The following is a 72,089-nucleotide window of genomic DNA, read 5'->3' on the forward strand; positions in this document are numbered from 1 at the left end:
TAAATCTTCCAATTAAAATCCGAAATTTAACTCAAAAATTGCATGTGGCCCCCACATCTCGTAACCCGACAAAAGTTATAAAATATGAACGCCCATCCAACCACAAGTCCAACCATATAAATTTTACCAAATTCTGACATCAACTCGACATTCAAATCCCAAATCTTATTTTCAAATCCCTAGGCCCAAATCCTCGAATTTCGCCTAAAAAACACGTAATATAGTCGGAATAATCGATGATAATTCAATATTATTGACTAACAATGATCACAAGTGACTTACCTCAAATTTTCCCGTGAATTCTCGCTCAAAAATCACCTCAACCCGTATTGAAAATGTCCAAAATGACAAAAAATGTCGGAACCCTCTGTTTTTGTAATCTGTCCAGTGCTTTTGCACCTGCAGACACTTAACCTCATCCGCGGTTCCGCTTCTGCGACTGCCTTCGCTTCTGCGACGAGGTTACCCCTTCCCCTTTTCCGCTTCTGCGATGGATGTGCCGCTTATGCGGTCGCGCTTCTGTGAGGCACCGTCCTCTTCTGCGATACCAGCCTTGCTTCTGCGAGCTAGCACATACGTGCCAATTTTCCGCAGGTATGATTGCATTAGTAGGTAACAACAAGTTTCAATTGTTCTAAGTCCAAATTTGATCTGTTAACCATCCGAAACTCACCTGAGGCCCTCAGGACCTTAACCAAATACACCAACAAGTCCTAAAACATCATACGAATTTAGTCGAAGCCTCAAATCACATCAAACAACGCTAAAACACGAATTATACCCCGATTCAAGCCTAATGAAACTAAGAAATTTCAACTTCTACATTCGATGCCGAAACCTATCAAATCAAGTCCGATTGACCTCAAATTTTGCACACAATCCATAAATGACATAACAAACCTATAAAAATTTTCAGAACTGGATTTTGACTCCGATATCAATGAAAATCAATTTATGGTCAAACTTTGAAATCTTTAAGCTTCAAATTTTCAATAAATGACGATAACTTAAGCTAGGGACTTCCAAATTAAATTACGGGCATACGCCCAAGTCCCAATTTATGATACAGATCTATCGGATCTGTCAAAATACTGATCCGGGTCCATTGGCTCAAAATGTTGACCGAAGTTAACTTAAGTGAGTTTTAAAGCACTACTTCACATCTTTATCAATTTTTCACATAAAAGCTTTTCGAAAAATATACTAACTGCGCACGCATGTCGAGAAATTCTAAATGGTGTTATTGGAGGCCTCAAAATACAGAAATAAATATTAAATTTAAAGATGACCTTTCGGGTCATCACACAATGACTTCAAAGACCCACCCGACCCAGGTTATTAAGGACTAAATTAATTCATTGAAGTGATGTGCTATTGCGTCTTCACTTTATGAGTGTCATATAGGCGGGTTGAACCGATTTTGGATGGGCCTAAATAAGTTGAGTTAATAATTGGGCGGGTCAAATGACCCGCCCAAAAATTACTTGGGCTCAGATGGGTTGGGTCAAGATGGGCTAAAATTTAGGTCATAACCCAACCCGCCCAACTCTTATCAAGCCTTACTTAATAAATGTTCTTTTCTTATGAATTTAATTAATAAATACGACTTTTTTGGTCATATATAACATATTAAATAAAAAAAATATTTCTACGTATTTTGGCAAAAGTTACTCATGAATCAATTTGGGCAAGAAATCACCTCAACTTTAAATGGGTTGAGATGAACTGGGTCAACATAGGTTGAAGTTAATAACCAGCCCAACCTTAGACGGATTGGGCGGATCATTTGGGTTTGGGCCAAATTTGACAGCCCTACTTCATTCCAATGGTGAAGGGTGGGTTAATAATCTGATTTAGGTGGGTTTTAATCTAAAGCGGGGCCTCTTTAAGTCATTGTAGGCTTGCCACATGTATTTTGTAAGTTAGGAAGGATTTAATGGGAGGGTAAATATAATTCACACAACAATACATTCAAGATCATACACTTCAAAAGTTGTAATATTATAATATATTTAAGTTTACAAATTTCAAAAGTGTTTTTTATGACACGATTACAAAAATGATACAAATAGTGTACAGTTGATATTTTCCTACTATTCATTTCAACTAGCTAAATAAAAGAAAAGCATAAGATAAATATATAAAACTCAACAGTAGCAATAAATGATGCATATATGTCTATAACTGTTATGAAATAAAAGCAATTTAGTAAAACATGAATAAGAACAAGTTATGAAATAAAAGCAATTTAGTAAAACATGAACAAGAAATAGAGATAGAGAGAAGGAAGAGTATTTCTTCTTCAATTGTGTGTATTTTCTTATCTATTACAAGGCTTTATATAGGCATGAAAAGTGAAGAAAAATATGTCATTGAATATGTCATTAAGCATAGAAATATGTCATTGAATATGTCATTAAGCATTTGAGAAGATCATGGAGGAAGAGTAGACATCCACCATAATTTGATTTTTCTTATAACACTCCCCCTTGGATGTCCATAGATAATGTGCCTTGTTAAAACTTTATTAGGAAAAAACTCTATGGGAAAAAAATCTTAGTGAAGGAAAAAGAGTACACATGTTTAGAAATACGCCTTTTGGTTGCCTCGTTAAAAACCTTGCAAGGAAAACCCAGTGGGACAAAATCTTGTAAGGGAAAAAGAGTACAACACGTATTAACTCCCCCTGATGAGAGCATCAATTCACATCCTTGAGCTTTCGCATCCCAATCTTGTATACTAGTTTCTTGAAGGTTGACATCGGTAGAGATTTGGTGAACAGATCAGCCATATTATCACTTGAACGGATCTGTTGCACATTGATATCACAATTCTTTTGAAGATCATGTGTGAAAAATTACTTTGGTGAAATTTGCTTTGTCCTATCTCCTTTATGAATCCTCCCTTCAATTGGGCTATGCATACTGTATTGTCTTCATACAAAATTGTGGGTAGTTTGTCACACTTCAAACCACATTTGTCTCGAATAAGATGTATTATAGACCTCAACCATACACATTCTCGACTTGCTTCATAAATAGCAATTATCTCAGCATGGTTAAATGAAGTAGCCACGATTGATTGCTTAGTCGATCGCCAAGATATGACAGTGTCTCCATATGTAAATACATAGCCTGTTTGAGATCGAGCCTTGTGTGGGTCATATAAATACCCAACATCGGCATAACCAACAAGATCGGGACTGCAATCATTGTCATAAAATAATCCCATATCGGTAGTCCTTTTAAGATACCGCAATATGTGTTTGATTCCATTCCAATGTCTCCTTGTAGGAGCATAGCTATATCTTGTTAAGACATTAACTGAAAAAGTTATGTCAGACCTTGTAATATTAGAAAGATACATTAGTGCACCAATTGCACTAAGATATGGTACTTCGAGACCAAGAAACTCTTACATTATTTTCATGAGGTCGGAAAGGATGTGCTTTATCCATATATAATCGCTTTAAAATCATTTTAGTGTATGCTGGTTGATGGACAAAAATTCCATTTTTCATATACTCAATTTGTAGACCAAGACAAAATTTTATCTTTCCAAGATCTTTCATCTCAAATTCTTTCTTTAATTAGTCTACTGCTTTAGGAAGCTCCCTAGGAGTTCCAATGATATTTAAATCATCAACATACACGGTGATTATAACAAATTTAGATCCAGATCTTTTTATAAAGACACAAGGACAAATTGAATCATTCTTGTACCCTTCTTTCAATAGGTACTCACTCAGGCGATTATACCACATGCGCCCTGATTGTTTCAATCCGTATAAGGATTTTTGAAGCTTTATTTAATAAATTTCTTGGAAACCTTAATATGCTTCAGAAAAATTTAAATCCTTCAATGATTTCCATTATACGCATATCGCGTTTTTCTTGTATTGCCGGATTAAAACCTGAAATGGCGACATCCACCACAGGAGAACATGTCTCTATATAATTAATGCCAGAATATTTATAAATTTTCTTGTGACACAAGTTATCTTTATGTTTATCGACTTTACCTTTTTTTTTCGCACAAGAACACATTTATACCTCCACTGGCTTTATACTTTCAGATGTTGGGACTATCCGTCCAACTTCATATTTTTCAGGTGAAATTAATTTTTATTGCGTATTTTTCATTTGGCCAATCATTTATCTATCCAAATTTCATGACAGATTTGAGCTCAAGATCCTCGTCAATATTAATAATATTGAGCGCTACATTATATTAACATTATCGTCAACGATCATTTTATATCGGTTCTATTATTACCCAATAAAGATATAACTTATTGAGATCTCTTTATCTTCAGGTACCTGAGCCTCTCCCATGAGGTCTTATGAAGTGTTATGTCGTGGTGCTCTTCTAGAGCACTTGTCTCCTTATTATGACCATCTTGAACATTTGCTCCTCTCCTTCTTCAAGGAGTTTTATCTTTGGAACCGATTAGTCTATTATGCTTCATGCATGCCATAGACTCTATTCATTATGAACTTTATTTTATTTGGAGCATTAGCAGCTGAATATCATATTTAGTTTTGGGTCAGCAAATACGCCTGGCAATATTTTGCAATTGAATTATCACTTGAACTTCAAGTTCATATTTTCTCGTACGAGGATCTAGATGTACTCATAATAATTTATTACATGCATTATTTTTTCAGCTGCCTATTTTCTCCCCATATTGTTGGGATCACCAACAAATATCACTAGCCTTATTTGGGGATCCATCTTTGTGCATTGTAGTAGAACAATTAAATCATATAGCACATTCATATTTCTAGATGGAAATTATTTGATTTCTGACCCTGAACCTATTGTGATAGGGAGAACTTATCATAACTTGGCTAGATGCGTACACGTGCTGTTGTATATTAAATAATACATCACATACCAAATTTTATTTTGGCAATTTTGTTCTCATAACCAATGGTTTAGATATAATTGGAGGCATATAATTTCTGCTAAACCAACTTGGATTTAAACCAGTATTATCAAGATAAATCATCATAATTTATATTCTGGAACTGTTCTCTAATAATTTGAGCAATCAATCTTGCAAAAGCCAAACTGCAAGTTGATAACAAATGCACATGTGACCATAGAATAGATGCACCTATTAAAATCATATAATAGTAAACGGTCCACATGGAAGGTGACTGAGCCCATATATTTATTACCTTTTATTCGTTCCATAAATCAAGGGATTCAATCCCAACTTTAACTGGTATATCATGAGAATAAGCAGTAGAAGAGAATTCTTGAAGAATCTTATATTTCTTCAATATATGCCAATGTAATTCTCAATTAATTTTTTGCATCATAATTAAACCGAGATGGTCAACCGGTCATGCCAACTAATATTTATTTCAGTAAACCTCTAGTTTACTTGTGGCTTGTGATTGCATCATCATGCTTATACTTGTGTAGTACAAATAAAAGAAAAGTCAGGTAACATTTTATATTTACCCGATATGATTATAGTAATATAAAGATATTCAATCTTCTTTTCATTTATATTCTCAATATGCCAACCACTTTGGCTAATATATTCGTAAATCAAAATGTTTCTTTTGAGACTTACTACAAGATTAATGTCATGAACAATTTCATTCATTCGGGTAATAACAAATTAGTTCTTTCAGATCTCTTAACTGCTTTTGTACTACAAGATCTTTTGTCACACAATCCATATAATGAATGTCTCCTTCACAAAGAGAATCATATCATAATAATTGTCATGTTCAAAATCATCATAAGCAAAATAATTTCTTGCTTTAATTTTGCTTTTAATAACTTTCATAAGGCTTGACAAAATATTTGGCGTATCACATGTATGCGACCAATGATATATTCATGTAACTACATAATAATATTCATTATCTTTCTTTGTCTCAAACCTCCCTTAGAGGTGAGTTGTAGTATTTATCCAACCATGCACAAGTAAATTATTATGCATAATCTTTATCACATATATATTTTCACATTCACTTTCAGGAATGAGTATGCATTCTCAATGTTTATCACAAGTTACATTCTCTTCAAAGAATGAAGTATAATCATACAATGTGCTTTGTTATTTTTTTAATACCCATTTAATGGTAAACATTGTCTTGTTCTCCCTTTTTATAATTCCATAGTGATAACTATTATTATTTTGGCCTTTCGCACGCCCGTATTCTTTTTTCAACTACTTGTCTTTATTTAAACTTATCATGCACTGCTATCACATTCACTTCAAGAATGGAGCAAATCAAGTGGGACAAGCTTCATGCTTTTTCATGAAAAATATATTATTATTTTTTAGTTATTATTATTATCAATATGGTGCATTAGGACTCAAACCCAATGCCTTACCCATATAAAGACATGCTAGGTCATAATGCGTTGGAACTTGAATCCAACGTCTTTTCATCAACATAGTGTGTTGGGACTTGAACCCATCGTCTTACCCTCAATCTTTGGCATAATAGGCCAAAATTCACTAGGACTCGCACTCAAGCCTTTAAAATATTATTACTTCATAATTATAGGCATAAGCAAATTAACTTTCAAGAAGACATATGTAGCTATTTCAATCTTGAAACAGTTCCTCTGCAACAAAAATGCTAGTTAGGATATATGCCATTTTTTTAAATGATACAATCACTTTTATATTTTAATAAATTAATTAGGGGAAAGGTGCAGATAACCTATAACCACTTATATTTCAAAGACTATAAGAACTTCACCAAAAAAATCCAATACGGAGGAATGAGCCTTATGTTTCCAGCAAAAATATTTAAGGCTTAATGCATAACTGTGACTATTTATAAATTATAACTATAATGAGTTTATATTGATTGTATATTCCAATGCCAAATTTGCAAGGTACTGTAAAATCGCCTACATATTTGATAATTTTGCTTTCAATGAAATACATCATGTGATGGTAAAAATATTATTACTAAATTACCTTAATAATTATCTATCATAGTATGTAAAAGGTGAGAACAAATATATACGTTGGAATATTATATTTGTCCTATAAGAGATGTAGCAAATAAAGACATACCTTTCCAGTTCTTTATTTCAGTGGATACAATTGAAAAAAATATTTTAACTAAATACTGCACATAAAGTTAATGCAAAGATATGAAAGTATGAATGAGTTTAGATGGATGTAAAACTTATCTTTGTATTATCATCCAAGACATTTTTCATTGTACTTGATCTTATTGTCTGCTTATAATTTACATAGTCTTGACGTAGAAGATCATGAAATGAGCAATTCGTGCTGATAACGTGTTATGAAATAAAAGCAATTTAGTAAAACATGAACAAGAAATAGAGATAGAGAGAAGGAAGAGTATTTCTTCTTCAATTGTATGTATTTTCTTATCTATTACAAGGCCTTTATATATGCATGAAAATTGAAGAAAAATATGTCATTGAATATGTCATTAAGCATAGAAATATGTCATTGAATATGTCATTAAGCATTTGAGAAGATCATGGAGGAAGAATAGACATCCACCATAATTTATTTTTTCTTATAACAATAACCAATATGAAGAAGTCAAAAGTTACGAAATTGTTAGTAATGCTGACTTAATATAAGAAAGCATTCAAGAAAACGACATCACTGATCCTTTTATCCTATGAATATCCCAATAATTGTCAATTTGCATATACCGAGTCCAACCTTTGACTTTGACTTTGACTTCAACTAATTGCGTAACTTATGGCAGACAAATTATAATTAATCAACGTAATAAGAATAAGATATATTTTAAGTTAAATAGTTTAACTTTTATACTCTTATGAGTATAAAGAATTTTTGCATGGTAAGCTAAAAAGTCAATTATATAGAACATTCTAGGACAAACATGACTTTTGAATACATAAAACATATTCCATCTGTTTCGAGTAATATGATATAGTTTGACTCGATACGAAGTTTAAAAAAAAATTAATACTTTTGAAACTTGTAAATTGATATACCATAATATTTATACGGTTATAAAGCATTTGGAAACTATGATCTTTGACCTTCCATGTCATTTGCTTAAGAAAAAGAAGAAGAAAATCGAGATTGAAAGAAAAAAATAATGAGAAACATTCTCAAAAGAAGGTGCTTGGTTTACCTTTTGTTCCAAACAGTGAACTAAAATAGTTGAACTTATTTTTGAATATTTGGATTGATAAATGGACCTTGGGCCTAACTCAACCTCCAAAACTAGCTTATGAGGTGAGACTTGCCCAAGACCATATAAGGAAGCCAAGAACCTCAAATCCCACTGATGTGGGACAACTCAACACCCCCATTACGCCCAGGCTTGCAAACTGAAGTGTGGACAATATAAATGGGGGCCCAACATTGATAACAATAATCGGGATGAACCTGACACTGATACCATGATAAATGGACCTTGGGCGTAACTCAATCCCAAAAACTAGCTTATGAGGTGAGAATTGCCCAAAACCATATAAGAAAACCAAAGACCTCAAATCCCACCGATGTGGGACAACTTAACATGGATTCCAATTTTTATAAGCTAAAGTTTACCAAGTGATCAAATATGGAGAAGTTACAAACACTAAATAAAGTTGAACTTACATTAGTAAGTACATTTGCAAACAATTCATATATCATGTATGAGTCGTGTCCATTACTTAAAAAGTAAACAAACAACCCACTATAATTTCACTAGTAGGGTCTGGGAAGGTAGTGTGTACGCAGACCTTACCCCTACCCCAAAGTAGAGAGGTTGTTTCTGATAGACCCTCGGCTCCCTCCCTCCAAGAACTCCCACATTGCTCTTGGGGTAACTCAAACTCACAACCTCTTGGTTGAAAGTGGAGGATGCTCACCACTAGAGCAACCCACTTTAAAAAGAAATTTTTTTTTTGTGGATATAATATTTGTGAACTATAGCTAGTTGGTCTTGTCAACTTTTTCATGTCAGCTTAAGAAGAAATTGTTGATTTTGTGATGTATCGTGAGTCGTGACGTTATAATTATCATTTTAAAAAAAGGAAAAGAACAAAGCAAAACTCTAGGACTTGGAGAAGGAAAATATTGCTTCCTAGAGTTTGTACCACCAAAGGTTGTGGAGTGGTAGTAAGTACCACCAGCGGCTCTTCAGCTTTCGAGTTACGGGTTCGTCTGAATCCAATACTTCATGCGTAATAAAAATTTATATAAATAATTTATTAAAATTATAAAAATAGTAGATATGAACTCATACTTTTTAAAAATTATGGTTCAATACTAAAAAATCTTAACTATTGAACCCATAGAGCTAAAATCTTAAATTTGCATATGGTAAGCACCCCATTATCATTAGTCAAAAGTTTGATTTTTAGCCTTGAAAGCGAAGTCGTTTTTGATAAAAAGTGCTTTACCTCCTAAAGTGAAATTTTTCGACGTGAATTCAAATTAGTCGAGCTTCAAAGCGTCTATCAAACAACGGCGAAAAAAAAACCCTAGAGTGGTGTACTTGCAATATGTAGGATATGTGAAAATTGTTTGCTTACATTGCATGCAATTGTGACTGTTACAAAACCGCGTTAAATTTCACAGACTTTGACTGAGGTCAGCGTTGACTATAATCACTTTTGTTTTATAAAAGGCCTTTCTGCGTCACCACCGTCAGTCTCCGTCACCACCGTCAGTCTCCGTCGACAATCTTAATCGCCAACAAAAGAGATACTATTGCAAAGCGTTACAGAATTTCCCTTTGACCTTTTATTTTTTATGTGAAACTTTTTATTTTTCGAAACTAACTTTAAAGCTAAATTGAATTAGATTAACTCAATATTTTAAAGTTAAAATATAGTTTATTCAAAAACTATACAAAAGTACTATAAGATGCAATTCTTGTCATGTCAATATGATAAAAAAAAAATATATTTCAAACTATTAGTCAACGTTTACATATATAGTTTGAATTTTGAAATTGTTTTTTTTTTTTTTTACATAAACTAAAACAGAGAGAGTTTAAAATCATTTGAAATTCGAAATTCATTGATCCGATTAATTTAATTTCACACCGAATAAGCCTACTAAGAAAGGTAAAGTGCTCCAGACCAAGAAGTTCTCTATTTCAAAACTCTAATTCGAATTAAAATTGAAGGTATTCCTACCATGCCACTTCGTTTTACTCTTGCTCACTAGAAAGATAATACAATGAAGGTGATAAAGAAAAAGGAAGACAATACAACCAGAGTAAACTATTTGAACGTATAATATTCTAGATAATGATACAGACTTCATTTCTAGTTTAAAATCACTAACTATATACCCGCTGATATACACATACACACAATACTTTGTACATGCTTTTAATATTCTTTTTAAATAAATATTAACGTACTCAATTGCTTTTTTAAACAATTTTTTTTACGTATTTAAAGGCAATCTTAAAGTAGTATGAATCACAAATTTATATATATTTAAAATCTTATAGAAATATTTGCCCGTTAATAGTAAAAGGAACTGTCAAGTCTAGTGGTGTAGCTATATACATTAAAAGATAGTCAACCGAACACCCTTCATCGAAAAATTATACTGTATATATAGAAATTATATTGTGTATATAGGTCAAAATTATTATTTTTATATGTGTATATTAAATTTTGAATACCTTCGTGAAATTTTTGACTTCGCCACCAACCCCCTACATTTAATAATATATTATATCATATAAAACGAAAGAGGAAGTTATGCTTGATTGATAAATTTTTTATTTCCGACTTTTAAATTGTTGAAGACATAATTAAGAAAATAAAATATTGGAGCATTCTTGTCCATAAGGCTGGTTCATCTTATTACTTTTCCATCCCTTTTTTAAGAACGTAATATAAAGTATAATCCTGATAAGAAAATGAAAAACAACAACTGATCTTTCACTAAGTAGTCAATTTTTGGGATAACCTACATTACCTTTTTATGCATTCTTGACTATAGATATATGACTAATTCAAAGATATATATCAATGCCTTCCTATTACGGGAGTGTTGAAACTGATATTAATATAGTATATCTACTTTCAGACAAATTTCAATTCTAAAGTCTAAAGTTCTAATTTAGTTTTAGTATAGTTTAAACTAAAAAGAAAAAGATTGTAAAGAACTTAACAAAACTTAAAACCCAAAGAATTGTCGAGTATTATGCTAAAGTAGTTAACAACTAGTAAATCCTTTTTTAAATGAAAAAAATAATTGTTTTTAGATCACAACATTAGTATTCTATAAAAAAAAATTAACTGAAGAAAATTATATTCGGCAAGTAAATTTTGTCAGACAAATTAAGAATAAATGTTTCATGTCGTGGTCTTCGAATTGCTTAACTAATTTTAATTGATTTATCTAAAGTCATTTTAAAGTATGAAATTAGAGATTTGAAATTATGTCATTTTTGTCAACCTTTGACAATCATCTTGACCAAGAATGGAGGCAAAAGGTGCACTAGAATAACTTTGGAGGAACTTTCTACTTTCTATTTTGGGAGTTGAGCTGGGGTTCTTGAAGTATTCTTAAGCATATAATTTTTGTAATACTAAAAAAGTATATTTTTCTATCTTTTTTTTCCTCCAACAAATTAATAATAGTACATAAATTATATTGTTTATATTGTATGTATTGATTTTGTGAGTTATGATATTATGTTTTCATTGAAAGTGTGACATGAGATACGAGTATTTTCAAATGGACGTGAGTTAGCATTTCAGCGGTTCGCTTCATTTGTCCTATGTATATGACACCCACAAAATGAAAATACACCTATTTATGTTTATACACTTTCATAAATTTCAAGAATCTAGACAAAAGGATTCAGCTTTAAAATTTTGATATGATAATTTTGTATGCTAAACTAATTTTTAAACTACTATGTTAATATTCATCCTCTTTTTTACATTCACAAAATTAAAATAAATACATAAATTATTTCTTTTGTAATTTTTAATTATCTTTAATAAATACTTATATTTTAATATACTTAATCACAGATAAACCTCATAAGGGGTGTACATGTAGGATTTTTATAACATTATATTGGGGGTGTCAGTTTTTGATTTTACGGAAAAGGTCCAAATATGCCCTCATACTATACGAAATTGAGCACATTTGCCCTTCGTTAATAGTTTAGCTCAAATATGCCCTTACCGTCACATAGTTGGTCCATATATGCCCTTAGAGTTACACAGTAAGCCCATATATGCCCTTTTCGAAACGGAATCCACCCAAACTAACTAGCTCTTTCGTTAATTGTATAAAGTGTATTACAAACACTATTTTCTTTTTATTAGTACTTTTTTTTCTTTACCTTTCTCTTTTCTTTCATCTTTTTTCTTTTCTTCACTTTTTTTTTCCTTTTTCTTTTTCCCTTATCCGATTTCCTCCATTACTGATATCTTCTCTATTTTCATCACCAATTTCACTTGACAAATCTCATAAATTCCAATTACTAAGAAAATTCTCTCATAAGAATATTTTTATATATCATATGCTTTTCAATTTTTTAATTTTTACTGAATATATATTTAGTTTTAAAAAATTTAACAAAGTAAGATTGAAATAATATTTATGTAATAAAAAATCCGAAAATCCAACAAAACCGTACAATCCAAACCGATATAATTGGTTTGGTTTGATTTTGATAAAAAATCGAACCAACCCGTTCCATGTACACCCCTAATTTACATATATAGTTAATAAAAAAAAATAGAAAATGTCCAGCTAAAAAAAGACTAACAACTCAAATTTATAACACTACAACTTGAACTCTAGGCTTTTAATCATTAAATTATCTTTCTGAAAATAATTTAAATATTTTGGTCTTTTGAGTATTGTTAAAGGTTGAGATGTTTTTATTATTTTAAATTTTAAACCATAATTTAATTTTATTTATTTAAAGGGCCAGTGAAATTAGAACTTGATTACCTTATGGAAGAATTTTCTTAGTAATTGGAATTTATGAGTTTTGTCAAGTGAAATTGGTGATGAAAATGGAGAAGACATCAGTAACGGAGGAAATAGGATAAGGGAGAAAGAAAAAGGGAAAAAAAAAGAGAAGAAAAGAAAAAAGATGAAAGAAAAGAGAAAGGTAAAGAAAAAAGTACTAATAAAAAGGAAATAGTATTTGTAATACACTTTAATACAATTAAAGAAAGAGCTAATTAGTTTAGGTGAATTCCGTTTCGAAAAGGGCATATATGGGCCAACTGTGTAACTCTAAGGGCATATATGGACCAACTATGTGACGGTAAGGGCATATTTGAGCTAAAGTATTAACGAAGGGCAAATGTGCTCAATTTCGTATAGTATAAGGGCATATTTGGACCTTTGCCCTTGATTTTAAAATGCAAGGTGCATCCGAAATTGAGTCATATTATTGGGTGTTGACATTTAAATCTTTGTGCTTAGTTAATACCAAACAACAACAACAACAACAACAGTGAAATTTCACAAGTGGGGTCTAAGGAGGGTAATGTATACACATACCTTACCTTATCTAAAAGATAGAGAGATTGTTTTTGATAGACCTTAGTTAATATCGTCTCGTAAAATTAAAGTATATACGCACTAACAATGTAATATTTTTTTAACCTTGTTATAATGGGTAATTTGCATTATTTTTTGAATTGATATCTTTTTATTTATTTATGAAATGTTACATATAATAACCATTTAGATGATAAGAGCGTGCATAAATTCATTAACAATATCTAAGGCTACAAATTTAGCACAAGCTCAAATGACCCGCCCAACTTGTCCAAGGTTGGGCTGGTTATTGACCCGCCCATTTATTGAACTTAGCGCATCTTGACCCAATATATTTCAACCTATTTAAAGTTGCGCTGATTTTTAGCCCAAATTGATCTATGAGTAACTTTACCAAAATATCTTAGAAATAAATTTTTTGTTTGATATGTTATATATGATCATAACAAAAAAAAAGAAGTCTTATTTAGTAATTATATAATTCATAAAAAAATAATACAGATTAAGCAAAGCTTGATACGAGTTAGACAGGTTGAGTTATGACCCAAAATTTAGCCCATCTTGAGCCAAGTAACTTTTGGAAGGATCATTTGACCGCACAATTATAGACTCAACCCATTTAACTTGCCCAAAATTGGTCCAACCCACCCATTTGATACCCCCTAACAATATCTAACACATAGAGGGAGTAGTACAATCAAATCTCTCTATAACAATCTCGTTTGTTACACATATTTTTGGATGTTATATATAGTGAATTGCTGTTATAGAAAATATGTATTATAACAGAACATGAAATTTGGATCCGAATACGGATATACCTCAAAGGGGGTGTACGTGTAGAATTTTTAAAATATAGGGGGTGTCAGTGTTTGATTTTAAAATACAAAGGGGTGTATTCGAAACTGAATCATATTATAGGGGTGTTTAGTATAATTAACCCTACTATATATTAGTAATATTGACATTTAAATCTCTGCGCTTAGTTAAATACTGTCTCGTAAAATTGAAGTCTATATGCACTAACAATGCAATATATTTTTTAAAACGTTGTTATAATTTGCATTATTTTTTGAATCGATATCTTTTATTTTATTTTATGAAAAGGTAACATATAATTATCCCATTCCGCGTCTTCTATGTCGGCCTCTAGCTACTAGCTAGGAAAACTCACCGCCGACTGACAAACAACTCCTAAAGCAGCTCTAATTTTTTCTCTCTCAAATATTCTTATCCACATATAATAGATCTCCCTTCACACTTACTATAATACCACTGTCCTTATTCTTTTCACATTTTGTCCAAAAGAAATAATGACAAGTCAACAAATAAAAAAGAATGTTTTCATCAATACGATTAATCTCTCCTTCTTACGTACAATAGGAGTAGAGCTCAACTTGAAGAGAAGAATACAAATTAAGGAAGCTCATGAGCTGACTGGCCGACTCTATATTCTTGTCTTTATTATTTTACAAAAAAAGATTGACTTTACTTTTTTGTTTTTTTGTTTTAAGATTTTCAACTCCCAACTTGGGTTAGTCTAATTCTCTCTCTTTCTATATATATAACGGTTGGTTCAAGAAAGCCTAAAAAAGAGGGAGTTAGCTGGTTGGTATTAGTTTGTTCATCTTGTCAACTTTCTTGAAAAGCAACGGGTTTTAATATCTTTTTCCTCTTTTTGAATCTTGAAGTTTAATTCAAACTTCTCATATTAATTGTTAAGATTAACTTTTTTTGGTGAAGTTATTACATGTGTATACTCAAGGTGGCGAATTTTAGAAACAAAGCCAATTATAAGCCAATAAAAGATGATGAAGCTCGGAATATCAATGTGATGTTTTCTGGGATTAATAGAGAAGAGGAGATGTCAGTTATGGTTTCTGCACTGACACGTGTCGTGAGAGGTGAAGATAAAGTACTGAATCAAGGTGAAGGATGTGATAATATTGGTGCAGCTAATTCTGGTTTTTCTCCTTCTTTGAATGCAATTTCTGGAGTTGTTGGAGAGAAAAGAGGACGTGAAGAACAAAGTGGGCAACTGTTCTTGTCTGATATTAGGTCATCAGGTATGCAAATCTATCAGAAGTAAATTGCTCAGCTCATTCCTCTTTATATAATTGGTTCTTTTCCTTAAGCCGACAGTATATTGTAAACAGACTCTCTAGCTACCTGTACAAAATAAGAGTAACGTCTGTGTACACGCTATTCTTCCTAGATCCCACTGTATAAGATTACACTGAGTATATAATCATTGTATATAGCAAACTTCAACTTATTTTACTACCCCGATAACAACCTAGACGCGCAATTCCAAATTAGTTGGAGTTTGCTGTCTAAATTCTTGATATCGATTATGTCGTTTCATTTTGAATTGCTTTATTCGGAGCCTCATCTAAAAGTTCTTCATATTTTCTTACACCAATATAATATTACAACTAAGCTTTATCCCAACTAGTTGGTATCGTTTGTGTCAATATATTATTTTTATTGTGTTTTAATTCATTATTATGTTTGCATGAATTCCGAGAGATTGTACGCTTGGTCTTTAATTTCATGACGAATAACTTCCTTCTCCTAATCTTTTTTCCCTGGAATGTATTATGTTAATAGGTGGAGAAAGTTCAAATATTAGGCCTATTGCCAGCAACACACCAACAACAGAATCAACATTCCTATACATTACTCCCACATATGGAGAAGGAAATACTAATCATCAACCAAGAAGAAGATATAGAGGAGTTAGACAAAGGCCATGGGGAAAATGGGCAGCAGAAATCAGAGATCCATATAAAGCTGCTAGGGTTTGGCTTGGCACTTTTGACACTGCTGAAGATGCTGCTATTGCTTATGATGAAGCTGCTCTTAAATTCAGAGGCAGCAAAGCCAAACTCAACTTCCCAGAAAATGTTAAACTCTTGCCTACTTCTTCAACTCACGAACGATCACCATTGAAGTTATACTCGCATCAGAATACTGTCGGTAATCTGAGATTTTCTACGAGTACGTTGGATTCCGTGGAAAATACACGTGTTTCTAATAGTACTATTTCTCATGATTATACTCCAAATACCCTTTACAGTACTACTGTTTCTTCTTTCACTAATAATTATCCAATAATTCACACTCAACCTAATTATAATAATACTAACATAAGCCCTCAAAATTTCTTGAATGATGATTTTCAAAGGTTGCAACCACCTTCAAGTTTATTAAACCAATTACAGTACTTGTCATCTTCTTCTTCATCGTCTTCTTCTTCTTCTTCTCAACTGCCTTTTCTTCCAAGAATGTTTTTTCAGGGTTCCCAGACTACTAGTCAGAGTAGTGGAAGTGGTTTTCGGGCTACTTCACCGGATTCAACTTATGTTCCCCCTTCTTCTAGATAATTTAGTAGCTAGATTTTTTTATTTAGCACTTCAATGTGATTTTTGAATGGATTGTGAATCAGATTCGGCTTGCAATTTGCATAGTGATCGGTCTAGCTGAGCAAGGTCCACTTTTCCTATTATGCTAATTTTGTTGGGATATATCTTGAGCGAGAGCTTATAAAGTGAGAGTTATTTCTGGAAATTTCTTCTGGTAACAAAGAAGAATATAAAAAGACGATGATTGATGATGATGAAACGAATATCAGAACAATGTATCTTTCATCTTAGTTTATGTGACAATATTTGGTAGGGTACTAAACCTCATGGTTTCAAATCCGTGGACTATAGCACACGAACACATGGGAATCGTGCTAAATTCCTGTTTTACGACCCTAAAATACCAAAAAACGAGGAACGATCATGGCAAAGCGGTGACTATTGTTCATTAGGTCATTTTGTATGCTCCTGCAAAATTTTAGGCGATTCAGAGCCGGTCGACCGAATTCATGCAGATGGCGTGGAAGATAGCACACGAAAATTTGGGAATCATGCTGAATTCGTGTTTTATGGCCCTGAAATGCCAGAAACCAAGGAACGGTCATGGAGAAGATGACTATTGTTCATTAGGTCGTTTTTGATAGTCCATCAAAATTTTAGGCGATTCGGAGTCGGTCGCCCGAATTCATGTTGATGGCGTGGACTATAACATACGGAAATCTGGGAATCGTGCTCAATTCCTGTTTTATGGCCCTGAAATGCCAAAAAAATAAGGAACGATCATAGTGAAGCTATGACGATTGTTCATTAGGTCATTTTTTATGGTTCCGCAAAATTTTAGGCGATTTAGAGTCGGTCGCCCGAATTTATGCAGATGTCGTGGACTATAGCACATGAAAATTTGAGAATCGTGCGGAATTCCTATTTTATGGCCCTAAAATGCAAAAAAGAGAAACGGTCATGGGGAAGCGATGATTATTATTTATTAATTCGTTTTGATGGCCCCGCAAAATTTTAGGCGATTAGGAGACGGTCGCTCGAATCTATGCAGATGGCGTGGACTATAGTACACGAAAATCTGAGAATCGTGCTAAATTCCTCTTTTATAGCCCTAAAATGCCAAAAAACGAGGAGCGGTATTGGCGAAATAAAAACGATTGTTCATTTGGTCGTTTTGATGGTCCCGTAAAATTTTAGGCGATTCTGACCCGGTTTCCCGAATTCATGCAGATGTCGTGGAATATAGCACATGAAAATGAGGGAATCATGCTGAATTCATGATTTATAGCCCTAAAATACTAAAAAATGAGGAACGGTCAAGGCGAAGCAATGACAATTATTCATTAGGTCTTTTTCTGGTCCCGCAAAGTTTTAGGTGATTCGAAACCGATCGCCCGAATTCATACAAATGGTGTAAACTATAACACACAAAAATTTGGGAATCGTGCTGAATTCTTAATTCATGACGTTAAAATGCCAAAAAATGAGGAACGGTCATGGCGAAGCAATTTTCATTAGGTTTTCTTTTATGGTCCCGCAATATTTTAGGCGATTCGGAGCCGGTCGCTCGAATTCATGCAGATAGCATAGACTATAGCACACGAAAATTTGAAAATCGTGTTGAATTCGTGATTTATGGCTCTAAAATGCCAAAAAAAGAGGAACAATCATTGCGAAGCGATGAATATTGTTTATTAGGTCATTTTTATGGCCCCGCAAAATTTTAGGCTATTCAGAATCGGTCGTCTGCATTCATGCAGATGTCTTGGACTATAGCATATGAATATCCGAAAATCGTATTAAATTCCTATTTTATGGCTCTAAACGCTAAAAACTGAGGAGCGGTCATGGCGAAACAATGAATATTATTCATTACGTTATTTTTAATAATCCCGCAAAATTTTAGGCGATTTGGAGTTGGTCACTGAATTCATGCACATGGCTTGGACTACAACGCACGAAAATATGAGAATCATGCTGAATTCCTGTTTTATGGCCCTAAAATGCCAAAAATGAGGAACGGTCATGGTGAAGCGATGACTATTATTCATTAGGTCGTTTCTATGGTCTCGCAAAATTTTAGGCGATTCGGAGCTGGTCACCCGAATTCATGCAGATGGCGTGGACTTAGACCACGAAAATCTAGGGATGGTACTGAATCATATTTTATGGCCCTAAAATGTAAAAAAATGAGGAATAGTCAAGGCGAAACGATGACTATTCATTAGATCATTTTTATGGTCGCGAAAATTTTTAGGCTATTTGAAGTTGGTCGTCTGAATTCATGTAGATGGCGTGGACTGTAGCACCCGAAAAATTGAGAATCGTGTTGAATTCCTCTTTTGTGGCCCTAAATGCAAAAATAAAATGAGGAATAGTTACGGCGAAGCGATGATTATTGTTTATTAGGTCATTTTTTATGGTCCCGTAAAATTTTAGGCGATTCGAAGCCGGTCACCCGAATTTATGCAGATGTCGTGAATATAGCACATGATAATCTGGGAATCGTGCTGCATTCCTATTTTATGGCCTTAAAATACAAAAAAATAAGGAACGATCGTGGCGAAGCAATGACTATTGTTCATTAAGCCATTTTATGGTCCCACCAAAATTTTAGGTGCTTCAGAGCCGGTCTGCCGAACTCATGCAGATGGCTTGCAATTTGCATAGTGATCGGTCGCAAGGTCCACTTTTCCTATTCTGCTAATTTTGTTGGGATATATCTTGAGTGAGAGCTTATAAAGTGAGAGTTATTTCTGGAAATTTCTTCTGGTAACAAAGAAGAATATAAAAAGACGATGATTGATGATGATGAAACGAATATCAGAACAATGTATATTTCATCTTAGTTTATGTGACAATATTTGGTAGGGTACTAAACCTCATGGTTTCAAATCCGTGGACTATAGCACACGAACACATGGGAATCGTGCTAAATTCCTGTTTTACGACCCTAAAATACTAAAAAATGAGTAACGATCATGGCGAAGCGGTGACTATTGTTCATTAGGTCATTTTGTATGGTCCCGCAAAATTTTAGGCGATTCAGAGCCGTTCGACCGAATTCATACAGATGGCGTGGAATATAGCACACAGAAATTTGGGAATCATGCTGAATTCGTGTTTTATGGCCCTGAAATGCCAAAAAATAAGGAACGGTCATGGAGAAGCGATGACTATTGTTCATTAAGTCATTTTTGATAGTCCATCAAAATTTTAGGCGATTCGGAGTCGGTCGCCCGAATTCATGTTGATGGCGTGGACTATAACACGCGGAAATCTGGGAATCATGCTCAATTCCTGTTTTATGGCCCTGAAATGCCAAAAAAAAAGGAACGATCATGGTAAAGCGATGACGATTGTTCATTAGGTCATTTTTTATGGTTCCGCAAAATTTTAGGCGATTCAGAGTCGGTCGCCCGAATTCATGCAGATGTCGTGGACTATAGCACATAAAAATTTGAGAATCGTTCGAAATTCCTGTTTTATAGCCCTAAAATGCAAAAAAGAGGAACGGTCATGGGGAAGCGATGATTATTGTTTATTAAGTCGTTTTGATGGCCCCACAAAATTTTAGGCGATTAGGAGATGGTCGCTCGAATCTATGTAGATGGCGTGGATTATAATACACGAAAATCTGAGAATCGTGCTAAATTCCTCTTTTATAGCCTAAAATGCCAAAAAACGAGGAACGATATTGGCGAAATGAAAACGATTGTTCATTAGGTCGTTTTGATGGTCCCGTAAAATTTTAGGTGATTCTGACCCGGTTACCCGAATTCATGCAGATGTCGTGGAATATATCATACGAAAATGAGGAAATCATGCTGAATTCCTGATTTATAGCCCTAAAATACCAAAAAATGAGGAACGGTCAAGGCGAAGCAATGACAATTATTCATTAGGTCTTTTTCTGGTCCCGCAAAGTTTTAGATGATTCGAAGTCGATCGCCCGAATTCATACAAATGGTATGAACTATAGCACACAAAAATCTGGGAATCGTGCTGAATTCTTAATTCATAGCGTTAAAATGCCAATAAATGAGGAACGGTCATGGTGAAGTGATTTTCATTAGATTTTCTTTTATGGTCCCGCAATATTTTAGGCGATTTGGAGCCGGTTGCTCGAATTCATGTAGATAGCATATACTATAGCACATGAAAATTTGGGAATCGTGTTGAATTCCTGATTTATGGCCCTAAAATACCAAAAATGAGGAACAATCATTGCGAAGCGATGACTATTGTTTATTAGGTCATTTTTTATGGCCCCGCAAAATTTTAGGCTATTTGGAGTCGGTCGTCTAAATTCATGCAGATGTCTTGGACTATAGCATATGAATATCTGAAAATCGTGTTAAATTCCTATTTTATGGCCCTAAATGCTAAAAAATGAGGAGCGGTCATGGCTAAACAATGAATATTGTTCATTACGTTGTTTTTAATGGTCCCGCAAAATTTTAGGCGATTTAGAGCTAGTCACCCGAATTCATGCAGATGGCTTGCACTACAACGCACGAAAATATGAGAATCATGCTGAATTCCTGTTTTATTGCCCTAAAATGCCAAAAATGAGGAACGGTCATGGTGAAGCGATGACTATTATTCATTAGGTTATTTTTATGGTTTCGCAAAATTTTAGGCGATTCGGAGCTGGTCACCCGAATTCATGCAGATGGCGTGGAGTTAGACCAAGAAAATCTGGGGATGGTACTGAATTCATGTTTTATGGACCTAAAATATCAAAAAATGAGGAATAGTCATGGCGAAACGATGACTATTCATTAGATCATTTTTATGGTCGCGAAAAATTTTAGGCTATTTGAAGTCGGTCGTCTAAATTCATTTAGATGGCGTGGACTGTAGCACCCTAAAAATTGAGAATCGTGTTGAATTCCTCTTTTGTAGCCCTAAATGCAAAAATAAAATGAGGAACAGTTACGGCGAAGCGATGACTATTGTTCATTAGGTCATTTTTTACGGTCCCGTAAAATTTTAGGCGATTCGAAGCCGGTCACCCGAATTTATACAGATGGCGTGAATATAGCACATGATAATCTGGGAATCGTGTTGCATTCCTATTTTATGGCCTTAAAATACGGAAAAACGAGGAACGATCGTGACAAATCAATGACTATTGTTCATTAAGCCATTTTATGGTCCCACCAAAATTTTAGGTGCTTCAGAGCCGGTCGGCCGAATTCATGCAGATGGCATGGACTATAAAATATAAAAATCTAGGAATCGTGCTGAATTCTTATTTTATGGCCCTAAAATGCCAATAATAAGGAACGGTCATGGAGAAGCGATGACTATTTTTTATTGGGTCATTTTTATGGTCCCACAAAATATTAGGCGATTCGCAATCGGTCGCCCGAATTCATGCAGATGGTGTGGACTATAACACACGAAAAATTGGGAATCGCGTTGAATTTCTATTTTATGGCCCTAAATGCCAAAAATGAGGAACAGTCATGGCGAAGCGATGACTATTGTTTATTAGGTAGTTTTTTATGGTCCCGCAAAATTTTATGTGATTCGGAGCCGGTAGGCCAAATTCATGCAGTTGGTGTGGACGTTAACACATGATAATTAGGGAAATCATGCCAAATTCCTGTTTTATGGCCTTAAAATACAAAAAAATAAAAGAATGGTCATGACGAAGCAATGGCTATTGTTCATTTGGTCATTTTTTATGGTCCCGTGGAATTTTAGGAGATTCAGAGTCGGTCGCCCGAATTCATGCAAATGGCTTGGACTATAGTATATAATAATCTGGGAATCGTGCTGAATTACTGTTTAATGTCCCTAAAATATCAAAAAATGAGGAACGGTCATGAAAAAGCGGTGGCCATTATTCATTAGGTATTTTTTATGGTCCCGCAAAATTTTAGATGATTCGGAGTCGGTCTCCCGAATTCATGCATATGTCGTGGACTATAACACAACAAAAAATTGGGAATCGTGCTGAATTCCTGTTTCATGGCCCTAAAATGCCAAAAAATGAGAAACGGTCATGGAGAAGCGATGATTATTGTTCATTAGGTCATTTTTATGGTCCCGCATCAATTTAGGCGATTCAGAGTCGTTCGCCGAATTCATGTAGATGGCATGGACTGTAGCACACAAAAATCTGGGAATCGTGCTGAATTCATATTTTATGGTCCTAAAATGCCAAAACACAAGGAACAATCATGGAAAAGCGATGGATATGTTTCATTAGGTCATTTTTTATGGTCCCGCAAAATTTTAGGCGATTCAAAGCCTGTCACCCGAAATCATGCAGATGGCGTGGATTATAGCACACGAAAATATGGGAATCGTGCTCAATTCCTGTTTTATGGTCTTAAAATGCCAAAAATGAGGAATTATCATGGAGAAGCGATGACTATTATTCATTAGGTCGTTTTTATTTGCCCCACAAAATTTTATGCGATTCGGGGCCAGTCGCCCGAGTTGACTATATATAGCACACGAAAAGCTGGAAATCGTGCTGAATTCCTGTTTTATGACCCTAAAATGCCAAAAAATTAGGAATGATCATGGTGAAGCGATGACTATTGTTCATTAAGTCATTTTTATTGTCCCGCAAAATTTTAGGCTATTCAGAGCCGGTCGCCCGAATTCATGCAGATTGCGTGGACTATATAGCACACGAAAATCTGGGAATCATGCTAAAATCCTGTTTTATAGCCCTAAAATGCCAAAAAATGATGAACATTCTTGGTGAAGCGATGACTACTGTTCATTAGGTCGTTTTTATGATCTCATAAACTTTAAGGCGATTCAGAGCCGATCGCCTGATTCATGCAAGATGGCATGGACTGTAGCACACAAAAAATTAAAAATCGTGTCGTATTCCTGTTTTATGGCCCTAAAATACCAAAAAAAATGTGGTACGAACATGGAGGAAACGATGACTATTGTTCATCAGGTCGTTTTTTATGATCTCGCAAAATTTTAGGCGATTCAGAACGTGTTGCCCGAATTCATGCAGATTGCATGGACTATAACATACAAAAATCTGAGAATCGTGCTGAATTCCTGTTTATGGCCCTAGAATGCTAAAAAATGAGGAACGATCATGGCGAAGCAGACTATTGTTCTTTAGGTCGCTTTTTATGGTCCCGCAAAATTTTAGGCGATTCAGAGCCGGTCGCCTAAATTCATGCAGATGGCACGGACAATAGCACACTCAAATATATGAATCGTGTTGAATTCTTATTTTATGCCCCTAAAATGCAAAAAAAGGAGGAACGGTCATGGCGAAACGACTATTGTTCATTAGGTAATTTTTTTTGATCCCGCAAAAGTTTAGGTGATTCAAAGTCGATCGTCCGAATTCATGTAAACGGCGTGAACTATAGCACACGAAAAGCTGGGAATCGTGTTGAATTCCTATTTTATGGCCGTAAATTGCCAAAAAACGAGGAACGGTCATGGCGAAGTAATGATTATTGTTCATTATGTTGCTTTTGTTGGTCCTTTAAAATTTTAGGCATTCATTAGGTCGTTTTTTATGGTCTCGCAAAATTTTAAGCGAATTGAAGTTGGTCGCCCGAATTCATGCAGATGGTATGGCACACGAGAAAACTAGAAATTGTGCCGAATTTCTGTTTATGGCTCTAAAATGCCAAAAAATGAGGAATGGTCATGGCGAAGCGATGACTATTGTTCATTAGGTCGCTTTTGTTGGTCCTGTAAAATTTTAGGCGATTCGGAGTCGGTCTCCCGAATTCATGCAGATGTCGTGGACTATAACACAACAAAAAATTGGGAATCGTGTTGAATGCCTGTTTTATGGCTCATGACAAAGCGATGACTATTGTTCAATAGGTCATTTTTTATGGTCCCGCAAGATTATAAGTAATTCGAAACCGGTCGCCCGAATTCATGCAGATGGCACGGACTATAACACACAAAAATCTGAAAATCGTGCTGAATTCCTATTTTATAATCCTAAAATGCCAATAAACGAGCTAACGGGTCTCATGAGTTTCAAACGAAGAGACATTAGTACAATAAAAAAACGACGGTACAGTTCTCATGCGTTTGCAAATTTGCATTATACATTAGAGAGGTTTCCTTGAATAATTTCAAACAGTTAAAAATGGAAACTTTTCAAACTTAACAACATTTTTTCTTGCAATAAATAAACTCTAAAGACGAATAACTGATCGCGACAACATAAATTAAAAACGGTTATCGAATGCACTCGTCAGTCGTCATCAAGTATTCTAATCTTGACAACATAGGAGATGATATATGCGTTAGCCACCAGAAACCAAAATCCGTAGTCACATGGAGGCACATGATTGACACCAAACATATAAAAAGCTGCATTTTTCTGATGCTCTGACCCTATTTGATGAATAACAGTAAATAAGTATTGAACGTGTGATCTCTTGGCATCAACGAAGAACGTTGTTGATCACAAATGAATAAAGTAACTGGACAAAACAAGAAAATACAAAACCATAAAAAGGTAAATGCAGTTAACAAGTCAAAGCTCAGGAGCCGACGAAGGAAAGCAGGGAAGGAGGATCAACACCATGAGTTTCTTTCCCCCCCGCACGTCTCAAAGTGGGTGGGGCAGGTTGCAAACGATTTCAAGCCCCCTGATCGCAATTACCACAACTGATGAGCTACATATAGAGTCCTCCACTACTTCAAGCCCTTATCGTTGCAGCTTTGTGCACCATATTTTCCTTGTGGATTTGGTGACAACTCTTCTCAACAAGATCAAGCAGCTTCTCCAAATTAAAAGCCCAGGAATTTAAAATGTCATTGCTGTCTTTTGATGGTTGAAAACAGACGATACCCACAGGTCTGTCGATCTTTGCTACCAGTGCTTTTGATACAACCATTTCTGAAAGGTGCTTTTCAGCGTCCTGAGATGAGAGAACAAAAGATGCGTAAAATCAGAAGAACCATGTTATAAGTATGAGACACAATCTCAATGGATCAGAAGAATGAAGAGGGAACATGTAAACAATGTTCTAAATAACATTGAAGAAAAAAGGCGGGGCTTGGATGAACACACAATTTGATCAAGAAGATCGTACAGAACTTGATAACGGACATGCACACACAATTTGATCAAGCCATGAAATAGTAACTTAGGCAGCCGGATCATAGTTTTTACTTCCTAAACCACTTCATACTAACTAACTACACCAGCAGAATTAACTGTCAATGGTGCTTTTGGGTTACTATTGACATAAATACAAAGGTGGTCTCCAATTTGAGAGCTTGTATTAGCTACTATACTGATTCATGTCAATATTGTTTATTATTCTTAACTCAAAGATATTTTTACCTTTTTACATTTTACGTCTTGAAGGAGCACAATTAACATGCTAGCCATGAGTTACAAAAGCTAGAGATGTATGCTACTACACACCGCTTTTTCAAGAAACAATGACACGGTTGCATGCTAGTTGTTGTGGCCCGGGGGATGGGGGGTTATTTAAATTTTAGCTCTTGAAGCCTCAGTCTTCACTTAAAATAAGTTTTTTATAGCCTGGAAAAAAAGTTAAATCCCTACAAACTTTGAAGTAGAGAATCCTTCTTTTAAAAAAAAAAAAAAATGGCAATGAGAATCTAGAGAATTTTTTCCTATATTTCAATATTAAAATTTGTACAAGGAAAATCTTCTGTGCTGGAAAGCAATAAGTTGCTAAAGATGTGCTATATTCTTTTACAAGGTAAGAGTTTATTAATGAAGGTACCAATATGGTACAAGTTACAAAATTCCAGCATCTAACACAAAAATGGCAACTACATATCTTCTATCTCTTCTAATAATTCCACGTATTGCTCCATATTTTCTATAGTACTTCTTTTACAACCAAAAAATACAGACTCAAAGGATAACTGTTCTCTAAAGATGTGATCTGTAATTTGGAAGAGTGAGTACCAACCTGAATAGAAAGGCACAATAAATCTGCTAATCTCTTCAAAGTTATCCTCGAGTAGTATTTTGAGACAACAAGAATGTTCTGCAAGGAAGTAGTAATTGGAAAAATGAATCAATAGAAACTATAAAACGAAGGAAAATGGAGAATTGCAGCATAGCGTAGTACATGCTCTATAACTCTCAGTCTGAGATCTTCAGCTGCCTTGTCACCCAAAGATCCACCAAGCATATTCTTTTCATTTTCAAACTCATCCTTGAAAGTATTCCATAATGATGTCCACTGAATGACCTCCATGGTAATTAATTGTTTCAGAAGCAGCCTAAAACAAAAGAAAAGGCACCTTAGACCCAAACTGTTTGCCTACAACAGCAGAAGGATGGAAAATAATTGTCAACTTTTCTATCGAAGTTACCCCATAAAAGATGAGAATAATTTCCAACAATTTCTCTTATTATTATGCCAACTTCAAGGTTTATAAATTGAAAAAGACTGGGAGCACGCTGCCAAGAGTATCAAAGCCTTAATATTTTCCTTTAATATTTCTACTTGGAAGCATTGGTTTCAGAATCTATGTTAATTAAGATAAACACCTTGATCATTGAATTGCAATGATCTTTTATTGATGCGAGTTCTAAAAGTTCATCAAGAGCAGCCTCGCCACTCATTTCATTGCCACACTATATACACTGCATATATGGCTAATAAATCCAAAATCATTTCTGATTAAGAAAATCCAAAAGACTACTTGATATTTTTTTTACAATTTTTAATTAAAAACATAAGTTCAGAAACTAAACATTGTTAATTTAGAAAAATATTTGAATTATGATAATTACCTTTTGATGTTTGTGAAAAAATGATGTTTCAATGAAGAAGCAGCCTCATAAAAGAACCATGTTCTTGAAGTCCATCTCAAAGCAGCCTCACCATTCAACTTATTACATACATATACATTAGAAGTTATATCAAACATGTAACCTATTGCATTTGTATCTAAACTCTTTCTATAAGGCAAGTTTGCATCTAATCTTTAATAAGGATTCAAGTTATTATGAAACTCATACCTAACTTGCATAAAGAGAACATAAGTTAAATCATGGGTTTCCTTCTCAATTCTATTACAAAGTACTTTATTACCAAATGGTCCGTTGATACAAGAGCAGGGTATATTTTCCAGAGAGGGTGCTGAAGATGGTTGGCAAATATTGAAGAAAGCTTTCTCCACAACCTCTTACAGACAAATGAAAGCTAATTGTTTATCCTCAGCTTCATAAACATAAGAGTTCAAGTTTCAATTTTAAAGACAAACCTGAAATGAGGGATCTCTGAAAGATTCTTGTCCTCCAAAGTTGCGTTATGAAGGCTTGACTGCATAGGATCATGAGGTGACAGCACCAAGTACCAGCAAATTTTCCTCAACACCTACAAATTATAGAAGAGGAATTCAGCATGCTTGTGGGGCAACCAAGTATCATTATATATATATATATATATATATATATATATATGTGGCCCTGCTTTTGAAGAAGTCAGGTAGCATTAACTCATTTAATCAAAAAGTTCTTTTGCTTCTTTTCTGTCAAACATGAAACAAATATCTAGTTATTCTTGCAATTATTCCTTCTTCCAACATTTCGAAACAAAAAATGCAATCAGTCAAGCTCCTATTGACATACATTATCTCACCACTCTGAGTTGGAAATGCTTAAGATTTCAAAGATCATCATGTTCCCGTTAAGTTTTGAACTTATAGGATATATCCATCATACAACACATTTTTCTCCTGACATACCAGCAAGCCAAAACTACTTATAGCATGTTTGGCCAAGCTTCTCAAGAGGCCAAAAGTGCTTTTTTTCTCAAAAGCACTTTTTTTTTCCTAACTTGAGGTGTTTGGCCAAGCTTTTTTGGGGGAAAAAATGCTTTTGGGAAGAAGCAGAAGCAGTTTCTGAGAAGCAGAAAAAAGTAGCTTCTTCCCAAAAGCAGAAGCAGTTTTGACTTTTCTTCTTATCAAAAATACCCTTAACAAAATATAGTATATACCAAAATAACCGTTAAACCTAATACTTAGGATATTAATGTATAAATATTTCTTATTATTTTTAGGATAGCTTTCTAATATATAGTGACTTTAGGGGTGAATGCGTTTATATTTGTTGAATGATTTTTAATATATTTAACTTATATTAAAAGAATTAAGCACTATTAAATTTTATTTTCATATTTTACTTAAATAAAATGAAAAGATTTAATTATTGCATGTAATAACAAATTTTTAAGATTATTTATTTACTTATAATATTAACTATTAAGTAAATTTATTCATGTCTTTATTCGTAATTTGATACTTAAAAGCACTTTCTGAAAAGCTTGGCTAAACACAAATTATTGCTCAAAAGTGCTTTTTAGAGTGATTAGCCAAACACAAACTGCTTCTCTCCGAAAGTACTTTTTTCAAAAGCACTTCTCAAAATAAGCTGATTTCTCCTGCTTGGCCAAACATGCTATTAATCACAAAGGGATGGACTTGAGCAAGCATATAATAGTGTTCTATTCTTTTTAGTTTTTATTACTTTTTACCATGTGATTTTCTTCCTCACAAATGAGAAGGATTTCTACTCTTTCTTCCTTAGATCAAAAGGAAAAAGACTACCTGCACTTTCTCAACTCATTAGTATCTAATAGAGCTGATACCAAAGGAAAAACTTTCACTTTCTTCTTTACAAAATTAATAAATCCCCCCCCCCCAAAAGAAGCTCTATCGAGTAAATACTATAATATTCAACACCATCTTTTACTTGTGACACCAATGTTCCAATTGGAATTAGTATTGTAAATGACGGTAACTGTTGCACGAACGTTGATATTATAGATTAATTCTCTAGTTAAGATCTCCTATTCAGGAACGCAACACTGCACATGCATTACACCGTGTACTATAACTAGCATCCAACAATATAAATGAGCTAGACTTACTGGTATCCACTGTTCTGGGTCTTGCTTTACAGAAGGGATCTCATATATGGCCTTGTAACAGCGACATATCTCAAGGTAATCATTGCTATGAAAGTAATACCTGCAGCACAGGATAAAAGAATGACTGACAAGTGACAAGTTTAAGACGAAACAAATGCAAAGCAAGGTTCCAGATGCAACAACTCCATCTCCCATTTTCCTAGAAGTGTTTACAGTAATCTTATAGTACATAACTAAGTGAGTTCTTTCAGGCTCTAGAATCGACAAAACCTATAAATCAAAGAAAATCAGGTGCAAACTGCAATCAAGTGCTGGCCACAGTGGGCACCACTCGAACATAAAACTCTTCGCTGAAGAGCATGGACTTAAGTCTATGATGCGACGCATGACTCAAGTTTTAATGGAATTTCCGAATTCAAATACAGGTGCCTGAGCTTTAAAAGAGCATTATCTTATCTAGGTCACAATGGCAGATACAACAGCTTATACTATTCTCATGTAGTATAGTTCGCTCTTGGCCACTTTCTATCTTCTCACAATATAGTCAATCTTTCTCTGGATTGAGAGGTTTCCCTTCAGGTTAGCATGGATCAAGACTCTTAATTAATTCAGATTCTGGCAGGGAAGTGGTCCCCGCTCAAGCATGAAACTCCGGTAAGGGAGTGATATGGTCTGCGATAAGAAGCATGACTTTGATTTTAAAAGGAATTTCCCACTTCAAACCCGAGTAAGCAACTCAAGTGCCTGAATTGTAGTAAAGAGACTACATGATCTTAACTAGGCCATATAGGTAGATAGAACTGCTGAAGACCTCTATAGATTATAATTTCCATTAAGTATGTTACAACCATATGCAGCTTGTGCACAATCACGCGCATGCAAAGCAGCAAAATGGTGGGGGGGAGGGAGAAGAAAGAGAGACCCTACTATAAATATTGTTTTAGCATACGCAAAATAATTATTCGCCACTGCTAAAAAGGATGTTAGAGTCCACATAACAACTGTCTAGCATTCAAAATCCAATGACAAACTTTTTGGAAGGAAAAAGCGAGTATAGAAGAAACTATAATTGACCTTCTAACAACTAAGCATTCAAGTCCCAATGCAATCTTACGTTGAGTTCAATCAATATCTCAACCAACTACACTTCCATCCCAAACTAGCTGGGATCGGTAATGAGACATTTTTCAAACGGATCATTTCATTACTGGTATTGAAAGTCCATTCATTACAAAAACCAATCTCGAAAGACAACAAAGGAAAACTATAGCTCAGATACACAGATCTGGTATCAGGTAAGCGTGATATCACAAGTATGAATATTATCTCTTTGGTGGAAAATCCAAGACTTTCGTGTATAAGCAGGCTAAATAAGCATCCTTTTAGTAGCACAGAACAGTTGATAACAGCAGTAAGTTCTACTCAGTATCATTGCCAAATGCCTGCCACCATAAGGATGATTAACTAAAAGAAGCACAAGTAGTTCAAATTCATTTAAAAGACAAACCCAATAAGATGCAAAATGTGCACAACCAGAATGTTTCACGAGAATGCACATTTTAACCACATTCAATTGTAAAATGAACATGAACTTGAAAAGTAAGATAAAATAACTTGAGGTACAATCAGTGAAGAAGCATAATCCACGGACCTAATCATTAATTCATAGTAGATTCGCTTCAACTCTAACAGTGATGGAATATCTGGTGCAGGCTCTTCGACCACATTTTCACCTTCTTTTGGTTTCTTCTTTTCTTTGGAAGGATCAGCTTCAAACACTTTGGGATTGATCTTTCTAGAGAGTATTTGTGCACGAACATAATCTTTACGATCTAAACAGAGACGCACCTGCAGAGTTCAGCATTAGATAATTAGCCCAAAGCCACGCTTCAGTTTTCACTAGAAAGTAAAGGATTAGCAAGACATACTTGTTCAAGAATAAAAGCTATCTTCTCTGTTTTTGCCATTGCCCCAAAAGTTTCAACCTGTCAGCCAATACACCCAGAGATGGTTAACATTGCAAGTAACTAATCCAAAAGGCTTCTTTCAGAAGGAAAAAAGGGACTGTTCTGTTCAATTTAATACTGATTACTAGAAGCAAAAAGAGCTAGAAGTCACCAAGGAGAAGGTCAACAAATACTGACCGCCACTTCTTGCATCAAATCGGCAGCGTCATCTATGAGTTTTTGGTCTTCTTTAATCTTCGCAAGTTTCTTAATCAATCGTGCTCTCTCAATTTCAACATATATCTACATGCAAGATCAAAGTTCCTCAGTGAGAGAGAAAGAAAAAAGGTAACTGAAGTGTTCTAAATGAAAAAGACTTACCTTTCCTGCAGACACATTGTTCAGGGTCTTGATGAGTTCTATCTTAGTATCAAGATCTGGTGTCTGGTCAATATATTGCATCGCTTGTTGGACCATAGCCTGTACTGCCTGCACAAGTCCAAAGAAACCACTATACAAAATCACCATGCAGTTTTAGTAGGAAAAACAAATCCATAAGATCATCCTACACACGATATGCCTTCACAATTTTCTATTAACAGTTGATAGTTCTACACACAATATGCTATGTAAAGAAAAAGCCTACCTAGATAAGTACTTCCTAAAGCAATGGAGTAGGAGCATATATTCAATTGTACCATGGTAGTAGCCAAGCACAACCCAAGCATCCAAATACCTATACATGTAGCCACATTACACATGAACTCATGCAGATGATGAGTGAATTATATAAAAGGAAGATCCTCTCTTCCTCCCACCAAATGCATATGACTTTTATTGATTATTTCTGAAGGTAAGTGAACAAACATTAGAAAGCACCAATAAGGTGCAACCCAAATTTTACTAAAGAAGTCTACATCGGAGACCATAATCACTGCATACCACAATCAATCCCTCTGCTATAAAAATCTTTGGGCACCATGGAAAAGATAGCTTCGAAATTCTAGAGGATTAATTGAGTCACGTGAAGATGCAGAATCAAAAAGAACTCATTTATTCGTCTTATTTATTATTATTTATATGAATAACTTGTTTATTTTATATATTTATATATTAAATATTACTTAATGTGTTAGATAAATTGATATTAGCGGTGGGGTCTTACTAACACTTCTTCAGAAAATCTTTATATTTACATAGTATGGTCTCCCAGATTGTATTTTCCATATTTTGTATTCTATTCATACTTTATGTTTCTCTGTTTCACTGCTGCTTTATTGAGCTTTAATTCACTTCCACTTGATGTCTTTGTCTCTAATGAATGAAACTAAACTCATACAAAATTTCAGCACAAAATATTACCTGAAAACAACAAGGATACAAACAAAAGCCGTCAAACCATCTAGTACAATAATTGATTAGCTTCGAAGTTTAAAAAGAGAGAATAAACAGGTGCTTTCATTATACTAATCATCAAAAGTTTTTCTTTTTCTTTTTCTTCTTAAACTCCGAGCCCAGTCAATCAACATGATCTAAATTAGAACGAAGAGAGTAATAATTTACCTGTTTCAATTGACCACGACGCTTAGACAAGAGAACAATCTGCTCATTAAGTATTGTCCAAGCGCGAGCTTCAAAGCAGAGCTGAAGAATATCGGTGGCCGCTTTCCTCGTACCCGCAACATCGCCAGCTTGTCTCATTTGCTTCTCTACATTCAACAGTGCCTCTATTTGCGCTTCCAATTTCCCATCACCTTCCTGAAAATTGAGCAATAAAATTACACTCAATGTGACAAAATAAGATCTGAAATCGAGTAGAGAAATTGAGGAATTTAAGTGCAGAATAGTGGATTACCATTTTTGAATTCGAGTTCGGGTACTTGATTGAGATCGTTGCAGAACCCTAAGAGAGAGAGAAAGAGAGTATCGAGTGTTGAAGACGGTCTATTTTACTCTTTTGAGTCTTTATGCTTCTTTTTCTTTGTGTTTAGTATCTTTCTCCTTTCTTTCAATCTCGTTTTCTTGTCGAAGGGGCTAGGATGTAATTAATATTTTATTTTTTTAATTTCTTTTAAATCTTTGTGTCTTATACAGTTGAGAGACAAAGTTAGTGAGAGAATTTGTTTATGTTTGACAAGTGGAAATTACGAAAATAACAATAACAAACACAATGAAATCCAACATAGTGAGTTATGGGAATGAAGCGTGTGTGCAGACGTTACTCTTATCTAATAAAAAGGTTATTTCTAATAAACCCTCGACAATGAAAATTATGAAAATAAAATTATGAATTAAAATTCACTTGTCAAACAAAGGCAATACTCATACATTTTGTGTTAGTTGTATGAGGCACAAAATAAAAAATAAATTAAAGAAAATAATATTATAAAGACTTTTTTTCAATTATGTGCAAATTAGTGCGGCGTCTAATTATCAAATATAGATATTATATAGTTTTTAACAATGGTGGAACAAGATCAGTTTGCCTAACACAATTAATCCATAAAACACTTGTTACTTTCTATCGACATAAACATTTGATAATTCTACTTACTAAAACATCATGAAATTAGCGCGTGTATTTCAAATAATTCGCACAAAGTGCCATACTTGTATTACTTAAGTTAGACACAAGTCAATAATATTTGGCTTGAAGCAGGCCGCACATCATCAATTTGTGACATTAAAGGCAGAGCCAGTGCTAAATTTCACAGTTATAACACATATAGGAAGAAGGGTAACAGGAAAAGAATGGTTACATGTATACATTTTCAAATGCCTTTGACATATGTTCCTAGTTCTTTCAAGAAATAATAACCAGCAAAAATATTATCGAAGTCAACAGATTATCTGTGTTTTGTGACAAAGCTGTTCTGTGCCTGCTCTCGTCCACGAAAACAGGTAGCACTCAAGATGCATTTTGATGGCTAGCCACCTAAATGTATCACATTTCAAATCTCGGAACTGTGACTGCAAAATCATTGCAGTAGATTTGGCTTTGACATGATGTTAATATCGGTTCAGTTCCCGTCACTTCTGCTTCACCAGCCAGAATGGCGACTCTCTGATCTGGACGAAAACTGTGACTCCAGACCAAATCCAAAGTCAAGCTCAGAACGACTTATAGGTGACCTGTCGCTTCCTCTACCTCGAATATCTCCAATGTCTTGAGAGTTACGTCGTTGGGATATCTTCATGAGATCTTCTCCAATCTCAAGATCTTCTTCTACCTTGACTCTTCTATCCCCATCAGAGGTATCAACTTCTGTTACTTGAATGTTTCCTACCTTGCTAGACTTTAATGCCTCTTCATGTACATATCCGCGGAAATTGTTTTTCGAAGGTTCTATCCTCGAGCAGAATACTTCAAGAAAATTGTTCGTGCAACCCCGGTCATACACATTGATCCTGTTATCTCCTCTTAGTCCTCTATGACGAAAGTTCTCATATGTGGTCTATAGGAAACAAATCAAAATCACGAATAGGAAAAAAGGAAAGAAAAAGAGCACATTGATATGAAATTAATTTTCTGATCTGCAATCGACAGCCTCAAAAAATTTAATCTTATGAAAAGTTAATTATTGTTGTACACTAAAGCAAATCAGAACTAAATTATATATTGACATAAGAGGTGTAAAAGACTAACCTGATTTCGACATATGAGATACAAATGGAAGCCAGTGAGACCCCCAACAAACCACAGCGAAACAAAACAATACGCCATCAGTGCCACTGATGCAGGCGATACTTTAATAGCCTTCCAAATAGTTCCATAATCATCCACAAGAAGCTTAAGATACAATGCCGACATGGAAAAGACGTAAATACAGAGGAGAGCAGTTGAAGAAACAAATAGGAAGAAGCAACGATAGTTGCGCTGTACACCAAAAAAGAAACAAACGAGTCTCAAGAGGCAGTGAAGGAGCAGCTAAAAGTAGAAAGGTGAAGTTCTATCTCATAGACCTTTCATTTACAACCACGTAAACAACTGATACAAAACAAACAGCGAAAGCGTACTACATTTTTCTCCTTAAGAAACCATAAAAGTAGTTTTAAAAAGAAAAGGAATAAAAAGTGGAATCACAAAAGAACCTTAAGAAAAGAATAGCTGTAAAGAAGGAAGATCCATTACCTTTCCAATGCATTGACCCACCCAAGGGCAATGGTGATCAAACCGCTCCACACAGTTATCACATACTGAGCAATGAGAGCATCTTGGTGGACGATACAACATGCATGTTTCACAATATTTAACTCTCACCGGCAGACCATTGACTAGGATTTGTTTGGTGCGAGGCAAAGGTTTCCCACCAGCTTCATTGGAAGCTGAAGAATCATAACCTAACACTTCCTCTGGAGGATGAGAATTACGTGGAACAACGCCAGGATCCTTAGTTGATGTTGCAAATAGAAGCAAGAAGACCTATTGCCAGCACGATGTCAAGACTATGAATTACTAATAAAACAACAGAAGAAAGCACAATGGCACTAGGGGACTGCAGCTACAAATGTACTAACTAAAGTGTTTGTTCTTTGTAAAAGCTTAAGCTTTTAGATGAGATGTCACACAGTTCAACATGGTATCGGAGTAGGCAAGAGGTTTTGTGTTAAATCTCACCACCACCTAAAAAAACAAAAAGAAATATTTCCACATGTTTGGTCCATGAAAAAGAATCTGGCCCAGACATGAGGGTGTGTGTTTAGATATAATATACAACAACAACAACAACAACCCAGTGTAGTCCCACTAGTGAGGTCTGGAGAGGATAGAGTGCACGCAGACTTTACCCCTACCTTCAAGAAGACAGAGAGGCTGTTTCCGGTAGACACACGGCTCAGGAAAGGTAAAAGAAGGACAACAACAAGCATACCACTCGGAAAACCGAAGTGAAAATACAAAACTAACATTAGGTACTGTAATCAGAAAGCCGAAACGAAAGCAACAACAAGTTTAGATATAATATAATTAAGTAATTTAAAGTGTGATGGTCACACAGTTTAACAATATCTGCGCAGAAAGTAAGAAGGAAATGAAGTATTTAGCCAAACTTTGCCCCACAAACTATAGGATATTACAGGCCAAATAAAGGGAAGTGAACTAACATAGATTGTGAAGACAATTGCTAAGACCATAATTGCATATCCTGTACTTCCTGTTGAGAATTCGTGAACAAGATTTCTTGCAACAAATACGCAAAATGTAACAACAGGGACAAGGATAAGCGTAAAGGTGACGATCAGTGACTTAGCATCTGGTCCGAATATCAGCCTCCCATCAAATAAGAATTTCTGCAGATTACAAACATTACCCAAAAACAAAAGTTAAATGCCAACACAACATCAGAGAAGAATAAATCCTATAATGGCATCTCATGCCAAATAATAACATCAACAAACTAGTGAGTGCCAAGTGAAGCATTGGTGAAGCCGACTGCCTTAAGTTTTCCATGATAGGTTCTAAACATTTACCTTTTTTTTTTTTTGATAAGGTAAAAAGGTTCTAAACATTTACTTTGTGTTGTTGTTTCTAGTTTTAGTTCTTTTGACTTCAAAACCACACCCATTCAATATTCAAATTAAGTCAAGGTTAACATAATTTCGGTAATTGATACCTAGTCAAGGTTACCATGTGCGATTGCAGTTCACCTATGCGTAGAAAATCCACGACAGTGTCAAATTGTTCATTAAAACAATAAACCTAAATAACTAACTGAAACGATAGCATTACTACTAATACATCATCATCCCATCAACAAGCAAGAAACAATATGTAAGACGCCAAAATCCTTAAGCTCAAACATGTGATAAACCCAATACAACTAATCCAGCAATCCAAAAGACCAAATTTTCATATCTTGTCCAAGACCGGTGATTAAAGCGAAAAAAAACCCAGGTCAAATTCCGCTTAAGTAAACCAAATTATAGACTTTAAGCACAATATAAGGACAGCCAATTAACAATACCCTTCAGAAACCATTAGCTACTTAAAAAAATTAAAGGATACTTTATATTAAGGCATACATGATCCTTAAGCTCAAACAAAATAATCAACTAATACAACTAAATCCAGCAACCCAACAAGACAAAATCTTTTTCCTTGTTGAAAGCTGGCAAGTAAAGCAACAAAAACCCAGTTTAAATTCTTCCAAATTAAAGTAGATAAAAAGGCAAACACAATGTATGCACATCAAATACTCATATCCCTAAAAACCCATTAGCTTACTACAAAAAAATCAAGTATACTCTCTCCAATTTGCATAATCTTAAGCTCAAAAGAAATAAAGAACTAATACAACTCAACCCAGCACCCAAGGGTGTGTCCTAATAGTAGATGAGAACTATGAGGTCTCGCGTTCAAATCTGAGTAGAAGCAAAATAAGCTAGGTGATTTCTTCCCAAATGCCTAAACTTTGGTTGTCAAAGTTACCATATAGTTAGACAAATGCGGAGCTAGAATTTGAAATTTATGAGTTCGAAATTGTAGTTCCTTTAAGTTAATGGTGTCTAAATTAATTAATTATTACATATTTAATGGATTTCTTAAGACAAATAAAGAATTTGGACCAAAGCTATTGGGTTCGTACCCGTATTCCACATACTAGCTCCGCCCCTGCTGGTAGGAGATGGCACGTATGTGATGCAATAGTCGAGAAACGGGCAATGCCGAGAATTATAAAAAAAGTACAACTCAAACCAGCAACCCCCAACAAGCCAAATCTTCTTTTCTTGTTGAAGACAAGCAAGTAAAGCAACAAAAATCCAGATCAAGCTCCACAAAGTAAAACCAACCCATTGAGTTTTAACACAATATATGCGCACCAAATTAGTCATATTTTTAAAAAATAATGAGCTTAATTAGAAAGAAAATGAAAGAATACACTACATAACAGTTTGCATTATAATGTATACCATAAACATATGGACTAGAAAGAACCTTACATTGTTCCCTTTCCAAGACTGGAACACTCTCTTGGGTTTGGCCATGAAATAATGATTCTTGTTTTAGTTACTTTACTAAAACTGGAAGAAGAATAGAAGTTGGGGGAAAAAATGAACAGAATTTGGAATTCTTTGTTTTCATTTTTATTTTATTTTATTTTTTGCTCTTTCATTCTTCTTTTTCAACTTTGGTGCATACAAATTCGTGTCAAAATGGCGGTCTACGGTTCAAAATGCGGTGGATTTAATCATGGTTATATGGCTTTTCCTTTCTCTCTTTTTTTTCTTTATTTCTTTGCTTTTCTTCTGTCGGCCCTTTCTTTTTCATATGCTTTTTCTTTTGTTTTTCTTAATCTAATGACTAATGTGCGAACCTTAGTTTTTTTTCCTAAAGAACGAATATCGCATCTAATGTATTGTACGACTTTAAATAACTAATTACAGACTTCTTTATATATAATAATCATTCATCATAATATATGTTTTCTATAATATTATTATTTCGATATAACAACCAAAAAAGTCCGGAATAAATAAGACTGTTATAGAGAGATTTGACTGTACATAATTCTTTTAATAAAAACTACTCTATACGATTAAAATCGGGCCCACCCAATTTTGTTATTTGACCGAGACCGAGAGTTTGCATCGAAAGACGACTTCGAAGTGGATCGGATTGAGGCACGAAGACAAGGTACCGAGATTGAGATTCGAAGCACCTGCCAAGATCGAGGCCGGCAGCAATCGAGACCAAACGAGACAGGCATCGAGCAATACCGAAGATAGCGTAATAACGGAAAAGCGAGATATCCGCGACTGGTCGAAGATCATGGCAGAAATCTTGGAACGAGTCGAATCAAGAACGGTTGTTTAGTTAATCATGTGATTTCCTTCTGTAATTAGAATTGTACCATATATAGAATTCCTCTACTATATAAAGGGGGTTTCAACCATCTGTAGGGACAGCTGATAAAAAAGCAATATAATTTTCTTTCTCGCTCACACTCTTGTTCTTCAACTTATTGTGTTTTTATTGTCCTGGCATCAATCAGTTCGAGGATACTCTAACTCAAGGGTTGAGTTATACTCAAATAATGGTTTGATTTACTTTATTGTATAATTCTATCATTAATCTTCATATATTTCAATTGGTATTAAGTGAAATCACATAACCTTAAACCCACATTATAAGTTTAATTATTATCCAATTTTAAGGGTAAACAGTTTGGCGCCTACCGTGGGGCTAAGGATAATAGTGATTTCTTAATACTGATTACGATAACACACACTACTTTACGCTTGTTCTTGTAAGTGTTTTTATTTTTAGAAAAAAATATGTCAAACTCACAAACAACACCCACGCATGGTGACAACGGTTTCAAATTTCACGGAGAGAACGACAATATAGCCGCCCCAGGAATCGAGGTGCCTCAGGATGATCTCGAGGGAGTACCAATTGCAAACCCCATCGACGTCAGTTCACATAATGCCCTAAATACAAATTTGGGCGCTGATCCCGAAGGTAGCGTACGCAGGGAAGGTCGATCTCGTGGTCGAGGTACGCAGAGTGGAGGAGATGTTGGAGTCAGCCTCCAGTTGATATTTGAAATGTTATAGGCTCAACAAGCTGCTATAGCGCAATTACAAAATCAACATCGAGCGCCGAGTGGGGTAGAACCAGAAGTCGTCCACAGGACTGAGCCAGTGCCGGAAAGGTCGAATGCTAATGAATCAGGGACTGACCCCGTCATTATAAAAATGCTCGAGGAGCTCACTAAACGAATTGAAACGGGAGAAAAGAAAATCGAGGAAAATGACAAGAAAGTAGAGACATATAACTCTCGGGTTGACCAAATACTGGGGGCACCACCAATTTTAAAAGGTATGGACTCGAAAAAGTTCGTGCAGAAGCCGCTCCCCCCAAGTGCGGCTCCGAAGCCCATTCCGAAGAAATTTCGCATTCCGAAGATCCCTAAGTATAATAGGACAATCGATCCAAATGAGCATGTCACCTCCTATACATGTGCGATAAAAGGAAATGATTTAGAAGACGATGAGATCGAATCGGTTCTACTAAAGAAGTTTGGAGAAACTCTCTCGAAGGGGGCAGTGATATGGTATCACAATCTGCCACTTAATTCCATCAATTCCTTCACCATGCTTGCAGACTCTTTCGTAAAGGCACACGCCGGAGCAATAAAGGTTGTGACTAGGAAGTTGGACCTCTTCAAGGTAAAACAGAAAGATAAAGAAATGTTGAGGGAGTTCATATCTCGGTTTCAGATGGAACGCATGGAACTACCACCAGTTACAGACGATTGGGCTGTTCAAGCTTTTACTCAAGGTTTGAACTATCGGAGTTTGGTGGCCTCACTACAGCTAAAGCAGAATTTAATCGAATACCCAGCGGTGACCTAGGCCGATGTACATAATCGATACCAGTCGAAGATCAGGGTCGAGGATGATCAATTAGGGACCCCTTCTGGTTCCTCTTATCCGATCAGGCCCATTGGAAGAACTCAGAGAGATATCGATAGAGAACCTAGGTCGAACAGAGACCGATATCAACCATATAATGCAGATCATAGAAACAGCGGCCCAGGATGCAATCCCATCCGAAATGATCGAAGGAACGATCGAGGACAGAGCTCTCGAGGGCTCGTGAGAAAAAATGGTTTCGATAAACGTGTCGATCCCACAGAGGCACCACGATTATCAGAATACAACTTCATCATCGACGCATCAGGTATTGTGTCAGCCATTGGGAGAATCAAAGATATTAGATGGCCCAGGCCCCTACAGACCGATCCATCCCAAAGGAACCCCAATCAAATATGTAAATACCATGGTACGCATGGTCACAGAACCGAAGACTGCAGATAACTAAGTGAGGAGGTGGCCCGTCTATTCAACGAGGGTCACCTTCGAGAGTTCTTGAGCGACCAAGATAAAAATTATTTTAGAGACAGAGATGCAGACAGGAAAAACGAGCAGGAAGAACCATAACACGCGATTCACATGATCGTTAGTGGGATCAATATTCCACAAGGGCCCATTTTCAAACGCACTAAGGTATCGATCACCAGGGGAAAAAGAACTCGAGACCATGTACCAGAAGGCACTTTATCATTCAACGATGAGGAAGCAGAAGGGATCTCACAACCCCACAATGATGCATTGGTAATCTCTATCCTTGTGAATAAAATTCAGGTTAAACGTGTAATAATTGATCCAGGAAGCTCGGCCAATATTATTCGATCGAGGGTTGTGGAGCAGCTCGCCTACAAGATCAGATTGTGCCCGCAGTTCGAGTTCTCAATGGTTCAACATGGCAAGCGAAACTACTAAAGGAGAAATCATTTTACCAGTAAATATAGTTGGGACTATTCAAGAAACCAAGTTCCATGTGATCGAAGGCGATATGAGATACAACGCCCTGTTCAGAAGACCCTGGATTCACAATATGAAGGCAGTCCCTTCAACACTTCACCAAATGCTGAAGTTCCCAACACCGAATGGAGTAAAAATGGTGTACGGTGAATAGCACGTTGTCAAAGAGATGTTTGCGGTCAACGAAGTGATACCGATATCGACACTTTCGTCAACAAAAGGATCGAAGTCCAAAGGAAAACATGAAGCTAAATAGCAACCACAGTTGCCGACCTCGACTCAATCAGAGAAGCAGGGAACGGACGAGGGCGATGACTATTGGATCCCTCGATCCTTCATAATCCCCGAGGATTTCGACGCCGCCAGATCGACGGTCGAGGAGCTGGAACAGGTCGTATTGATCGGGCATCTACCCGATCGAAAGGTATACCTGGGAACGGGGTTAACCCCCGATTTCAGGGAAAAACTCATTAAATTTCTTATCAATTATATGGATTTTTTGCTTGGTCCCATTTAGATATGACAGGGATCCCGTCGGAAATTGCTACACATCGACTGAGCTTGGACCCAAAGTTCCGCTCGGTAAAACAAAAGAGAAGACCCCCAAGGTAAAACATGCATTCATCAAGGACGAGGTAACCAAACTTCTCAAAATAGGGTTCATTCGGGAGGTAAAATATCCTGAATGGTTAGCAAACGCAGTCGTAGTCCCTAAAAGGGGAAATAAAACTTAGGATGTGCATAGATTATAAAGATTTAAACAAAGCATGTCCTAAAGACTCTTTTCCTCTGCCAAATATCGATCGCATGATCGATGCCACGACCGGCCACGAGATCCTTAGTTTTCTCGATGCCTACTCCGGGTACAATCAAATACAAATGAACCCGGAGGATCAAGAAAAGACTTCGTTCATCACTAAGTACGGCACCTATTGTTATAATGTAATGTCGTTTGGACTATAAAATGCTGGTGCCACTTATCAACGCTTAGTAGATCGAATGTTCGAAGAGCAAATAGGTAAGTCAATGGAAGTTTATATTGACGATATGCTAGTTAAGTCCCTGCAAGCAGAGGACCATTTGACACATTTGCAGGAGACCTTCGATATACTAAGGAAATACAACATGAAACTCAACCCGGAGAAGAGTGCATTTGGGGTCGGCTCGGGCAAGTTCCTCGGGTTTATGGTATCAAATCGGGGTATTGCAATCAACCCCGATAAAATCAAGGCGATCGAAGACATCACATTCGTGGATAGTGTTAAGGTCGTACAAATATTAACAGGGCGCATAGCCGCCCTAGGCCGATTCATCTCAAAGTCTTCAGATAGAAGTCACAAGTTCTTTTCACTGCTAAAAAAAAACCAATTTTGCATGGACCCAGGAATGCCAACAAGCATTGGCAGAGTTAAAGCAGTACCTCTCAAGCCCGCCACTGCTTCATACTCCGAAAGCAGATGAGCAACTCTACTTGTACTTAGCAGTCTCGGAAATTGCAATAAGTGGAGTCTTAGTTCGAGAAGAGCAATGTATTCAATTTCCTATTTACTATGTTAGTCGAACTCTAGGTGAGGCCGAGACCCGGTACCCATACTTAGAAAAATTGACGCTTACCCTAATAAGCACCTCTAGGAAACTAAAACCATATTTTCAATGTCACCCAATTTGTGTAGTGACCACTTATCCTCTTCGCAATATTTTGCATAAGCTCGAGCTCTTGGTCTGATTGTCCAAAATGGGCCATCGAAATCAGCGGGTACGATATCGAGCATCAATCTCAAATGACCATCAAGTCTCAAATCTTAGCAGACTTCGTGGCCGACTTTACACGAGCCCTCGTACCTGAGGTCGAAAAAGAACTATTATTAAAATCAGATACAGCATCGGGGGTATGGACCTTATTCACAGATGGCGCTTCGAACGTGAAAGGGTCCGGGCTAGGCATTGTTTTGAAGCCGCCCACAGGTAATACAATTAGACAGTCTATCAAAACTTCCAAGTTAACTAACAACGAGGCCGAGTATGAGGCCATGATTGCAGGTCTCGAGCTAGCTAAGAGTTTGGGAGCAGAGGTCGTCGTAGCCAAATGTGACTCCTTAATTATGGTAAACCAAGTCAACGGAACCTTCGAGGTTCGAGATAATTGAATGCAGAGATACTTGGATAAATTACAGGTGACACTACATCGGTTTCAAGAATGGACCCTGTGACATGTACCTCGAGAGCAAAACAGCGAAGCCGATGCCCTTGCAAATTTGGGGTCGTCGGTCGAAGACGATGAAATTAGCGCGGGGACTATCGTGCAACTTTCGAGGTCGGTGATCGAATAAGGCCACGCCAAAATAAACTTCACAAGTTTGACCTAGGATTGGAGGAATAAATATATCAAGTACCTAAAAAACGGAAAGCTTCCGTCGGATCCTAAGGAATAAAGGACTCTACGTACGAAGGCCGCACGATTCACATTGGCCGGAGATGGAACACTCTATAGAAGGACGTTTAATGGACCCTTGGCAATAGTTTGGGTCCCGGAGACACCGATTACGTCCTACGGGAAATTCACAAGGGAACTTGCGGAAATCATTCCTATGCGAAATCATTGGTTCACAAAGTCATCAGAGCAGGATATTACTGGGCCAATATGGGAAAAGATACGAAGGAATTTGTTCAAAAGTGCGACAAGTGTCAAAGGTATGCGCCGATGATCCACCAACCCGGGGAGCAACTCCATTCGGTCCTATCCCTGTGGCCGTTCATGAAGTGGGGAATGGATATCGTCAGCCCTCTACCATCGGCCCCAGGTAAAGCTAAATTCATTTTATTTATGATTGACTATTTCTCTAAATGGGTTGAAGCAAAGGCCTTCGAAAAAGTCAAGGAAAAAGAAGTTATCGACTTCATCTGGGATCACATTATATGTCGATTCGGAATGCCTGCCGAGATCGTATGCGACAATGAAAAGCAATTCATCGGCAGCAAAGTAACAAAGTTTCTTGAAGACCATAAAATCAAAAGGATCTTGTCAACGCCATATCACCCCAGTAGGAACGGACAGGCAGAATTAATGAACAAAACCATCATTCAAAATCTAAAGAAAAGGTTGAACGACGCTAAGGGAAAATGGAGAGAAATGTTGCCCGAGGTCCTTTGGGTGTATCGAACAACGTCAAAATCCAGTACGGGATCAACACCATTCTCTTTAATAGATGGCGTCGAAGCTCTAATCCCGATAGAAGTCGGGGAACCTAGCATCGGGTTTTGATATGCAACGGAAGAGTCGAATCACGAGGCTATGAATACAAGTCTCGAATTGCTAGATAAAAAATAGGAAAGCGCCCTCGTTCTAATGGCCGCACAGAAGCAACAGATCGAAAGGTACTACAACCGAAGAGCCAATTTTTGACATTTTAGAACTGGGGACTTAGTACTGAGAAAAGTCACCCTCAATACTCGAGACCCAAACGAAGGAAAACTCGGCCCAAATTGGGAGGGACCGTATCAGATCCTCGATATCGTCGAAAAAGGATCTTACAAACTCAGCATGATGAACGGCGAACAATTGTCAAATAATTAGAACGTGTCACTCCTCAAATGATATTACTGCTAAGGTACAACCTTCTCCATTTTCATTTATATTTTATACTAACCGTTTGCAGATGTTTAATCGAAGACATCAAAGGATTTTTCAAACGTAGTCCTTAGATCTAAAAGCACGCGTTGCACTCTTTTTTCCTTAGACCAGTTTTTATCCCAAATGGGTTTTTCCAGCGAGGTTTTTAATGAGGCAACCATTGTTCGTGCTAACTTAGAGCAATTCAATAGTATCCGAGGCTCTTTTACAATCAACCTCGAATACTGGGGGGCATCACCCTCGGATAGTTACAAGAAAAATACTTCGTGTCGACATGGTCTCGATAGGTAAATTTTGTAGAGGACCAAACGGTAGATTACTCGAGCCCTAATGGCAAAACTAATTTATTGGAAGAAGTATTTTTCCTTACCAGATGCCCCGTGTTTTAGAAAAATTTATACTTTGCAATTTCATACTTATGATCTATGGTGGAAACTGGCTTAAGTTTGATCACAACTGAAGTTCAACAATTTATTCGATACTCGGGGACTGTCGTCCAAAAAACTGAAACGAATTACTAAACCTCGAGATAGTAAGACCTTAAAAAGGCAATCCTCGATTTTATAGGCTACGGCCACCCCACTCGGAGACTGATACTTCAAACAAGTTCAAAGTATAACAGGGGAACAAGCCCAAAAGGCGAATCCCAAGTTAAAGGCTACGTCCAAATCAACACGGTTCGCAGACGTCCAATTTCCGTTATTAAACAGACCTTCGAATATTTTCATAAACTGGTTAAAAAAAGGCTACCCTCGGCTAAATTCTAAGGGTATCGATAATATCGACCCTCGAAAATCCTAATGGATACAAAGGTGTTCGAACTCTCGAACAAATTCTTTATTTTATGCTAAGGCATTGTGAAACAAAGGGTCTCGATAATATCGACCCTTGAAAATCCTAATGGGTACGGAACCGTTTGAACTCTTGAGCAAATTCTTTATTTCCTGTTAAGGCACAATAAAATTTATATGATTAAACGATAAACTTATCAAGTCAAAAAAAGGGGAGAAAGCCTTTCTTTTTGTTATGGCTGTATCGGCCTAATTTAAGAGCCTAAAGGGCCAGTTTATTTTTGAGTTCAAAGAAATAATCCTTACTCAATTAAAACCTAAGGGTCACCCTATTCCGAGTTCGAACAAGTACTTACTCGATTATAAAAACTACACTAGTTTGGTTTCGATCAAAATGCCTAAGCCTCGAACTTATGAACAAAACTTTCACAAGGCATAAAAGAAATAAAGACAAGTCGGAAAGGAAAGAGATATTTATATATATGAATACTTACAAGGTCCGATCAGGATCCTATACAAAAAATCAAAAGTGAAAAATCCTAAGGTTCCTGATCTCCTCCGGGGGCAGCTTCTTCTACATCGAGGTCCTCCCCATTCTCGGACCCGCTCTTGCTGCCATCATCATCATCGAAAGTGGCCAGCACTCCAGCTTCGTCTTCATGCTCTCTAGCCTTTAAATCTCGCTGGTAAGATCGAAACCTCAAGCGTGAATCTCCTCGAGGGTATCCCTCCGAGATTGGCATTTGGCGAGTTCAGCAATCCAATATGCTCGAGTTTGAGCGGTATCGGATGCCTCTCTTGCTTGGACTTGAGCGGCTTCAACATCGGCCCGATAGACGGCCACGATCGCATCCGCCTCGGCCTTTGCATTTTCGGCTTCAAATTTGGCCTTGGCAAGTTCGGAAGCCAACCGAGCCTCGAGCTCCTCGATTTTCCTTGTTTGATCCAAGCTCTTCTCCTTCATGCCTTGAAGTTGACTTTCGACCGATGATAATTGGGCTCGAGCAGTCTCTTTTTTGCAACAAAGCGGTCCATACCTTCTTTCCACCCCAAGGACTCCGCCTTTATCATGTTGACCTCCTCACGGAACTGCTCAATCCTCTCGATCTTCTGCTGCAACTGTGAAATTGAAATGTTAGCCACCATTCCCGAATCGAGCCCATGAAATTTTAAGATTTTTATTACCTGCTCGATCAGGTCTGTCTGATCTTGGTGAGCCTTGGCCAACTCGGCTCGAAGATCTTTGATCTCTTCCTTTTTCTGCCCACTAAGAAGTTTGAGGGCATTTCTCTCCTCCGAAAGCCCTCGAAAGTCAGCCTCACATCGGCTCAGCTCTGCCCGAGACTTGGAAAATGCCTCCTGATGAAGAGCTAAAGCCTATATGAAAAAGAAAAAAAGTTAGGTCATAAAATGGAAGAATATGACATCAACAAAGGGAATCGAGACTTACTCGATTCAGGGCTCGTTGAGCCTTGAAGAAAAGACCCGATGCGTCACTCGGGCTGGCAACATCCTCGGTACCTATAAACAAATCACGGAAGGGGTCCTCTCCCTCATGAGCTCCATCTACCTCAAGGGTCCCCAAAACTCGGGCTTCCCGAATCGCCCCTTCGATTACTATTGCCCCAAGTGAGTCACTTGGGGCGTTCTCTTCAGTTCAAAGAGCTTCAGGGCCGGTCCCTTCAAATATACCCACTATTTGTTCACTTCGGTGGGAGGCATCCTCAATCTCCAATGATTCGGGGACTTTGCCCGAGTCTTTCTCCGATACCTCCTCAGTTCAATGCGGAGCCTCATCAACCACCATCAATCCAGCTGTCTTTGGGGCATCAATGGTTTTCTTCACTCGGGCCACCAGTATGGAGCCGTCATTTTCTTCTTCATCATCTTCATCCCTTAGACGCCAAACAGATTCTTCGGTCAGAGGGATGGTGTTCTTCCTCGGCTTACGAGCCGTCCTTGTCTTAAGTTCTGGGTCCTCGGAAGCCTAGGCCTATTTTCTCTTATTGTCCTTCGCCGGTTTTGGAATCGGGGCCGAAGTCTCTTCCTCACCAGACGGGGGCCTCATGACCGCATCTTTGCCCAGGCCTACACGCAAGAAAATTGGTTAAGTATAAGAAAGACATTTTGATCGAATCATCAAAGGCATGGGAAAGGGGCTTACCAAGAGTTTTGGCCTCCCATCGGCCTTTTGATAAATCGCGCCATGAGCGCTCAGCGTACGTAGAGGTCGAGGACAGGTCCCGAACCCAGCTCTTGAGGTTAGGAATTGCACCAAGCATCCAAGCGACCGCTACATCACAGAAAAGGATATCGATAAGAAGAAGCAAAGGGGCAAAACAATAAATAAGAACTAACAGCGGGATTATACTTACGCTTCATATTCCATTTCTCAGGAAATGGCATCTTTTCGGCTGGGATTAGGTTGGAAGTCCTCACTCGAACGAACCGGCGCATCCAACCTCGGTCCTTGTCCTCGTCTATGCTCGAGAACAGCACTTTGGTGGCCCGACCTTGGAGTTTTATTAGCCTGCCTCGATAAAGGCAGGGGCTGTATAACCTGATGAGGTAGTCGAGGGTGAAAGGCATCCCCTCGACTTTGCTCATGAAGAATAGGAGCAGAATAACAATTCGCCAAAAAGAAGAATGGATTTGGCCTAGGGTTATTTGGTACTGACGACAAAAATCAACGACGATGGTGTCGAGGGGGCCCAGCGTGAAAGGGTAAGTGTAAACACTTAAAAACCCTTCCACATGGGTGGTAATGTCTTCTTCCGGGATCGGGATCACCTCTTTTTTGCCTTTCCAGTTGCAATCTTTCCTTACCTGCTTAAGGTACTCTTCAGTTATCGAGCATATATACCTCGACACTGGCTCACATCGACCAGGAATCGACGAGGCTTTATCGGTTTTGAAGTCAGAAGTGATGACACACCCCCCGGGAACACACTCTTCAAGTTGTGGCTCCACCGATGTTTTGTCGCCGTCCGGCCGCTATGAAGAAGCGTTTTCTTTTTGAGGAACAATCTTTGATATTTTTGCCATTTTTGTATGGATTTGAAGTTAAAAATAGATGAAGATATTTGATGTTTTGAGAAGATGGTAGCAGTGAAAATCGTGGATTTGCATATGAAGAAGTTAGAAGATATAAGAAGCTTTGGAGATTAAGAATCTGAAAGTAAAAGTTCGAAATGGTGGAGAGAGGGGCTATTTATAAATTTTACAACGACGGTTCAATATTGGCAGTGGCCGACCATCGACTGACGCATATTTAATGCCTAGAAAACTGTACAGACAGGACATTTCAGTCACTTCCGTCACAAGGATGATGTCATGACAGGTCGAGGTAGAAAATTAAAGGCTCAATTCGTTTCTTGTCATTACACTCTAAAAAAACGAGGGGCTATCTGTATACGGTTAAAACCGGGCCCACCGGATTTTGCTGTTTGACCGAAACCGAGAGTTTGCATAGAAGGACGACTCCGAAGTGGATTGAATCGAGGCATGAAGACAAGGTATCGAGATTGAGATTCGAAGCACATGCCAAGATCGAGACCGACAACAATCGAGACCAAATGAGACAGGCATCGAGCAATACTGAAGATAGCGTAATAACGGAAAAGTGAGATATCCGCGACTGGTCGAAGATTATGGCAGAAATCTCGGAACGGATCGAATCAAGAATGGTTGTTTAGTTAATCATGGGATTTCCTTCTGTAATTAGAATTGTATCATATAGAGAACTCCTCTACTATATAAAGGGGGTTCCAACCATCTGTAGGGACAACTGATAAAAAAATAATATAATTTTCTTTCTCGCTCATACTCTTGTTTTTCAGCTTATTGTGTTTTTATTGTCGTGGCATCAATAAGTTCGAGGATACTCTAACTCAAGGGTTGAGTTATACTCAAATACTGGTTTGATTTACTTTATTGTATAATTCTATCATTAATCTTCATATATTTCAATTGGTATTAAGTGAAATCATGTATCCTTAAATCCACATTATAAGTTTAATTGTTATCCAATTTTAAGGGTAAACAACTACGTAATTTTTTTAAAAACAAAATGTACATGTTTCTATATAAATATAAAATGCATAACGTATTAGCTTTATCCTTGTTAAAAAATACTGCCTTTGGTATATAATAGATGACTTTTTGGCCTTTGACACACCCTTTAAGAAAATACTAACTCATAGGAAAAAAATATTTTAACTAAATTATCCTTAATTAAAATTTGCATATGGTAACTTGACACATAAATAAGGACAATTATGAAAAAATAAAGTTAATTCCTTCTTGATAGTATAAAAAGAATACTTATTATAAACCAAAGGGAGTATTACTTATTTAAATGCTCGAGAATGAATCATAAGAAAATTGTTGACACCGTTAATATAACGTTATTCGTTACATTTTGAGAAAATAAGCTTTGTTTCTAAACAAGTTTGTTCCTTTGTTAAGAGACAGAGAAAATATTCACTACGGTAACTTGATAAGGCTAGAGTAAATTAAATGTTGATAAAATAAGGTACAATCAAGTGATCAACTACAACATTTGGTATATTCATATTTTGCTTTTGCCAATAGGAAAGTATGGTCAAACAATATCAGTGGCACATTTCACGTTGGGATTGCATAGTGCTATTTTGACCGAGTAAGCAAAGTAAAGGCAACATTGGATATATATTCCATTATCCGGGACAAATATCTCTAATTATATCTTTTCTTTTCGAGAGATCAAGTTTTATCTTTTTTCAGTGAAAATAAACTGAATATTTATTACGTGTAAGAAGGGTAAATTTAAATGGTCATATAATTATGACTTTTTTTTTTTATCAAAGTCATATAATTTTATTTTCTTACGCAAAAATCATATAACTATAACTTTTTTTCAGCAAAGTCACGTAACTATGTTTTCTCACACAAAAATCATAAAATTTTTACTAACTTACACAAAAATCATAGTGATCGAAAAATATAATATTTTAGTAGTATTTTTTTATTTTATAATTTTTATTTTCAGTCTGATAAATAATAATCCAACTAAAATAGGAATGATTCAACCCGATCTAGCCCACTCCACCCAATACTCATATATATATATATATATATATATATATATATATATATATATTACTAAAGTGAATAGTAAATCCTTCAAAATATGATACTTCTATCTTTTATTTTTCTTTTCAAAATTTTTATTCAAATTAATAGCATTTTTATTTCAAGTGCTTTCTAATTATACCTTCTTCTTTTTTTGTCAGAATCTCATGCATTCTGAACTAAATTTTTTATGGGGAAAGAATTCACTTTTAGTATTATTTTAGCTTACGTCTATGGATATTGGGTCAGGCTGAGTTTGGTCATTCCTATTTTAAGAGAAAATATAAAATTAACCGGCACACAAAAACTAATTGCATTTGCTAAACAAAATATATATAGAATGTGTATGTCATATATAATACACACACAATATATAGAATGTGTATGTCATATATATATATATATATATATATATATATATATATATATATATATATATATATATATATATATTCCGATCTCTATGATTTTTCTGCGAGTTAGTGAAAATTTTATGATTTTTATGTGAGAAAATAAAGTTATATGACTTTGGTGAAAAAAAGTCATAGTTATATAATTTTTGTGTGAGAAAATAAAGTTATATGTGTTTACCCGAAAAACGGATAGAGTTGAATTTGTACGTAGTTCTAAGAATATGTTGTGCAATCTTAATACAAATCGTAAGGATAAATAGAAATGTCAAGTATGGATTGCAAAGAATGCGAAATAGATAAGGTTGTAAAGAAGATGAATTTTAGGACTAAACAAGTGGAATCAATTTAATAAGCTTGAAAGAACAACTCTTCACTATGGGAGAATATGGTGCTTGGATTACAATGTAAGCATAAAACTTTCCCTCTACAGAAATGATAACTATCCCCTTTATAGTAGAGGGATCTTACTTTAGATATAATTAAAAATACGTAGTGGGAGAACCATGATATATCACCTTTTCCACAATTCCTGCCAAGATTCTCTCCTCTAGTGGGATTGCAACGGCTCTTGTCTATAAGCTCGATATTGGCTCGAGTTTTCGGTCTTGACTCGAGCTCTCGATCTTGGCTTAAGATCGATTCTGACTCGGACCCTTGAATTAATTCGGGATCAATGTTGGTCGGTCTCTGGATCATAAGCTCGACAACTTTACTTTGCATCATAGCTCGATTTGGATTCGAGCTTGATTATAATATCGAGTTGTACATTGATCGGCCCCTCGGACTCGAAGCTTGTTTGTACCATCTTGGGAACCCATCTCGAAGTATTACTTCGATTGATTATGTTTCGAACTTGATCAATCGTACGAAAGGCCAAAATCTATTTCGATCGTATATAGATAGTCCCCTCATTTCTCAGGAAGAATGTGGTGAGAAACAATATGATTTTTCAAAGGCTCGATCGGATTATAAGCTGACGTTTACATTGGGCTTGACGCACGTGATAGTTGTCCCGTCGATTTAGTCTTTCAAGGTATTTAATGCATGTCACACGGTGGTCGGCCACCGCTGATACTGAACCGCCATTGCTTACCTATAAATAACCCTTCCTTTTATCATTTATCACTTTTACATCTTCAATCCTCCAAATTTCCTAATTTTTTTTTCGTATTTTCTGAGTTTATTCGCAAATCTGTGATTCGTCTTTGCAAAATTCTTCTTCCGAATTACCAAATCTTTGTCACCTTCTTTAAATCTAAAATGGTGAAGACATCCAAAACCGTCCCCCAAAAAGAAAAAGCTTTTTCTTCCCAATCTGCCGCCGATAAAACACTGGTGGATCCCCGTCCTGAGGAGTGCGTTCCGGCGGTATGTGTTCTTACCTCCGATTTCAAACTTGATAAAGGTTCGTCGGTCCATGGCCAATGTGAGTCCATATCGAGATATATTTGTTCGATAACTTGGGAGCACATCGAGCGGATAAAGAGAGATTGTAACTGGGAGAACAAAGAGGTGGTAGTGTCGTCTCCTGAAGAGGATATTACTACTCACGTGAGAGGGCTTTTAAGCGTGTATACTTACCCTTTCACGTTAGGTCCCCTCGACCCTGTTATCATAGATTTTTGTCGTAAATACTTAATAACTCTAGGCCAGATACATCCTTCCTTTTAGCGGATCGTTATTTTGATCCGATATCTTGTGAGTAAAATCGAGGGGATGCCTTTCACCCTCGATCATCTTATCCGATTATACCGTCCTTGCCCTTTTCGAAGAGGGTTAATAAAACTCCAACGTCGAGCTACCAAGGCTTTGTTCTCGAGTATAGACGAGGATAATGATCGAGGATGGATGGGTCGGTTCATTCGAGTGAGGACTTCGGACATGATCCCAACAGAAAAGATGTTTTTTCCCGAAGAGTGGAACATGAAGCGTAAGTGTAGTTCTGTTGTTATAGCCTATTATGTTGTTCTTTCATTTATTTTCTCACAAATATTCCCTTTTTATGATGCAGCGGTTCCCTGGATTCCCGGTGCAATGCCCAATCTCAAGAACTGGTACGAGATCTAGTTTCGACCTCCTCATATGCCGAGCGCTCATGGCGCGACTTGCCAAGGGGCCGATGGGAGGACAAAAATCACGTTGATCACTTCTCTCGTATCTTTTGGTAATTTGAATAAGATGCTTTTCACATATTTTAGTAAAAATTTTTGTATGCAGGTGTGGGCAAGGATGCGGTTTTGAGGCCCTCGTCTGCCGAGGAAGAGGCTTCGAACTCTGTCCCAAAGACGGTGAAAGATAATAAGAGGAAAATAGCCCCCGTCCTCGAAGATCAAAAACCGAAGAAGAGAACGGCTCGTAAACTGAACAAGAATGCCATTCCTTTAACCGTAGAATCAGTTTTGCGTCTGAGGGATGAAGAAGAAGAAAAAGAGAACGATGGGTCTGCTCTGGCGGCCCGAACAAAGAAGACCACCGACGTTCCACAGGCAACTGGATCGATGGTGGTTCATAAGGCTCCGCCTTGATCTGAGGATATATCGGAGAGAGATTCGGGCAGAGTCCCTGAGTTACTGAAGATCGAAGATGTTTCCCATAGAAGACAACGGATGGGGGATATGTTTGAAGGGGCTCTTCCGGAATCTTTTCGAACCGAAGAGAATACCTCAGATGACTCATTTGGGGTAGTAGCAATCGAAGGCTCGCCCACCTTCCCTGCTTTTTTTGCAGGGGCGATTCGGGAAGCCCAAGCTTTGGGGGCCCTCGAATTAGATCGGCCTCATGATGGAGAGGATCCTTTTCATGACCTGTTCATCGGCGTCGAAGACACTGCCGGTATAAGTGACGCATCAGATCTTTTTCACGAAGTGCAGCAGGCTTTGAATCAGGTAGGCCTTAAATCATATAGCGTTACCTTTAAGTTTGCTTTTCTTTTCTGACTTCGTTTCTTCTTTCTTTGCAGTACGCGACAGTTCATCGAGAATCATGTTCTCGGTCCCGAATCGAGATACGTCGATACGAGGCCGATCTTCAACGGGTTACGGAGGAGAGGAACTCATTAAAGCTCCTTTTGGGCCAAAAGGGAGAGGAAATAAAAGACCTCCAAGATGAGTTGGCCAAGGCTCACCAAGATCAGATCGATCTTTTCGATCAGGTAATAATGCTTTTAAAAGCTTATGGGCTTGATACCGGAAAGAAACTGCTCGAGCCCAATTGTCATCGGCCGAAAACCAACTTCACAAAATGAAGGAGAAAAGCTCAGTCCAAGTAAGAAGAATATAGGAGCTCGAGGCTCGGTTGGCCTCTGTACTTGCCAAGGCCGAATCTGACGCCGAAAAGGCAAAGGCCGATGCGGATGCACTCGTGGCCGTTTATCGGGCCGATGCTAAAGCTGCCCCGGTCCAAGCACGAGAGGCAGCCGAGACTGCCAATACTCGAGCACATTGGGTCACCAAACTTGCTAAATGCCAATCTCAGAGGGAGACCCTCGAGGAGATCCATGCTCGAGGTTTCGACCTCGCTGAAGAGATAAAAAAGGCCAGAGAACTCGAAGCCGATGCTAAAGCCTTGGTTTCCGATGACGATGATGATGACAATGATGATGACGACGGGAGTAAGAGCAGATCCGAGAATTTTGGGGGGGGGGTGGGGGAGCCCGATAGAGAATAGACCGCTCCTGGGGATGACCAGGAAGCTTAGTCCTTAATTTTTACGTTGTAATCAATCATGTAAATAATTTTTGTATATAAAAATATCCCCTTTTTTGCCGACTTGCTTCTGTTTTGTTTCGTGTCTTGTGAAGACTTTATTCACGCCTTATGAATATTTTCACAAGGATTTAAACAACTTAATCAAATTTGGACTTCGTAGCCTCTATAACTGAGCGAGCGCTTACTCAAACTTGAAATAAGGTAGCTCGTATGCTTAGTGGTCGAGTTGAGTGATTGTCTGAACATAGGCTTTACTCAAACTTAAAGTGATGTAGCCCTTAGGATTATTAGTTGAGCTAGTGATCCGAGCTCGAAGTAATGTAGCCCGTAGGTGTAATGGTCGAGTGAGTGCTTGCTCGAACTAGAAATAAAAATAACCCGTAGGCTTAGTAGTCGAGTGAATGATTCGAACTTGAAATAATGTAGCCCGTAGGCGTGATGGTCGAGTGAGTGCTTGTTCGAACTCAAAATAAAAGTAGCCCGTAGGCTTAGTAGTCGAGTGAATGATTCGAACTCAAAGTAATGTAGCCCGTAGGCATAATGGTCAAGTGAATGTTTGCCCGAACTCGAAATAAAAGTAGCCCGTAGGCTTAGTAGTCGAGTGAATGATTTGATCTCGAAGTAATGTAGCCCGTAGGCATAATGGTCGAGTTAGTGCTTGCTCGAACTCGAAATAAAAGTAGCATGTAGGCTTAGTAGTCGAGTGAATGATTCGAACTCGAAGTAACATAGCCCGTAGGCATAATGGTCGAGTGAGTGCTTGTTCGAACTCTAAATGAAAGTAGCCCGTAGGCTTAGTAGTTGAGTGAATGATTCAAACTCGAAATAATGTAGTCCGTAGGCATAATGGTCATGTGAGTGATTACTCAAACTCGAAATAAAAGTAGCCCATAGGCTTAGTAGTCGAGTGAATGATTCGAACTCGAAGTAATGTAGCCCGTAGGCGTAATGGTCGAGTGAGTGCTTGCTCAAACTCGGAATAAAAGTAGCCCGTAGGCTTAGTAGTCGAGTGAATGAATCGAACTCAAAGTAATGTAGCCTGTAGGCGTAATGATCAAGTAAGTGCTTGCTCGAACTCGGAATAAAAGTAGCCCATAGGCTTAGTAGTCGAGTGAATGATTCGAACTCGAAGTAATGTAGCCCATAGGCATAATGGTCGAGTGAGTGCTTGCTCGAACTCGAAATGAAAATAGCCCGTAGGCTTAGTAGTCGAGTGAATGATTCGAACTCGAAATAATGTATCATGAGTGCTTACTGGAACTCAAAATAAAAGTAGCCCGTAGGCTTAGTAGTCGAGTGAATGATTCGAACTCGAATAATGTAGCCCGTAGGCGTAATGGTCGATTGAGTGCTTGCTTGAACTCAAAATGAAAGTATCCCATAGGCTTAGTAGTCGAGTGAATGATTCGAACTCGAAATAATGTAGCTCGTAGGCGTAATGGTCGAGTGAGTGCTTGCTCAAACTCGATCCTGTTTGCATAATAAATCTCGAAATAGAGGAATTTTTCTTGGATATAAGATATCGGTAAAGAAGAGAACTTTCTTTGCAAGTCATTATACATGTGTTCATGTTTTGCGTCAGGGCTCGGGCCAACTACATGAGCATGGTTCGTTTTGACCATTTGGCTCTTACAACTTTTCCTATTGGAACCCTGTTGTTATGAAATAACTTTCTTTCATCAGAACTTGATATATTTGAGGGTTAATGCCCCCCAGTATTCGAGATCGATTGTAAAGAGGCCTCAGATACTGTCGTATTATTTTCAAGTACAGCACGATCATTGGTTGCCTCATTAAAAACCTTGCCGAAAAACCCATTTGGGATAAAACCGGTCTAAGGAAAAAAGAGTGCAACGCGTGCTTTCAGAACTAAGGCTTCGTATTGAAGGATCCATCTTAGCTCCTGATCGGACTTCTACAGGGGTTAGTTTTGAAATGTAAACGAATACGGGAGGGTCGTACCTTAGCAGTAGTATCGTTTTAGATGCGACACATTCCAATTGCTTGATAGTTGTTTGTCGTTTATAATGTCGAGCTTGTATGATCCCTTTCTAACGTTTTCGAGAACCTGATATGGTCCTTCCCAGTTCGGTCCTAGTTTTCCTTCGTTTGGATTTCGGGTATTGAGGGTGACTTTCCTTAGCACTAAGTCCCCGGGCTTAAAATGGCGGAGCTTGGTTCTTCGATTATAGTATCTTTCGATTCGTTGCTTTTGGGCGGCCAATTGGACAAGAGTAGCTTCTCGTTTTTCGTCCGATAACTCGAGGCTAGTGTTCATAGACTCGTTATTTGATTCTTTTGTTGTATATCAAAATCTGGCACTGGGTTCGCCGACTTCGACTGGTATCAAGGCTTCAGAGCCATATACTAAGGAGAACGCGGTTGCCCCCGTACTAGATTTTGATGTTGTTCGATATGCCCAAAGGACTTCGGGTAGGACTTTTCTCCATTTTCCTTTAGAGTCATTCAACCTCTTCTTTAGGTTTTGAATGATAGTTTTGTTCGTTGATTCAGCCTGTCCATTCCCACTGGGGTGATACAGCGTTGATAATATCCTTCTTATTTTGTGGTCTTCAAAAAATTTCGTCACTTTGCTGCCGACAAATTGTTTCCCATTGTCACACACTATTTCGGCGGGTATCCCGAATCGACATACGATATGATCCCAGATAAAGTCTATAACCTCTTTCTCTCTTACTTTCTCGAATGCCTGTGCTTCAACCCATTTAGAGAAATAGTCAGCCATAAATAAAATGAATTTAGCTTTACCTGGGGTCGATGGCAGAGGGCCGATGATATACATTCCCTATTTCATGAATGGTCACGGGGATATGACTGAGTAAAGTTGTTCTCCGGGTTGATGGATCATTGGTGAAAACCTTTGACATTTGTCACATTTTCGAACAAATTCCTTTGCATCTTTTGCCCAGATCGATCCAATAATACCCTACCCTGATTATTTTTCGGACTAATGAATCGGCACCGGAGTGATTCCCACAAGTACCCTCGTGCACCTCACGTAAGATGTAATCGGTATCTCCCGGACCTAAGCATACTGCCAATGGTCCATCGAATGTCCTTCGGTATAGCATTCCATCTGAAGACAACGTGAATCGAGCAGCTTTGGTTCGTAGAGTCCTTGAATCTTTAGGGTCCGATGAGAGCTTTCCCGTTCTTTAAGTATTCAATATACTTGTTTCTCCAATCCCAAGTTAAGCTCGTAGAATTTATCTCGGTATGACCTTCTTCGATCACGGATCTCGAGAGTTAAACGACAGTCCCTGAGCTTAATTCACCTTCCTCGACCGATGATCCCAAATTCGCAAGTGCATCAGCCTCACTGTTTTGCTCTCGTAGAACATGCTGTAAAGTCCATTGTTTGAAATGGTGCAAAGTGACATGTAGTTTGTCCAAATACCTTTGCATTCTATCTTCTCGAACTTCGAAGGTTTTGTTTACTTGATTTACCACCAGCAAAGAGTCACACTTGGCTTCAATGACTTCTGCTCCCAAGCTTTTAGCTAGCTCGAGACCTGTAATCATGGCCTCATACTCGGCTCGTTGTTAGTCAACCTGGTAGCTTTAATAGATTGCCTAATAGTGTTACCCGTGGGTGGCTTTAAAACTATGCCTAGCCCGGACCCCTTCACATTTGAAACCCCGTCCGTAAAAAGGGTTCATACCCCCGATGACATACCCGATTTCAACAAGAGTTCTTTTTCGACTTCGGGTACGAGGGTCGGCGTGAAATCGGCCACGAAGTCTGCTAAAATTTGAGACTTGATGGCCGTACGGGGTTGATATTCGATATCGTACCCACTGAGTTAGACGGACCATTTGGCCAATCGGCATGATAGTTCGGGATTGTGCAAAATATTACGAAGAGGGTAAGTGGTTAATACGCATATGGGGTGACATTGAAAGTATAATCTTAATTTTCTAGAGGCTCTTATCAGTGCAAGTGCTAATTTTTCTAGGTGCGGATATCTAGTTTCTCCTTCTCCTAAGGTCCGACTTATATAATAAACGGGAAATTGTGTACCTTGCTTTTCTCGAACTAGGACACCGCTTACCGCAATTTCGGATACTGCCAAGTACAAACAAAGTTTTTTGTTTGTTTTTGGAGTATGAAGTAATGACGGGCTCGATAGATATCGTTTTAATTCCTCTAATGCCTGTTGGCATTCTGGGGTCCAAGCGAAATCGTTCTTCTTCTGAGTAGAGAGAAAAATTTGTGACTTCGATCTGACGATCTCGAAATGAATCGGCCTAAGGCTGCAATTCGTCCCATTATCCTCTGTACGGATTTCACGCTGTCCACGATGGTGATGTCCTCGATGGCCTTGATTTTATAAGGGTTAATCTCGATTCCCCGATTTGACACCATGAAGCCGAGGAACTTGCCCGAACCGACCCCGAAAGCACATTTTTCGGGGTTGAGCTTCGTGTTGTATTTCCTCAAAATCTCGAACATTTCCTGCAAATGGGTCAAATGGTCCTATGCGCGCAAGGACTTAACTAGTATGTCATCAATATAAACTTCCATTGATTTACCTATTTGTTCTTCGAATATTTTATTTACTAAGCGTTGGTAAGTAGCTCCTGCATTTTTTAGCCCGAAGGGCATCACATTATAACAACATGTTCCATATTTGGTGACAAATGAAGTTTTTTCCTGATCTTCCGGGTTAATCTGAATTTGATTATACCCGAAATAAGCATCGAGAAAAGTAAGGATCTCGTGGCCGGCCGTGGCATCGATCATGCGATTGATGTTGGGCAGCGGAAAGGAATCTTTGGGGCATGCTTTGTTCAAATCCTTATAATCCACACTCATTCTAAGTTTGTTCCCTTTTTAGGCACTACAACTACGTTGGCTAACCATTCGGGATATTTCACCTCCCGAATGGACCCTATCTTGAGAAGTTTGGTGACCTCATACTTTATGAATGCGTGCTTTACCTCGGACTGGGGTCTTCTCTTTTGCTTCACCGGTCTGAACCTAGGTTCCAAGCTTAGCCGATGCGTCGTTATGTCCGGTGGGATCCTTGTTATATCTAAATGGGACCAGACAAAGCAATCAATATTATCGATAAGAAATTGAATAAGTTTCTTCCTGAGTTTAGGGATCAACCCCGTTCCCAGGTATACCTTCCGTTCAGGCCAGTGCTCAATTAGTGTGACTTTCTCCAATTCCTCAATCGTTAATTTGGTAGCGTCAGAATCATCGGGAATCACGAAGGATCGAGGGATCCTCTGATCATATTCTTCTTCGGTCTTCTGGTTATCTGGTCGGGTCAAAGCCGATGTCTGTGATTTCTATTTGGTATCTCGTTCTCTTTCTGAGCCAGATCCCTTTACTGGCAAAGGCGAGGATATTGGTTTCGCTTCCTCGTTGGCAAACATTTCTCTTGCGGCTGGTTGTTCTCCGTACACTGTTTTGACTCCTCTCGATGCTGGGAATTTAAGGACCTGATGTAGGGTCGAAGGTACAACTCTCATGTTGTGGATCCATGGCCTTCCAAAAAGGGCGTTGTATCTCATGTCGCCTTCGATCACGTGGAACTTCATTTCTTGGATGGTCCCGGCCACGTTTATCGGTAGAATTATCTCGCCTTTGGTGGTTTCACATGCCATATTGAATCCGTTTAGAACCAGGGTTGCGGGTACGATCTGGTCCTGCAGGCCGAGTTGTTCTACGACTTTCAATCTGATGATGTTGGCTGAGCTATCTGGATCAATCAACACATGCTTAACTTTAGTTTTATTCATGAGTACGGATATTACCAGTGCATCGTTATGAGGTTGTATGACTCCTTCTTCATCTTCATCATTGAAGGACAAAGTTTTTATGGGTGTGTAATCTTGAGTTCGAGGTCGCTTTTCTCTCACATTCGATGTCTTAGTGCGTTTAAGCATCTGTCACGCCCCGAACCTAGGAGCGAGACAAGCACCGGTGCCTCACCTAACATGGCGTACCAAATTGCGACTAAGGGACTCTGAACATATAATGTCATACTGTCACGACCCAACTGGAGGGTCATGACTAGCACCCGGGCCATACTTGCCGAGCACCAACGTACATTTTATCTAATCTTCCTTATTATCTTTAAGGGCCGACAAGATCAATATAAATAGTAGACATGGATCATGAACATCCAACAATGAAAGATAATGTCATGAACATACATAACATGGGACGACAAGACTGTCAAGAAACTATATATAAGGTACGAGCTATCATGATGCCATGAAAGACTATACAACAAAAATCAGCCGAAAAGGCATTCTAAACCATACATAAGTCGACACCTGTCTATGAGCCTCTAAAAGAACATAAGTGCTACAACATTGCCGGAACAGGGCCCCGACATACCCATAAGGTCTATAACAAAAATGCATACCAAGACCACGGCAAGTCCGGAGAAGGGATCTCGCCAATAACCGCTGAACTGGACAGCCTACTGTGGTGGGGGAGCTACGTCTACCTGTCTATCAGGACCTGCAGCACGACATGCAGCGTCCACAAATAAAAAGGACGTCAGTACGAATAAAGTACTGAGTATGTGAGGCAAGAAAGCATAAGTAAGAACAGTAATGTAAACATGGATAGAGAATATACAACCTGTGACATCTGGGTACCTCTGAGGGCTACTGACATGAAATACATGATACATACATATATATACATAAACTTTTAAAACATACGCCTTTGTGGGCATCACCATCATCATATCGTACCCGGCCATAATAGGCTCGGTAAAACGTACCCGGCCATCATAGGGCTCGGTAGAATCGTACCCGGCCACGTGGAGCTCGGTAAAACCCAACTGATCAGTGGTTGCACAATAGGTGCCATACCCGGCCAACTATAGCGCGGCTCGGTAGAGTAAAATAGATACATATATATGATGCATGCTGGACTCATTGGAATCACATTTTGAACCTTTCGGAGTGACGTAAGGTCGGTATCCTTCGTACACGTTATTAGGATTAACTCTTCATCAAGAAACTTATAAGAATCAGGAACTACCAACAACATTGATAATATAAGAATAAGAGAAGTAACATCAATACCAATCATTTCATAAGAAGGGCAGCAATGTAAGTACTGCTAGCTTCTAAGAGTAGAGTATCTTTGGGAGCTCGTTCATTACATTATGTACAATCAGAGTCGTGCAAAAGAATGAAGGGGATAGACTCACATACCTTGTATATACTGCCCAACCTCAAGCTATGCAAATATCACGACTCCTTAGTCTACAATAAGACAAATGACACTATCATTATCGTTTAAGTGTCGTAACTATTATGTATCGACCACAACCTATTTTACGATGAAACGGACAGCACCTCCCCTATTTATATGACTTCCCACAAGTCAATACAATCACCAAACATCCCAAACAACATCATTAATAATCATATTGAGCCTCCAAAACAGTCCACCAACCAACAACATTACTACCAAGCTTTTCGATATATATTTCACAAGTTCTAGCTTCAACGACTTAGCTGCAACTTGGATAATCTTAAATATATATAGAGTAAGAGGTTCCTTACCTTTAAACAGAAAGAACAACTCCAATTTGACCTTAATTTTCCACGAAATATCCCTTCAATTCTGCCACAAGAACAAGGAAGCGAAACTAGCAATTAATTCGGGTTTTTCGGCACTAGAATTACTTTAGAAGACTTCAAATCACCTAGGGTTGATATTAAAAACTTGAAGGTGTATTTACAGGACATAAAACACTTAAAACAACCTCCCACACGAGCTGGAACAACACAAAAATCAGCAACAACAAGAAGAACAAGAAACTTACTAGCGCCACGGGATTCCCGACATTTGATTTGTGTTGTTTGCCCTTTGTTTGGGTCTTGGATCATGAGAGAACCTTGAGAGAATGTTTTTAGGGTTATAAGGTCTGAATATACTGAAAAATAATGACTTAAAACGGGGTTGAGTTATCTTATATATGTCCAAATGTCTTAAACCGCCTTTGTGGGCCCCATAGAGAGCAGCTTGGCGCACTCTCGCGAAAATGCGAATATCTCTCTATTCCGAGATCGTATCGATGAACGGTTTAATGCGTTGGAAACTAGACTCATAGATCTTCAATTTGATAGGTAGATCACCCCATAATTCCAAGCACATTGGGAGTAAAATGCAGTAACATTTAACCTAAAGTTTAAGTTAAATTATAAACCTAAGTTGCGACAACTTTTATCGACTTTTGTTTCATAACTTGCTTGACTTCAAAACTTATGATACGGATATTATATGATTTAAATACATTAAAACATTACCTCTTGGGACAGTTAATCACCTCTAGTGTTACCCGAAAATACGGGTTACAAAATCCTTGATTCGTTTAACTTCTAATATTTGTTAACCACTCTTATACACCCTTGTATCGTTTAAGACCAATAGGATTAACTTCTTATCATCTCAAAGATAATCTCTTCTTGGATTTACATCGACTAACTTACGACGTGATCTATGGTATGCGAATTTGGGTTGTAACACCCTCTCCCCCTTAGGAACATTCGTCCTCGAATGTAAGGGTTTATGGGGTGTCTAACTCATCGTGGATTCCGACGGAGATTTCCGGCTGAGTTTCCCCCATAAAATGGACACTAGCCAAACTTGCAAGCAGTTAAACCCAACCTATGGCCTTACAAGACTATACAAAGCATTATGGATATGTACATTATCTGCATATCACCATTTTGTATTAAAAAAAGAGTATTCACAAGCTATTGCTTATCTCATAGAGCCGTTTCACCTTATAATGCGTCCTTCTTTCCCCCGACATCCTCGTTATCTTCACTCTGGAATAGGTAAGGGTATTTAGACTTCATCTCCTCTTCTACTTCCCATGTCATTTCTTCTATATTCTTGTTCCTCCATAATACTTTCACGGAAGCTACATCCTTTGTTCTCAGCTTGCGGACTTGTCGATCTAATATAGCCACTGGCACTTCATCATATGATAGATCCTTTGTAACTTGTACATCTTTGATAGGGACGACCCGAGAAGGGTCTCCAATACATTTCCTCAACATAGATACATGGAATACCGGGTGGACAAATTCCAATTCAGATGGCAATTCTAACTCGTAAGCAACCTGTCCAATTCGTCGAAGAATTTTGTACGGCCCAATATACCGCGGACTCAACTTACCCTTCTTCCCAAAACGCATAACACCCTTCATCGGCGAGATCTTCAGGAAAACCCAATCACCAACCTCAAATTCCAGATCACGACGTCGGACGTCGGAATAAGACTTTTGCCTACTTTGTGCCATCCTCAGTCGCTCTTGTATCACTTTCACCTTCTCAATGGCTTGGTGAATCAAATCTGGCCCATATAATTCTGTCTCACCGACTTCGAACCATCCAACTGGTGATCTACATCTCCTCCCGTACAGTGCCTCATACGGGGCCATTTTAATACTGGAATGGTAGCTATTATTGTAGGCAAATTCTATAAGTGCCAGATGGTCATCCCAATTCCCCTTGAAATCTAGAACACATGCTCGTAGCATATCTTCAAGCGTCTGGATGGTACGTTCAGCCTGTCCGTCAGTCTGCGGATGGAATGCAGTGCTGAGATTTACTTGTGTGCCTAAACCCTTCTGAAAAGACCTCCAAAAGTTAGCCGTAAATTGAGCTCCTCGGTCTGATATAATAGATACCGGCACACCATGAAGCCTAACAATCTCCTTGATATACAACTTCGCATAATCTTCAGCCGTGTAAGTTGTCTTAACTGGCAGAAAATGGGCAGATTTTGTAAGTCGATCAACTATCACCCAAATGGAGTCAAACTTATGATAAGAGCGAGGTAATCCAATAATGAAGTCCATATTAATCACCTCCCATTTCCAGGTCGGAATCTCTATATTCTGAATCAATCCACTGGGTTTCTGATGCTCGATCTTTACTTGTTGACAATTAGGACACTGGGCTACAAATTCTGCAATAGACTTCTTCATGTTATCCCACCAATATTGCTCCTTAACGTCATGATACATCTTTGTCGAGCCAGGATGGATAGAATATCGGGACTGGTGAATCTCAATCATAATCTTCTCTCGCAACCCTGCCACACTAGGTACACATAATCGGCCCTGGTATCTCAGTGTCCCATCTCCTCCGATCTTGAAAGCTGTAATCTTACACTGCTGAATTCCCTCTCTCAATCTTACTAAGGTAGGATCTTCATATTGCCGTGCTTTTACCTCGGCTACCAAAGATGATTATGCTGTATTCTGTACAGTAACACCTCTGTCATCAGAGTCCAACAATCTGATTCTCATATTGGCCAGCTGGTGAAGCTCTTTGGTCAACCCTTATCTACCTGCCTCAATATGTATTAAGCTTCCCATTGACTTACGGCTGAGAGCGTCTGCCATAACATTGGCTTTACCGGGATGGTACAATATCTCGACGTCGTAGTTTTTCAGTAATTCAAGCCACCTACGCTGCCTCAAATTCAACTCCTTCTGCTTGAAGATGTATTGTAAACTCTTGTGATCTGTGTAGATGTCAACATGGACGCCGTATAAGTAGTGCCGCCATATCTTCAAAGCATATATTACTGCAGCCAATTCCAAATCATGAGTCGGGTAATTCTTTTCATGCTTCTTCAATTGTCTTGATGCATAAGCAATCACCTTCCCACGTTGCATCAATACACACCCCAAACCTATACCTGAGGCATCACAATATACCACATAACCTTCTGTTCCTTCTGGGAGAGTGAGCATTGGCGCGGATGTCAATCGATTCTTTAGCTCCTGAAAACTATGTTCACAAGCATCAGACCACTGGAACTTGGTAGTTTTCTATGTTAACTTAGTCAATGGTGCTGATATAGAGGAAAACCCTTCTACAAACCGCCTATAATATCCTGTTAGCCCCAGGAAGCTGCGAACTTCTGACGGTGTTGTAGGTCTCGGCCAATTCTTCACTGCATCGATCTTCTGAGTGTTGACACTAATACCCTCATCAGATATCACATGGCCAAGGAATGCTACTGAGTTCAGCAAGAATTCACATTTAGAGAGCTTAGCATATAACTTATGATCCTGAAGGGTCTGGGCATAAGCCTGAATACGGGAAATATCCATGCCCTCTACCAAGGAGGCTGTTGTACACTCATTTATCAGATGTGGTCCCAACCCGTTCACGAACAGGTGCACCCTATCACTCATCTCGGCCACCATATGGGGAGTATACCTTGCTAAAGAATCAAACTGTATACTATACTCTCGTACATTCATATTACCCTGTCGAAGGTTCAAGAACTTATCAGCTCTAGCTTGTCGTATCTCAGCTGGCAAGTAGTGACGAAGAAAGGCCTCAGAAAATTCCTTCCACACGGCTGGAGGAGCATTCAGACCCCTAGATCTCTCCCAACTATCATACCATAAAATCGCTAAATCCTGTAACCGATAAGAAGCCAACTCTACTGCCTCCGTATCACTAGCATGCATAACCCGCAATGTACAATGAACCTGATCAATAAATGTTTGCGGGTCCTCCTTGGGGTCTGATCCGGTAAACACTGGAGGGTCTAGATTAATAAAATCACGAACTCTCGCACTAACCGGTTTATCAGCATCACTGGTATTCTGCCTCTGAGCCTGAGCAGCTACCAAGCTAGTCAACAACTGCACTGCACTGCGCATATCGTGGTCTGTAGTGCCAGACGGTGGAACTGGATGTACTGGGTGCCTCCTAATATCCTCTGGAGGAGACGGAGAGGTATGAGACGGCATCTCACTCTGAGCCTCACTTTGGCCTGCTCTGGCTGGAGGGACCTGAATGTTACCCTCGCCCACAGCTGTATCAAGCCGTTTACTAATCGCTTGCTTCCTAGTCGAAGGCATCGCTGAAAGAAAACAATGTGAATATTAGATATGAACACTTACAACTCAACTCTACGCACGATCTAGATTTAGGAAGAAGGTAACAACCCTAGATGTCATGTAGCCTCCTGATTATAAATGTGGCGCGCTACACATCCATAATCAAAACTCTACTAGACACGGCTCATAGACAACCCCTAGGACAGACTTGCTCTGATACCAAGTTTGTCACGACCCAACTGGAGGGTCATGACTAGCACCCGGGCCATACTTGCCGAGTACCAACGTACATTTTATCTAACCTTCCTTATTATCTTTAAGGGCCGACAAGATCAATATAAATAGTAGACATGGATCATGAACATCCAACAATGAAAGATAATGTCATGAACATACATAACATGGGACGACAAGACTGTCAAGAAACTATATATAAGGTACGAGCTATCATGATGCCATGAAAGACTATACAACAAAAATCAGCCGAAAAGGCATTCTAAACCATACATAAGTCGACACCTGTCTATGAGCCTCTAAAAGAACATAAGTGCTACAACATTGCCGGAACAGGGCCCCGACATACCCATAAGGTCTATAACAAAAATGCATACCAAGACCACGGCAAGTCCGGAGAAGGGATCTCGCCAATAACCGCTGAACTGGACAGCCTACTGTGGTGGGGGAGCTACGTCTACCTGTCTATCAGGACCTGCAGCACGACATGCAGCGTCCACAAATAAAAAGGACATCAGTACGAATAAAGTACTGAGTATGTGAGGCAAGAAAGCATAAGTAAGAACGGTAATGTAAACATGGATAGAGAATATACAACCTGTGACATTTGGGTACCTCTGAGGGCTACTGACATGAAATACATGATACATACATATATATACATAAACTTTTAAAACATACGCCTTTGTGGGCATCACCATCATCATATCGTACCCGGCCATAATAGGCTCGGTAAAACGTACCCGACCATCATAGGGCTCGGTAGAATCGTACCCGGCCACGTGGAGCTCGGTAAAACCCAACTGATCAGTGGTTGCACAATAGGTGCCATACCCGGCCAACTATAGCGCGGCTCGGTAGAGTAAAATAGATACATATATATGATGCATGCTGGACTCATTGGAATCATATTTTGAACCTTTCGGAGTGACGTAAGGTCGGTATCCTTCGTACACGTTATTAGGATTAACTCTTCATCAAGAAACTTATAAGAATCAGGAACTACCAACAACATTGATAATATAAGAATAAGAGAAGTAACATCAATACCAATCGTTTCATAAGAAGGGCAGCAATGTAAGTACTGCTAGCTTCTAAGAGTAGAGTATCTTTGGGAGCTCGTTCATTACATTATGTACAATCGGAGTCATGCAAAAGAATGAAGGGGATAGACTCACATACCTTGTATATACTGCCCAACCTCAAGCTATGCAAATATCACGACTCCTTAGTCTACAATAAGACAAATGACACTATCATTATCGTTTAAGTGTCGTAACTATTATGTATCGACCACAACCTATTTTACGATGAAACGGACAGCACCTCCCCTATTTATATGACTTCCCACAAGTCAATACAATCACCAAACAGCCCAAACAACATCATTAATAATCATATTGAGCCTCCAAAACAGTCCACCAACCAACAACATTACTACCAAGCTTTTCGATATATATTTCACAAGTTCTAGCTTCAACGACTTAGCTGCAACTTGGATAATCTTAAATATATATAGAGTAAGAGGTTCCTTACCTTTAAACAGAAAGAACAACTCCAATTTGACCTTAATTTTCCACGAAATATCCCTTCAATTCTGCCACAAGAACAAGGAAGCGAAACTAGCAATTAATTCGGGTTTTTCGGCACTAGAATTACTTTAGAAGACTTCAAATCACCTAGGGTTGATATTAAAAACTTGAAGGTGTATTTACAGGACATAAAACACTTAAAACAACCTCCCACACGAGCTGGAACAACACAAAAATCAGCAACAACAAGAAGAACAAGAAACTTACTAGCGCCACGGGATTCCCGACATTTGATTTGTGTTGTTTGCCCTTTGTTTGGGTCTTGGATCATGAGAGAACCTTGAGAGAATGTTTTTAGGGTTATAAGGTCTGAATATACTGAAAAATAATGACTTAAAACGGGGTTGAGTTATCTTATATATGTCCAAATGTCTTAAACCGCCTTTGTGGGCCCCATAGAGAGCAGCTTGGCGCACTCTCGCGAAAACGCGAATATCTCTCTATTCCGAGATCGTATCGACGAACGGTTTAATGCGTTGGAAACTAGACTCATAGATCTTCAATTTGATAGGTAGATCACCCCATAATTCCAAGCACATTGGGAGTAAAATGCAGTAACATTTAACCTAAAGTTTAAGTTAAATTATAAACCTAAGTTGCGACAACTTTTATCGACTTTTGTTTCATAACTTGCTTGACTTCAAAACTTATGATACGGATATTATATGATTTAAATACATTAAAACATTACCTCTTGGGACAATTAATCACCTCTAGTGTTACCCGAAAATACGGGTTACAACATCCTTGATTAGCTTAACTTCAAATACTTGTTAACCACTCTTATACACCCTTGTATCGTTTAAGACCAATAGGATTAACCAAAATATAAAACTGAATGGAAACTAGCGATAACTAAACATCAATATAAAACTAGGCTGAAAAGGCCGTCATAGCTACTACAGCTGACAAACCATCAAATTATACATACCAGGCCTACAAACCCAACATACTGCACTAACCAACAGGATATGTCTACAAGCCTCTACTGATAGATATATTGTGATCGGAACAGGGCCCCGACCTACCCATATTATATATATAATTACATACATAAGATGCACACAAAAACTTAGACCCGATAACTCCGAAGGATGTGGAGCTTACCGATCAGGCTAAACTCTGGAAACACCTACTGAGGAGGTCTACTCGTCTGTCTATCTGAACCTGCATGCATGAAATGCAGCGTCCCCCGAAAAGGGACATCAGTACGAAATAATGTACCGAGTATATAAGGCGATAACATAACTGAAAGTTGAAACTGAACTGATAATATAATAACTGAAAATAATTGGGAGTCAAAGATGATCTGGAGATATACTTACCTGTTGATACTGACTCAACTCCTTCCATATAGTAAGTAAAATAATTGTACGGCCTTATAAGGCTCGGTATATATAATTGCTCTGCCGTAGTAGGCTCGCTCATAGGCGCTCGGCCATACGAGGCTATGTATCTCGACCATGCTGGGCTCGCTCATAGGCGCTCGGCCACAGTAGGCTCGGTATATAACTTTCCATCTGATCAGAGGTTGCCCAATAGGGGCCTGCCCATCGATTATAGCTCGATGGTAATAAAAATACTGTAATACTGTATATATAGGCTTGCTGCTCTCTTGACTGGAAGAAGACAATACTAAATTGAATATAGAATCTCGATAAGGAATAATATTGTAACTTATGAGACTAGAATAGTGTGAATAAATTCATGAATATGAACTTCTCTTTTTGTCTCATTACTAACACATGTAGCTACGAGATCATGCCAAAATGAAGGAAGACTTAGCCTTAACATACCTTATCACAATCTTTCCAATCACCAAGTTGAACTCACCTCTTCGCACCTTAATCTACAAGAATGATAATAATACTATCGTTAAGTTACGAAAGTTACAACTATCGCACAACGAACGACAAACTTATTTTGTATTAAAACGGGCAGCATCTCACCTATAATCCTTACTTCCTCCAAATTCAAGATAACACCAACAATACAAGAACAGAACAATGACAACATATATACATCATTTTCCAGCCCTATATACACCATCAAATACTACAAAACAGCCCAACACACCCCAATCTCTTCATACACAAAACGACCACCGTAGTAGTGTCAAACGACCCGAAAATGTTATGACGAACGACCAGCCAACCACCCTACATTTATATGGTGTTTCTACACCCCCTTCATCCTCCAAAACTCCACAAAATAGTAGTAAAACACGCAGCTCAACAGCAACACAAAACAGTCCACAAAACAGTCCGCTACAAGTGAATAACTCGAACTCACGGCTTTCGATCACCGTCCCGTGAGTTCTCACAAGTATAGAATGACTTACCATGAATTTATAGAAGAAAAACTGGATGAAAGAGAGCAGTAAACTCACCTTATTTGTTGGATAACTCAGCTCCTATCTTGGTTCTTCAAACTCTAGGTTTTACCTCCAATTAGAACTTGAAAGGGAGAGAAAATCAATTAGGGTTTGTGGGAAATTTTTGGGAGGATTCTTTGCAGAGCTTATGTCTGGTTATTATGCTCTATTTTAAGTCTAATATATGAAGAAAATAGGCCTTTAAAAGGCCTCTTTGGACGACCCGAAATGGCCCATTTTTGGGCTTTCATTTAAGCAAGTAGGTGACACACCTACTTGTCACCTAGCAGCTTGCGCAGTATCGCAAAAATGCCCATATCTCACTAC

The 72,089-nt window shown here is 37.8% G+C and overlaps 3 protein-coding genes across 6 annotated transcripts; 1 reads left to right on the forward strand and 2 right to left on the reverse strand.

Annotated features, from left to right (window-relative positions):
* Window positions 1-15,076: 15,076 nt before the first annotated feature.
* LOC104119986 (ethylene-responsive transcription factor ABR1-like) lies at window positions 15,077-17,062 on the forward strand. Its single transcript, XM_009631630.4, has 2 exons — window positions 15,077-15,558; window positions 16,103-17,062. The coding sequence occupies exons 1-2, from the start codon at window positions 15,243-15,245 to the stop codon at window positions 16,876-16,878; spliced, it is 1,092 nt and encodes a 363-aa protein (XP_009629925.1). The 5' UTR covers window positions 15,077-15,242; the 3' UTR covers window positions 16,879-17,062.
* An 8,110-nt stretch (window positions 17,063-25,172) lies between these two features.
* LOC104119988 (26S proteasome non-ATPase regulatory subunit 12 homolog A-like) lies at window positions 25,173-33,715 on the reverse strand. Its single transcript, XM_009631631.4, has 11 exons — window positions 33,555-33,715; window positions 33,263-33,457; window positions 32,081-32,188; window positions 31,898-32,002; window positions 31,682-31,738; window positions 31,405-31,601; window positions 29,754-29,853; window positions 28,087-28,199; window positions 26,943-27,096; window positions 26,781-26,858; window positions 25,173-25,748 (listed from the first exon to the last, which is right to left on the reverse strand). The coding sequence occupies exons 1-11, from the start codon at window positions 33,555-33,557 to the stop codon at window positions 25,527-25,529; spliced, it is 1,332 nt and encodes a 443-aa protein (XP_009629926.1). The 5' UTR covers window positions 33,558-33,715; the 3' UTR covers window positions 25,173-25,526.
* A 722-nt stretch (window positions 33,716-34,437) lies between these two features.
* Window positions 34,438-38,860, reverse strand: LOC104119989 (protein S-acyltransferase 8-like). 4 transcript variants are annotated; one of them, XM_009631632.4, is made up of 5 exons: window positions 38,639-38,858; window positions 36,803-36,988; window positions 35,832-36,122; window positions 35,346-35,576; window positions 34,438-35,154 (listed from the first exon to the last, which is right to left on the reverse strand). In XM_009631632.4, exons 1-5 carry the CDS (start codon window positions 38,681-38,683, stop codon window positions 34,741-34,743), a joined length of 1,167 nt encoding a protein of 388 aa, XP_009629927.1. In that variant the 5' UTR covers window positions 38,684-38,858; the 3' UTR covers window positions 34,438-34,740. The 4 variants fall into 4 exon arrangements, with proteins under 4 accessions (XP_009629927.1, XP_070055651.1, XP_009629928.1 ...); XM_070199550.1 differs by lacking the exon at window positions 38,639-38,858 and adding an exon at window positions 38,284-38,567; XM_009631633.4 differs by lacking the exon at window positions 38,639-38,858 and adding an exon at window positions 37,312-37,696.
* Window positions 38,861-72,089: the final 33,229 nt, after the last annotated feature.

This window comes from Nicotiana tomentosiformis, chromosome 4 (assembly GCF_000390325.3).
Source record: "Nicotiana tomentosiformis chromosome 4, ASM39032v3, whole genome shotgun sequence".
Classification (NCBI taxonomy): Eukaryota; Viridiplantae; Streptophyta; class Magnoliopsida; order Solanales; family Solanaceae; genus Nicotiana; species Nicotiana tomentosiformis.

Excerpts from the sequence above, each read along its gene's own strand:
- LOC104119986 (XM_009631630.4), top strand. The coding sequence starts at position 15,243 with ATGTGTATACTCAAGGTGGCGAATTTTAGAAACAAAGCCAATTATAAG. Across the intron at positions 15,559-16,102 it reads GTCTGATATTAGGTCATCAG|GTGGAGAAAGTTCAAATATT; the intron begins GTATGCAAATCT and ends TTATGTTAATAG.
- LOC104119988 (XM_009631631.4), bottom strand. Across the intron at positions 32,189-33,262 it reads GTCGTGGTCAATTGAAACAG|GCAGTACAGGCTATGGTCCA; the intron begins GTAAATTATTAC and ends GGACTTGTGCAG. Across the intron at positions 31,602-31,681 it reads TAGCTTTTATTCTTGAACAA|GTGCGTCTCTGTTTAGATCG; the intron begins GTATGTCTTGCT and ends TGAACTCTGCAG.
- LOC104119989 (XM_009631632.4), bottom strand. The coding sequence starts at position 38,683 with ATGGCCAAACCCAAGAGAGTGTTCCAGTCTTGGAAAGGGAACAAT. Across the intron at positions 35,577-35,831 it reads TGGGTCAATGCATTGGAAAG|CGCAACTATCGTTGCTTCTT; the intron begins GTAATGGATCTT and ends TTTGGTGTACAG. Across the intron at positions 35,155-35,345 it reads ATCTCATATGTCGAAATCAG|ACCACATATGAGAACTTTCG; the intron begins GTTAGTCTTTTA and ends TGTTTCCTATAG.